This window comes from Narcine bancroftii, chromosome 3 (assembly GCF_036971445.1).
Source record: "Narcine bancroftii isolate sNarBan1 chromosome 3, sNarBan1.hap1, whole genome shotgun sequence".
Lineage (NCBI taxonomy): Eukaryota > Metazoa > Chordata > Chondrichthyes > Torpediniformes > Narcinidae > Narcine > Narcine bancroftii.
The window spans coordinates 100321282-100393370 of NC_091471.1; the positions used below are offsets into that span (position 1 = coordinate 100321282).

At 38.6% G+C, this 72089-nt stretch overlaps 1 protein-coding gene and 1 long non-coding RNA gene across 2 annotated transcripts; one reads left to right on the top strand and one right to left on the bottom strand.

Moving 5' to 3' along the window:
* Nucleotides 1-868: 868 nt before the first annotated feature.
* Nucleotides 869-14984, bottom strand: srd5a3 (steroid 5 alpha-reductase 3). Its single transcript, XM_069924648.1, has 5 exons — nt 14459-14984; nt 13334-13485; nt 12139-12330; nt 2862-2993; nt 869-1575 (listed from the first exon to the last, which is right to left on the bottom strand). Exons 1-5 carry the CDS (start codon nt 14749-14751, stop codon nt 1316-1318), a joined length of 1029 nt encoding a protein of 342 aa, XP_069780749.1. The 5' UTR covers nt 14752-14984; the 3' UTR covers nt 869-1315.
* Nucleotides 14256-37481, top strand: LOC138757403 (uncharacterized). The gene is made up of 4 exons (XR_011353573.1): nt 14256-14907; nt 30090-30233; nt 32869-32988; nt 36725-37481. It is a non-coding gene; the product is annotated as an uncharacterized lncRNA (long non-coding RNA).
* Nucleotides 37482-72089: the final 34608 nt, after the last annotated feature.

Genomic DNA, 72089 nt, shown 5'->3' on the forward strand with positions numbered 1-72089 from the left:
AGATTTAAGAGTGGACAGCCAATGAGATGGCATCTACCATTGACCTGTTGTGAAAGGTCCTTCCTGAAAGAGTTGACACGTTCCCTAGTCAACTTCTCAAAGCAGTTCATCACAGTAGGCATCAATGTCACCGGCATCATCTTGGGTAGCAGAATCATAGATGCCCTTCAGAAGCAAGCATGAACCTCTGGTCACTGTAATGAGGCATTGAAAATGTCTGCAAAAATTCCATCTAGTTGGTTTGTACACGTTTTAAGGATCTGAACAAGGTGCACTATTTGGGGCTGAACAATTTCCGAGGATTCACACTCTTAAAAGTTCAGTTCACAACCTCAGAGGTGGACACATGAAGATCCAATACAAATCAGCCATAATCTCATGAATGGGAGGACAGGCACAAATTGGTAAATAGTCTACTCTGTTCCATAAGAACAGAAGAAAATATGTTTATGTACAAGTTCTATAGCCATGCCCTGATTAGATAAGAATATATTTTTCCACATTTTAATTTTACAGGAATATGAAAAATAGCAATAATTAGTTGGAACAAGTGTGACATGTGATAAGAAGGAAAAAGACTAATTCAATATGGATTCCAGAACAGGAAAAACATAGATTAGGAATCTGATAGTGACAAAGGAAGGAATAAATTATCAGTCAGGGAAAGGAAATGATCAGACATTATCACAGTGGGTTAGTACCATTCTCAGCAATCACTATGGCTCAATGCACTTTTCAGACAGCTGCCAATTTCATTTGAAAATGAATATACTAAGCATAGATAAATTTAAATATGGAAGCCAAAATTAAAATATCAACTTATGCACAGGGAGTAAGTTTGTAGGAAGTATCCATTATATTTGAGACATTTTCTGACATCACAGCTTTTAATTAGAGCATACAGCGATTAATTCACAGCATCAATTTACAAATATTACACTGCTATACATTAGCTTTACGACATATTACATTGATAATTGCATTGTTTTATATCTGAGCATTGTACATTATATAAAAATACTGAGAACCAAGGTGTGATCTGGAAGATTAAATACGATTCTTTAATGGCCTATTGCTTTTCTTTTGTTCACATTTCAAGCCACAAGATAAAGACAGTTATAAAGATTCTAAAAGCTAGTGGTTGATTTAAAAACCTATTGCGATTAAAACAGTGAAGTCACCTTCTTTGAAAAGGTCTCTTCACGTAAGAAGTTAACTTGTCATTTATAACATTTTCTTTCAAGTTCACAATTTAAAAATTTATATATGAAGAAGATCTTTGGAATATGCAAGGTATAGTATGTTTTATGATCATTTAAAATATAAAAGGTATGAATGCTTTTCTTTTTTTGGGGTAGGTGTCAAATTTCTTTACATAGAATTCATGGGACTGAGCTGCCATCATTGCATGGCTGAATAAAACATACAATACAACAAACCACCACACATGATGTTGTCCTTTAAAGGTCAGACTTAAAGCAAAATAGATTAGCAATTCAGCCAAATAATGTGGACAAGAAACTAGCTCAAACCAATCACCATAAGGGATGCTATGCTTGAAGTTGATCATTTCGCCTAGATATGAATAGAAACAGTAATTAATTAAAATGAAAGCATATTATCGTTCAGATGATCACTTCTTGTATACATATTTCAATAGGATTTTTTAAAACTGGGAGAATGCTGGGAGAATTACTGTTCCACATCAGTGGTAATGGCATGGGGAAAAAGGTTAAGAGATACAGACAGTGATGCTGAGGAAGAACATACAACAAAACATGACCTTTTAGAGGAAAATATTCTCAAGCATATATCACCTGGCAACAATAATATAATCAACATGCAAGTACTTTTAATTATTCTCTTCCACCTGCATTTCTCCACCAAAATATAGGAAAAGGGGAAAAATGAACAAAATAATTGAATTACTACCTCAGGAGAATTATTTTATATAAAAAAAATCAGGTGTATCTGCCAAGGAAAATATGCAATGACATACTGTATTTAGATAATTAAATGAATAAAATGTGATTAAAAACATGTAGATACTGTCTAATCTGGTATAATATAAAACAGACCAGAAGGTCAGAATCATTTTATACCCTGTGTAGAGTTAACAGATCCTAGTGAAAAGGGAAAACTGACCAATCTTAATTGATATCTATATTGCAAGACCAGTTGGACTTCCCATGCTGATAATCATAGGTGCTCGAAAATTTCCATGCATAAATGTTGAATATTGCTCAGCTGTGGTGCTCTTTACAAAATGACAGACTACTGACATGGAGTGTTTAGGTTTATACCTGAAGTATGATGAATGGACAAAGTCCTGAAGAGACCAACTAAACCATCCTGCATTAAAAATCAGTGAGTTAAAGAAACAAAGACAAAGAGAATATGAAGAATTATATCGAATATCCTAATAGATGAAAGGAAATGCACCAAAATCAGTAATTGTTGCTTGACTATCATGAAGGAGAGGCAAACTATCCTATAGTAGCTTGTCAAACAGTGTTTGAAGCATTACCCGCATTCTGACTCACCTTCAGTTAAAGAACAACATCTCTTTATAGCCTTTGCTCAAGTCAGGTCAAATGAATAACTAATGTACCTCAAGAGCACCAACATCAGTGACACACTAAGTTTAACAAGATATTTTCCAACTGAAACAGCATTCTGAATAATATGCAACTGCACAAAAAAACAAAGCATTTTTTGGATTGTTAAATAGGAGGGTTTCATACACTAAATTTTAGCCCTTGTCAGACTATCATAATTTACTAACTTGTGATTATACATCATCTGGTAGATTCATTCAGCACATTCAAGTTTACAAAACAATGTGTAATGGAAAAATTTACCTGATTTGTTTTTCCTCAGATTAGCCAGGATCATGTGACTCTTGTGGTGATGAACTGTTGCCCACAAAAACAGCATTATTCCAGCAATATGGTACCACTGCACTTGTTCAATCAGGTCACCAATAGTGTATACTACACAACAAGGCAAAAGGTTAACAAAATGCTTACAAACATTTTATTTTTATCAAGTTCTGACCTATTTTATCTTGACTCAGTGAAACAGCAATATAAACCTGACCAAATGGACATTTCTGAAGTACAACACCTATGGTACAAACTCAGTGCTGCACATCAAGGCTTCCTGTTTGAATTTACATTTACATTCTAGATATGGTGATTTGATTACCACATACAGTAAAATCAAATGTGTTTGAATATCAAATAAAGACACGACTTTGAAGATATACTATTATGTTCAAACTGCTGTATATCCAAAATTAAAAGCTCAGCATAATCAAATTAATTCTGATGACAATAATCTAACAGAAATGTCCCATCGTATCCCATTTCCTTTAACAAAACACACAAACCACTAACGTGGAATAACAGAGAATGTTGAAGCAATGAAAGACTTGATTAGCCTGCACTAACTTCTAAAAGGGCAATAACCATATAACAATTACTGCACGGAAACAGGCCAATTTTGCCCTTTTAGTCTGCACTGATCCAAGTACCCTCCTCTAATCCCACTTCCCAACACTCTGCCCATATCCCTCCATCCCCCTCCCATCCATATACTTATCCAACTCTTTCTTAAATTACAATATTGACCCTGCTTCCACCAACTTTCCCAGCCCATTCCACACAGTAACCATTCTCTGAGTAAAGAAGTTCCCCCAATGTTACTCCTAAACCTTTGCCCGTCAACTCTCAACCCATGACCTCTTGTATCCATCTCTCCTACTTTCAATGGGAAAAGCCTTCCCACATCAACTCTATCTATCCCTCTCATTATCTTAAACACCTCTATCAAATCCCCTCTCAGCCTTCTACGTTCCAAGGAATAAAGACCTAATTTGCTCAATCTTTCCTTGTATTCCAGATGCTGAAACCCAGGCAACATTTTTGTAAATCTTCTCTGCACTCTCTCTATCTTGTTAATATCCTTCCTATAAATCGGTGACCAGAATTGTATACAGTACTCTAAATTAGGCCTCATCAATGCCTTGTACAGTTTCATCATTACTTCCCAACTCCTATATTCTATGCACTGATTTATATAGGCAAGCATACTAAAGGCCTTCTTCACCTATCCACATGCGCTCCTACCTTCAGGGAACAATTCACTGTTATTCCTAGATCTTTCTGCTCCACTGCATTCTTCAATGCCCTCCCATTTACCAAATATGTCTTGCTTTGATTATTCTTTCCAAAATGAAGCACCTCACTTATCAGTATTAAATTCCATCTGCCATCTTTCTGCCCACTCCTCTAAGCAGTTTAAATCCCTCTGCAATCTTTGAAAACCCTTTTCATCATCCACAATTACCCCTATTTTAGTATCATCTGCATATTTACTATTCCAATTTACTGCCCCATCCTCCAGATCATTAATATATATGATGAACAGCAATGGTCCCAATACCAAACCCTGAGGTACACCGCTTGTCACCGGCCTCCATCCTGACAAACAATTATCTACTACTACTCTCTGGGACCTTCCTTCCAGCCACTGTTGAATCCATTTGACTATCTCCAAATTAATACCCAAGGATTTAGCCTTCCTAACTAACCTCCCATGCAGAACCTTATCGAAGGCCTTACTGAAGTCCATATAGACAACATCCACTACTCTACCCTCATCAACATTCCTAGTCACCTCTTCAAAAAATTCAACAAGATTGGTCAAACACGCACAAATCCGTGTTGAGTGTCCCTGATCAGACCCTGTCCTTCCATATACTTATATATATATATCTCTAAGAATGCTTTCTATCAATTTACCTACCACAGACATCAAACTTGCAGGCCAATAATTGCTAGGCTTGCTCCTCGAACCCTTTTTAAACAAAGGCACTATACCCATCTCTAATGAGATTTGAAAAATCACTGCCAGAGCCTCTGCTATTTCCTCACTAACTTCTCTCAAGGTCCTGGGAAAAATCCTGTCAGGACCCGGAGACTTATCCACCTTTATATGTTTCAAAAGCTCCAGTGTTATCTCTTTCTTAATCACTATAGTCTTCATATATATCCCCTTTGCTTCCTTTACCCTGCACAGTTCAATATCCTTCTCCTCAGTAAATATTGAGGAAAAGAAATTGTTCAAGACCTCCCCCATCTCTTTTGGCTCCACACACATTGTCCTTTCTGATTCTCTATTAGACCAATTTTATCTCTCACTTACCTTTTGCTATTTATATATGTGTAGAAACCCTTTGGATTTATGTTTACCTGCTTGTTATAGCCACCTCATACCTTCTTTTAGCTTTTCTAATTTATTTCTTAAGATTCTTTTTACATTCAATATAGTAACCAAACATCTCTTTTTTTCCATTTCTTATATTTATTGCAGTACTCCCTCTTTTTTCGAACCAAATTTCCAATATCCCTTGAGAACCATGGCTCTCTCAAACTTTTGACCTGACCTTTCAATCTAACAGGTTTATAACATTTTGTATTCTTCAAACCTCTCCTTTAAAAGACCCTCCATTTCTCTATTACATCCTTCCCAGAAAACAAATTGTCCCAATCCACCCCTTGTAAATCCTTTCGCATCTCCTCAAAGCTAGCTTTTCCCCACTCAAAAACCTCAACTCTAGGCCCAGACCTATCCTTTTCCATAATTACCTTTTATTTTTAAAAACTTTATTTAAGATTTTATAACATGAATAAAATAGAGGATTACATTTAAAAAGAATAAAAGTAAGATAATAAAATTACAGTACCACATTGGTAAACTAAATAAACTAACCCCCCCAATAATTATTACACATTAATAACCTAACTTAGAATTAGTCTAACCCCCCCAAAATAAAGAGTGAAGAGTTAATAAAGTGAACAATATTATATATAAGAAAAAAAAGCCCACTTACAAAAAAAAGATAAAACATAACAAGTAAAGATACTGACAAAAAAAAGTTATCAATACTAAAATATCACACTTAAAAACATATTTAAAGCAAACTTAAATGCATATATTTAACAAACGGAGTCCACTTTAACCTATAAAAAGACATCCTATCCTGAATTGAAGATATCCTTTCCATGGTCAAACAGGATTTCATCTCCAAATGCCACCTATCTAAAGTTAATATATTTCTGTCTTTCCAAGTAAGTGCTATACATTTCTTGGCCACAGCTAAAGCTAAATAGATAAAGGAAATCTGATAATCCTTTAAACCTAAATCAATTAGTGATTGCATATTCCCTAATAAAAATATATCAGGGTCTAATACAAGACAGATATTATATAAACTATTAAGTATAGATTGAATACCTTTCCAAAACTGTTGCAATCGATCACAAAACCAGACAGTGTGCAAAAAAGTATTAGCCGTCTAGTCACAACGAAAACAGCAATCCGACTTACTAAGGCCAAACTTTTTTAGTTTCTCCGGTGTTAAATATAACTGATGTATAAAATTATAATTAATCATCGCTAATCTAGCATTAATCAATTTCTGAATACTATTCTGGCAAATTTCCATCCAGGCTTCTTCAGTTATTGTAAAACCTAAATCTTTTCCCCATTTCAACTTATCTTTATCCCAATCTTTTTTACTTTCAGTTTCTTGTAAAATACAATACAAATCAGATATATATCCCTTTTTTGGTATTGAAAGTATATATTCCTCAAAATTAGAATCAGGCAGTAAGATCATATGACGACCACATATCTGTTTTACAAAAGATCTTAATTGATAATACACAAATACAGAATTTCCACTAATACAAAATTTCCTTTGTAATTCATCAAAGGAACAAAAACATCCCTCAGAAAAACAATCAGATAAGTTTTTTATTCCCTTCCTTTCCCATTGTTTCAAGGTGATATTGGAAACTGTAAAAGGAACAAGTTGATTATTATATAATGGCAATCGTCCAGACCATTTATTTTTGAGCCCCAATTTGTTAAGTTTACTTTACCAGCAATTCAAGAATGTTTAGAAAATTATGGTCAATTATCTGGTTATAAAGTAAATTGGGCCAAAAGTGAAATTCTATCAATTTGTAAAGATGATTATTCAATATATAAAAGTATTACCAATTTGAAGTGGACTACACAAATTAAATATTTAGGAATTAATGTTAATACGGAATTTCAAGATTTATATTCAATTAATTATCTTCCTTTAATAAAAAGGATTAAATTAGATCTGATTAGGTGGAAGGATTTACCTTTGGGTTTATTAGGGAGGATTAATACTATAAAAATGAATATTTTTCCTCGAATACAATATTTGTTTCAATCAATTCCTTATTTTTTTTAAACAAAAGTTTTTTTAAGGACTTATATAAAGCAATTAGAGACTTCTTATGGAAGGGAAAATTTCCGAGGGTAGCGATGAGAAAGTTGATGTGGGATTTCCAATTTGGAGGTTTAAGATTACCGAATTTTCAGCATTATTATGAAGCAGCTCAATTTAAATTTCTTAGTGCATTAATGAATATGGATGATCCGCCCAGTTGGGCAAAGGTAGAAATGGCGGTTATTTTAGAAAAATTTCCTTTTCCATAATTACCTTGAAGCTAATGGCACCATGATTACTGGACCCAAAGTGCTCCCCCACACATACCTCTGTCATCTGACCCATCTCATTCCCCAAAAGTAAATCCAACACAGCTCCCTCTCTAGTTGGTATCTCCACGTATTGATGTAAATAGCTATCCTGCATACATTTTACAAACTCCAACTCATCCAGCCCTTTCATGGAATGGGTTTCCCAATCAATATTCAGAAAAGTAAAATCCCCCACAATCACTACCCTGTGCTTATTACAAATATCTGCTCTCTCTCTACTAATTTGTTCCTCTAATTTGCGTTCCCCATTCGGTGGTCTATAATACACCCCTATAATTGTAACTTCCTCTTTCCCATTCATCAATTGCACCCAAATAGCCTCCCTGGACGAGCCTTCTATTCTATCGCACCTAAGCACCGCTGTAATATTTTCTCTAACAAGTAGTGCAACCCCACCTCCTCTTGCCCCCCCCCCACCCCCTCACCCGGTTCTATCACACCAATCCAATTAGTCCATCTCTGCTGCTCTTCCATGGCTTTGCGAATTTCCCCTTGAAGTATCAATCTAATAGATGTCAGAGTCAGGGAAGGACTAAGTTCTCAGCAATGTTACAGGCACAGCAGTGGAGAGGCAGAGGTTTGCAAAGCAGCCCAGCTCTTTATATACAATGTTTATAATGATCCCTTTTCATGCATATTCCATATACCACATATTTTTGGCATACAAGTCGAGTCATAAAACCCTCAAAAATTACTTAAAGATGAGGGTCGACTTGTACACCAGATATACTATTGAGATTTTAAATTCACTGATAAAACCAGATTGACATCAATTTGACATATAAGTTGATATTGGAAGCACCTTCCCTCTGCCGGTGCCACACTCCCCAACACCTCCCCACCGCTGGGCACTGCAATAACCAGCCCTACCTGGGACCCTGTCGTTGCCATCACTGCTCCTGCCTTGTAGGCCTATGTCGCTGCTCCTGCCCAGTAGGCAGAGGTTATTTTTTTTTTTTACTTAATTAATTTACAGCTTTGTTACTTGCAATTGGGGTGTTTTAAAACTTTTTGAGTTGTTCCTGGGAGGCCTGGACAGCTCAAAAAATTGGGATTGACTTGTATGCTGGGTACACCATAAAACCATTAAAATGTGGCTAAAAAAAAAGGGGGGGGGGCAGTTAACCTATCTGCCAGTTGACTTATATTTTGAAATACATGGTGCATTCTCATTGCAAGCAATAATGGAGATGTTGATGTACCTGCACAGCAGAGAGCCAACATACAAGTGTTTGCAGTCAGGACCATGAGTGCTAATGGGGCACCAGAGAATAGATTACTTTTTATCTTCTGCAATTTTTTTTATCCTTGTTCTTTATTTCTCGGGCAACTGTTCTGCAAACAACTATAAAGTACATATAATAAAAGGTAGCTTATGGAACTCCTACTGTTCTTATCTTTTAAGTTTATGTATTGGGATCTAACATGGAGATTTGTTGGTGGAATGCATTTGTGTTAATGTACAAAGAAGGGGAATCTAAAACTAGGGGTCAGAGATTTAAGATAAACAGGGAGGTATGCAGATGCTGTGACTGAGGTGACAAACACAAATGTACAAAACTCTGGCAAAATGGATTTTTGCCACAATAATCTCCTTAGGAACAGGTCTGATTCCCAAGAACCACGGGAATGCATTCTTATATTGTTAATTTAAAAAATGCAGGAAAAATATAAATCCAGTAATTATCGGATGGCTCCAAGCTAGCCACATTTACCTGCATTAGGCCCATATCCTTCTAAATGCCTTTTTAGAGTTACAATTATCCCCACTTTGTACACTTCTCTGGTAGCTTGTTCAATATTACCACCACCCTCCATGTTAAGGTGTTCCTTTAAAATCTTTCCCCTCTCACCTTAAATTCCATCTGGGCACTCTAAGCCGATGGTATTAACATTGATTCTCTAATTTTGGTCTCTCCAGTTTCTCTCACTTTTCCCATCTCTCTGTCTCCTTTCCTCCAGCTGCCCATCTGCTTCCCCCTCTATTCAGAGAGCTACCTCTCCTCCCCATCACCTAAATTTTTCCTCTTCTGCCCTCCCACCCATATCCACCTGTAACCTTCTGCCAGATGGCTCATGCACCTCCCCATTCTCCTTTTTCCCATCTCTCCTTTCCTCCCTCCATTTCATTATTCAGAAACCTGTCTGTACTTTGCTCATACCTTGACAAAGGGCTCAGGCCCAGAATGTTGGTTATATCCCTTTTCTTCCTAGAGACATTAGGTGGCCTGCTGAGTTTCTCCAGCACTTTTGTGTATGACACCTCAATCACAGAATCTGCAGACATTCCTGTTTAACCTAAATCTATTACTCCTAGTTTTAGATTCCACTGCCCTGGTATATTTATCAATATACTTCATGAGTTTTGTATGCCCGATGGAGATGTGGGGGGGCTGGTAGTTATGGTGGGGAGCTGGCTGATGGAGGACCTCAGTTTTCTTCAGGCTGACTTCCAGGCCAAACATTTTGGCAGTTTCTGCAAAACAGGACGTCAAGTGCTGAAGAGCTGGGTCTGAATGGGCAACTAAAGCGGCATCGTCTGCAAAGAGTAGTTCACGGACAAGTTGCTCTTGTGTCTTGGTGTGAGCTTGCAGGCGCCTCAGATTGAAGAGACTGCCATCCGTGCGGTACCAGATGTAAACAGCGTCTTCATTGTTGAGGTCTTTCATGGCTTGTTTCAGCATCATGCTGAAGAAGATTGAAAAGAGAACGCAGCCTTGCTTCACGCCATTGTTAATGGAGAAGGGTTCAGAGAGCTCATTGCTGTATCTGACCCGACCTTGTTGGTTTTCGTGCAGTTGGATAACCATGTTGAGGAACTTTGGGGGGCATCCGAGGCGCTCTAGTATTTGCCAAAGCCCTTTCCTACTCATGGTGTCGAAGGCTTTGGTGAGGTCAACAAAGGTAATGTAGAGTCCTTTGTTTTGTTCTCTGCACTTTTCTTGGAGCTGTCTGAGGGCAAAGACCATGTCAGTAGTTCCTCTGTTTGCGCGAAAGCCGCACTGTGATTCTGGGAGAACATTTTCGGCGACACTAGGTATTATTCTATTTAGGAGAATCCCAGCGAAGGTTTTGCCCCCACATCTCCATCGAGCACACAAAACTCAAAACGGTCAACCAGTTTACCTATCTCGGCTGCACCATTTCATTGGATGCAAGGATCGACAACGAGATAGACTAAACAGACTTGCCAAGGCAAATAGCGCCTTTGGAAGACTACACAAAAGAGTCTGGAAAAACAACCAACTGAAAAACCTCACAAAGATTAGCATATACAGAGCCGTGGTCATACCCACACTCCTGTTCAGCTCCGAATCATGGGTCCTCTACCGGCATCACCTACGGCTCCTAGAATGCTTCCACCAGCGTTGTCTCCGCTCCATCCTCAACATTCATTGGAGCGACTTCATCTCCAACATCGAAATACTCGAGATGGCAGAGGCCGACAGCATCGAATCCACGCTGCTGAAGATCCAACTGCGCTGGGTAGGTCACATCTCCAGAATGGAGGACCATCGCCTTCCCAAGATCGTGTTATATGGCGAGCTCTCTACTGGCCACCGAGACAGAGGTGCACCAAAGAAGAGGTACAAGGACTGCCTAAAGAAATCTCTTGGTGCCTGCCACATTGACCACCGCCAGTGGGCTGATATCGCCTCAAACCGTGCATCTTGGCGCCTCACAGTTCGGCGGGCAGCAACCTCCTTTTAAGAAGACCGCAGAGCCCACCTCACTGACAAAAGTCAAAGGAGGAAAAACCCAACACCCAACCCCAACCAACCAATTTTCCCCTGCAACCGCTGCAACCGTGTCTGCCTGTCCCGCATCGGACTTGTCAGCCACAAACGAGCCTGCAGCTGATGTGAACATTACCCCTCCATAAATCTTCGTCCGCGAAGCCAAGCCAAAGAAGAAATACTTCATGATTTTATAAACCTCAATAAGGTCCCTTCTTAGTCTTCTTAGCTCAAAGGAGAAAAGTCTCAGCCTCTCCTTATAATTAAAACCAACCAGTCCCAGAAATGTTCTTGTGAACCTTTTCTGCACCCTTTCCAGTTTAATGATATAATTCTTATAGCTAGGTGACCAAAATTGTGTACAATACTCCAAGTGTGATCTCATCAACATTGTTTACAGTTGTAACATGATATCCCTGCTGGGGTACTCAAAGTATTGACTGAAGAGAAGCATATTAATTGTCTGCTACCTGCACCATCCTTTCTTCCTGTGTTGCCACGTTTATGGAAGAATGCACCTATATCCCCAAGGTTCTTTGTTCTACAACAATGCACAGGGCTCTACCACTCACCTTGAAAGTCCTGCCCTGGTTAAACCTACCAAAATGCAACACCTTGCACTTGTCTAAGTTAAATTCCATCTGCTATTCCTTGGCTCATTTTCCCATATCATCGAAATCCTGTTGTAGTGTTAGATAATCTGTCCATTGTTTCATAAATCTTATGTTTGTTGATATAAACTGGTCAATTACCTGCAAGCATCCTATATATTTTACTTAGGCAAAAAAAAACCTACCTTTTGATCCAAGAAGGGGTCCTTCGCAATGCACGGTTAAACCCACGAGCACATAATAAACCAAACCCCAACAATACTGTATTGGATGAATGACGCCATTTGAAAACACAGAGATAAATAAGCACTCTATGAGCCGTCGAATACCCTGCACACACAACATCATTTGAACTAGGAGGATAGACAATTCATCTCCTGAAAAATAAATAGTAAAACTTTAAAATAATGCATGTTTTAAATATACTATTCACAAATAACTAATCTTGCCCTCACCCATATTTCTCCAATAGTAATAAAAGCAGAAAAGGGCGGATACACCCAGCAGGTCCACTAGCACAGATGGGTAATAGATAGCATTTTGCATTAATAATCAGTCATTAGTATTTTAAAATTTCCTAATTCTGAAGAAAGATCATCAACCTGAAAAGTTCACTCAAAAGTAATTCAATCGAGTTAGTTATCTGATTAATATTTATAGAGCTTCACTTCCTGAGTGTACAAAACTCTGTACTTGAAAAGTTTTTGAGTCCCAGGTTCATAAAACATACTTTTTATAGGCCCAGATTACAAATGGGTTCTGTTTCTGCAAACATTCTTGTCAATACCGTCCACGTCAGACATACACTGAAATATCATGTGATATAACTGTACCTCCACAGCATTGTAATAATTGGCATGAATGCACACAAGACTGATACAAAAGATTGAGGCTCTGCTTTTTTTAGGGACAAAGAGGTACACGTGTCTGAGTTTTTAATGTAATAATATTTATGGGAGCTCATTCATATTCACAGATGACCATGAGTTGTGTATGCGTAACTCAGGATGGTCTTTAAATAGAAGTGTGTTCTTTTTGATTTAAAAAAAAAATCGACATTATCAAACTTCTGGATTTATTAATTACTGTATGAAACAGCCTGAATGTTTATTATGAAGCATTCTATTGAAATTAGACAATAAAGATAAAATTACTTAGTTAAGTTGATGGATTACATCAAATAGATCAATTTTATGTTGAACTATCCCCAAATTCCATTTGAATGCATGTGATCTTGTTTATAAAGGATACATTTTGATGGGAATAACAATTTCTTGTCACCCGGGGTTGCCCTTTAAATATTAAATAATCATCCCCATTCATATGCATCTCAGTAATTTGAACTTGCCTTCCATAAAAAGCAAAAGCATAATTACCTACCAGGCTTTAAGTGTAATACAATACCAGAAAGAGAACCAAGCAGTTTTTGAAGCCATCTTGGAAAAGGCTGACCAAAAAATAGACTTTGGCAAGTAATTCCAAGTAGAAAACTATTCCAGATCACTGAAACCACATAGAAATGAGAAAACCATCTGCAAAAACAAAATTATGCATAATTAAAGTCACCATAAACATCTCCAAGAAGAACCTTTCTTTAAACACATTTCTGGACTCACTGAAGAACAGACGTTAAGTGGAATAAAACACTTTCAGAGATTTGCACCTGGTTTCAGGGAGCAAACATCATGGAACAGTGTGTTTTGGTCTGATGTTGGGTCAAAAAGAATCTGTAGAGGCACAGGGATGGTCAATGTTTCAGACACTATTGGAGTTAGTCTGTCCTTTCCCTTCCTTGCTGATCGCCAGAGGGTTCTGCCCTTACTCACCCTGCAATGACATCACCTGGAGATCCAATTTTCCTCCATTTGGGATACAGACCAGGATTCTTTTTCCAAGGCTTGGACTATATTTCTTCCCTGGTCTCATCCAAAACTTCCCATGGAGGAGTGGATGCATTGAGACCACAGTGTGACCCTGCAGCCTGCTCCAAATTCACCAGGAAAAGCAAAGCAAAGCAAAGCCTTCTCCCAGGCCAGCATCCCAAACACTGAGCCTCTATTATCCTCAGTTAGCTGGCACCTGCTTCTCCACGAAGAGAAGGCATCCAGGGTTCCATCACGGGAGCTGAAGATTAGGTGGACAGAGGAAAAGATTCAAGAATGTACTTTATCGATGATGTGCAAGATCCCCATTGATTCCTGAGACCCCTGACCATTGACTAGTCAAAATGGAGAGATGAACAATAAACCAATTTCAGCCCACACATGATTGATAGGAGCCCACCCACTCCCATCCATGGAAGGAAGACTTCGTGGTTCCCACCTTGTTTTCACCAGTCAACGCAGAACCCACCGAGAAGAGGTGCTGCCTCATCTCATCCCACCCCACACCCCCGTATTGCAAGGAAACAGCAGCCGAGTCTTTGCTGCGTTGCGAGTGGGTTTGGTGTCCACACACGACAAGGAGCGGGCTGATCGGGGCAGATCCGTCGGCGGCCGCTCCTACCTCTTCGGGAGATCTTGGCGTCGGAGCCAGGGCGGCCGCTGGAGGAGATACTGTTTGCTTTTACCGTAGTACATGAGGTCCTGAAATACAATGGCGCAGATACCCGGACCTGACCCGACATTCCGAAAAATCACGGAGAACAGGAAAATCGCAGCGAAAACCAGCCAGATGATGGCCAGAACCCCCAGGTCATTCCCAACAGCCATGTTGCCCCAGCGGAGCGCGCCCGAGGGAAAGGAACCCGCCGGCGCGGGGCAGATACTTCCGCTCCGGCTCCGAGGACCCGCTTTCATCGGCCGCGTCCCGTCCGCGCAGCACAGCGAGGCCTCGGCCTCGGTCACCGCCGGGGCCTGGCCCTTCTCTCCTGGCTCCAGGCCTTTGGGCGCTCGAACAAGACGAGGCCCGTATCTGTGTACAAGGGGCAGGGAGCGGTGATCAGCACCTGGAAGGTAAGGGTAGGCCGGACGGGGGTGGGAGCGAGGGACAACGTCTGAAGTTGGGAGGGCAGTGTGGGCAATGTCATAGCTCTGGGCGGATGAACCCCTCCCTCTGGGTGCTCGGTTTGCAGCTGGTATCTTTACACCAAAAGGCTGGAAAAACTTAACAGCTTCCACATCATCCAATGTTTCGGGCCTGGTATTGCTGAGTTTCTCAGGCACTTTATGTGCATTCAGTGCAAAGATGCCCAAAATGACTGGAAATCACAACGTCGGCAGACCTTCCTGTTTCACTTAAATCTACGACGCCGAGATTTAGTTCATATTATTTACAACAGTTACAGAGACTTTCTTGTTTCATGTCTTTGCTCTGTGTAGGGCACTACCAGTAACCCCAAAGACAAACTGAGGGAGCGATAGGCTTTAATACACAGAAGAACCTTGCTGGCATAGGAATGGCAGGAAGGGAGAGGTGTGTCACATTTGTGGCCCGAAATGTGAAGTTAATAAAATATTAAACACAAGTTTATCAGGTAAACTTCTCTGGGTTTTTTTATTCTCCGGTTTCCTTTGTTCTCCTGCTTGTGTTCTTATCTCGCTCCCATACCACGTGACTTGCGGTACATCTCATACATATTCATTATCAGGACATCCCTCCTTTAATCAGAAATAAACTTTACCTTCACTTACCAATATCCCTCGGAAACCTACAAACATCGTAACTAATGGTAATACTATAACTCAACTACATAAAATTTACTTCCGACAGCACTCATACATGCACTTTATGATATAAGATTAAAATACTGTCCCAAAGTTCTTATTAAAACTATGGCACAAAGTCTTCGTATCGTTTGGGCACTTTCCGGTTTCGTTTCGGCCTGCCTGCGATATTGTCGTCGCTTCTCGGTTGTTCACTCTCGGCGTCAGAAATACTGCTCGCCACGGCTTCGGGTGTTTCTGGCGCTCTAGTCACTTCATCAGGAGTGCTGGTAACTGCCTCTGGAACATCATCAGGTCTCTCCATTTCAGCATCTTGTATTGGCCTTTCAACCTCTTCACTCGATGTATCTCTGGACTGGTACCTTTTTACACTTGATACATTTCTCTTATACAGGACTCCAGTCGGAGACTTGACTGTCACCATACTGCCACTTCTGGATACGACAGTATAGGGTTGATGGTAATAAGGTGTGTCTAGCTTACCGCCAGTTTCATGCCTCACTAGAACATTATCTCCTGGCATGATGTCTGAGTACTTGGCTCCACATTTCGAATCTGTGTACAGCTTTGCTGCACCTTTCTTTTCAGCATCGTGGTCCCTCATCTCCTGGTCGTCTCGGATTTCCTTTATTTCTGGCATTTTTGTGCGGATTTTTCTCCCAAAAAATGCTTCTGCAGGACTTTTCCAGTGGTTGCATGAGGCGTTGCTCGATAGACAGCCACATAAGATAGCAATGCTTCTCGCCAATTTTGTCCTTCAGCGTGTGCAATCCTCAATCATTTTTCAATGGACTGATTTTGTCTCTCTACTTCTCCGTTGGCTTGCGGCCATTTCGGAGTTACTTTATGATGGTGGATACCTGTGGTCCTCATGTATTCTGCAAATGTCTCTGAAATGAATTGTGGACCATTGTCAGAGTATAATGTAACAGGTAATCCATATCTTGCGAATATCTCTGCTAATGCTTGTATTGTTTTTTCAGTGGTTGTGGACTTCAACACCACGTACTCATAGTATCTGCTATAGTAATCTATCACTACCATAATTGATTCACCCGTCGGTAAAGGTCCAAGAAAATCAACAGCTACGTCGATCCATGGTCCTGTCGGAAGTTGCGTACTCCGGATCGGTTCTGGCGGATTACTCCTACTTGTGATTTGACATCCGTGACAAGTTTTAACAAATCTCTCTGCGTCCTTATCACAACTTGGCCACCATACCTTGGTCCTGAGGTTTTGCTTGGTACCAACAATACCTAGGTGTCCTTCATGCGCTAAGGATACGATCTTCGGTCTCAATCTTTGCGGTATCACCAATCTGCAACCTCTCAATACACACTGTCTGATGCAACAAAGTTCGTCTCTAATGGGAATGTAAGCCTTGTGAGTACACTTGTCCCATTGTCCACTCTGTATGCATTCTCTTACTTCCATGAGTTCTGGATCACGTTCGGATTCTCTCTCGACTTCCTTCGTAGTCACAGCTTTCGGTGTCGCCTGAATAGCTACGAAGCGTACAAAGCTCTCTATTTCAGTTCCCAATTCTGACTTGGAATGTGGACCTCCATCCTTCACCAATCTGGACAGCGGATCTGCAATGTTTGCTTTCCCTGCAATGTGGATTACTTTATATTTGTAGGGTTGTAGTCTGAGTACCCATCTCTCTATTCTGGCACATGGTTTGGATCTAGGTGCATAGATCACCTCTAATGGCTTATGATCTGTGATGAGTTCAAATTCAATGCCGTATAAATATGCATGGAACCTCTCACAGGCCCATACAAGTCCGAGTGCTTCTTTCTCTGTCTGAGAGTATCTTCTTTCCACATCAGATAACTATCTGCTGGCATAGGCAATGATTCTTGGTCCTCCATCATGCATCTGGACCAACACGGCTCCTAAACCAACCAGGCTGGCATCCGCTATGACTTTGGTTGATGCCGCCGGATCGTAATATCCAAGAGTTTTTGCATCTGTCAGGCTTTGCTTCAGCGCTGTGAACGCTTTCTTCTGCTCAGATCCAAAATGAAATGGTACACCTTTCCTGGTTAGTTTCCTTAGTGGTTCTGCCACTGTAGCGAAATTAGGAATGAACTTTGCACAAAAATTGACCAATCCTAGGAAACTCCTCACCTCTGTTGCGTTCTGAGGTGCACGTGCCTCTGCAATAGCTTTCACCTTGGCCTCTGCAGGGTTTAGTCCTTCCCGTGTAAGTCTGAGTCCCATGAAGTCCATTTCTGACACACCAAATTGGCACTTGTTTCCATTCACGGTAAGGCCTGCTTCCTGTAGTCTAGATAGTACACGCCTCAACCGTTTGTCATGCTCTTCCTTTGTTGGTGCATGGACTATGATGTCGTCAGAAATGTTGGCAACTCCAGGAATGTCTTGAATCACTCGATGGATTTCATACTGGTAGATCTCCGAAGCTGCATTAATTCCAAATGATAGTCTCTTGTAACGATACAATCCACAGTGAGTCACAAATGTTGTCACATCTCGGGAACCTGGATCCAGCTCTAATTGATAATAGCCCCATTTCAGATCAATTTTTGAGAATACCTTGCTGGTAGTTATTTCTTGAAGTATTTCCTCCACTGTTGGTATAGGGTGTCGTTCTCTAATTATAGCTTCATTGGCCATTCTCATGTCAACACATAGTCTTATGTCACCCTTTGGTTTGGGCACAATCACTACGGGACTGACCCATTGTGTCGAATGTTCCACCGGTTCAATAATGTCTTGCTCAATCAATTCTTTAATTTTGGCTTCAATTTTCCCACGAAGTCCAAACGGAGTTCGGCGCATTGGTTGTGCCTTGGGTTTGACCGTTTCATCTACTGCTAGCTTCAATTGTCTACCTTTCAGCTTTCCTACTCCTTGGAAGACTGCGGGGAATTCTTGCTTCATATCCTCGTATGACTGAATTGAATTGACACAAGCTCCAATATGAAGTATTGCCAGGTCTTGCGCTGTGCTTCTACTCAGCAATGGTTCTCCCTTCTCTTCTATGACCATAAACTCTGCTTCGGTGTACTTATCTCCAGCTTCAACAGTTGCAGTAAAACATCCAATGGTCTGCAATGGCTTGGTTGCTGTGTATGGATAGTTTCTTGGAACACTTCTTTGAGGTACAGATGATCTTTTTCCTTTTCAACTTCTCCCATAAATGTCGATCAATCACATTACTGTCACTGCCTGAGTCTACAATGACCTGAACTGTCACTCCACCAATGATCACTGGGACCTTCTCATGACGTACTTCATTCAACGTAAATTGGTAACAACTCTGTACCTCCTGGGTATCATCATCGTCACCGTCTATCTGGCGAATGGTATCTTTCTTTCCAGGATACTTTCCTTTCCCCCAGGCTTTGCCTTTGGAAGTTGTACTCTTCCTCTTCTGGTCTGCATTGGACTTGCTTTTGCACTTCTTTGCAAAGTGGTCCTTACCTCCACACTTTCTGCAAACTTTGCCTTTGGCCGGGCAGTATGGGTCTTTTCCAAAGTGACCTCAGTTTCCACATCGATAACACTCCACGTCCTGTGTCGGTGTTTATCATGGCTGATTTTGTCGATGTGAGAGCCTCTTAATTTGCTAGCTTGAGTTGTCTTTCGGGGTCATGGTATGAAATTGCCCTTCAACAGCCTCTAATGCAGCAGCAATGGTTAAAGCATCGGTGAGTTCCAACTCACTCCCTCTTTCCAGTAGACGTCTTCTGAGCTTATCTGATCTGCAGTGCTGTACGACTTGATCCAATAATTGGTTGTCCAAATCAGCTGGCATGTAATTGCATCCAACAGCTAGCTGGCTTAGTCTCATCACGTACTGAGCAATTGTCTGGCCATCTTCTTGTCTCGTTCTCCGAAACAAATGGCGTTGAAATGTAGCATTCGGTGTCACTACATAGTGTGCATTTAATGCATCTACTGCTTTCCGGTACTCATCCTTTCTTCCAGTATTCAAAAGTGACTTAAATGTTTCCCGAACTGCAGGTCCAGCAGTGAAAAGAAGTAACGCCCTTCTCTGCGCTTTTAGTTCAACTGTACCGGTATCTAGAAATAGGCCACGACTGTCGGCGTAGGATTCAAATTCTTCCAGCCATGCCTTCCACTTCACACTTACAGTGACCCGTTGGGTCAAAATGAGCAATTCCACTATGTGTTAGAAAGTCACTGTCTGCACCAGCCATGAGGAAATATTCCAGCCCCAAAAGTACTGAGCAAAGAGAAAATCCTTATCACCTTGAAGTTGTCTGCAAACGTCTGTAATCTTGTTTAGTCTTTAATTTTCTTCAAGCTTCTTTCATCCTCGTCGCCAATGTCACATTTGTGGCCCGAAATGTGAAGTTAATAAAACATTAAACACAAGTTTATCAGGTAAACTTTTCTGGGTTTTTTTATTCTCCGGTTTCCTTTGTTCTCCTGCTTGTGTTCTTATCTCTCTCCCATACCACGTGACTTCTGGTATATCTCATACATATTCATTATCACGACAAGGTGGCTCAACCTTTATGGCCCAGGACCACGGAGGAGGAGTCATAGGGTATGAATCATCCGTGGGCGGGCCAGCTCTATATCTACAACCAACAATGATTACAATGGAGGAAACATATCACCACATTCACCCCTCCTTTTAGAACCACCTTAGATCTGGAACAGAAAAAAAACTGTCAAGACTAAAGATTCAGTCTCACCGGTGACCTCCTCTGTCTACGGGACCTACGGGGAGCAGGGATGGGAGTAGTCTGCTGTTCCTCCAGCCGAGTGTCTACAGGCGGGGGTCACCATTGGGTTAGATGGAGTGGGAACTGTTTGTGTCGGGGCGATGTCGATCACAGAACTGAAGGGAGGCAGGGTCAGTGTCCTGATGGGAGCCGGTCCCATTGGAGTGATGTCCGCAGTGGGTGGTATCTTGCGTGAGTCTGCCCCTAACAGTGAGGTCCATTGCGGGCTAGCATGAAATGCAGGGTTAACAGGGGTGTAATGAGTGGTTCCGGGCTCTCTGGCATGCGCCAGATCCCATATAGGTACAGTGTCGTTGTGGCCATCAGGTTACCTCACAAAGGCGTACTGAGGGTTCACATGAATGAGGTGCACCTCTTCGACCAACGGGTCAGTCTTATGGCCTCTTATGTGCATCCTGAGCAGGACCGGCCCTGGTGTTGCCAACCATGGAGAAATCGAAGAACCATTCACCTACTTCCTAGGGAAGGCAAACATGTGTTCGTGGCGGTACAAAGGAGTGAGTAAATGGCATGCAATGCCTCCGGCAGGACATCCTGCCAGCGTGACACTAGCAGGTCTCTGGACTTCAGGGCCAGGAGCACAGCCTTCCAAACAGTGGTGTTCTCCCATTCCACCAGTCCATTACCCTTGGGATTATAACTGGTGGTCCTACTGGTGGCTATGCCTCTGATGAGAAAGTACTGCCACAGCTCCTCTCTCATGAATGAGGATCCCTGATCACTGTGGATGTAATGGAGTACCCAAACAGAGTGAAGATACTGCATGGTGACTTAATCACTGTGGCCGAGGTCATATCCAGACAGGGGATGGCAAAAGACCACAGTGATTAAGGCACTACACAGTATCTCACTCTGTTCGGGTACCCCAATCACCACACTCTGGTCTGAATTTCAGTTTTGACATGACTTCGACCTGAAATATATTAACTCTGTTTCTCTTTCCACTGATGATGCCTTTAACTGGCAGAATGTTTTCAGCGTTTTTTAAATATTTTCATTTTAGATTTTCAGCATCTGCAGTTTTAAAAAAAAATTATTTGTGTATCATTTAGATGGCTGAATTTCCTCAGCAACACTGGCCTTGTACCCTACTCCTTAAAAGTGAAAGTGACTTGTTTGTTTATTTTCTCAGTTCTGGAGAAGGATTCTCAACTTGAAATGATAATTCCATACATTCTTGTACTTTTAATTTTTCTGTTCTGGAAATACATCTGTTTTTGTGTGTTTTGAAGCAGTCTTCAGAACACTGGCACAGTGTACATTTATCAGTCCCACATGTCAGATGAGACAATTCACTAATTTGTACAGGTGTGGCATTTTTCTGATTTGGATTTTTGGGGGGTGGGGTGGTGTGTTCATCACACTGAATCAGAAAGCTACATTGCAGGCAACAATGTAATTTTTTTTAAAATGCACTATTTTTGAGATTAATGTTATGGATCAAGGGGAAATAAAATTTGCTCCTGAGTCAAGCTAAAATGTTACTAGTTGTGCTTTGTACAAATGCATCTAGCAGATATTTCTTTCAATAAATTGCCTTCATCGTGCTATTTCAATTCATTGACTCTGCTGGTTCACAAAGCAATCCCATTCCCATTAATTTTCCATTTAACCTATTCTCACATGTACGTGATGAGATTGTCAACTTTATCCGCTTTGCTGCCGGCTTTCACCTTGACAAATTTAGTTGGACCATCACTGGTACTTTCTCCCCTCTCCTAATCTCACCGTCTCTATTTTGGGAGAAAAAAACTATCTTCAGATGTCTTTTATAAACCCACCAACTCCCATGGTTACCTTGATTGCACTTCTTCACTCCCCATCTCTTCAAAATTCCATTCTCTTTTTTATTTTGTTTTTTTAATTTTTTTTTAAACTTTATTTATTCGTTCAAAAAACAAATAATATATGACATATACAACAATTAACCATAAACATGAATGTTATTTTTTATATATATTAAAAAAAGAAAGAAAAGACCCCCCCCCCACCTTCAGCCAACTCTCCTAAGGAGAGCCATAAAGAAAGAAAAAATATTAAAGAAAAATTAAATGTACATATTAAGATCTAATCAATGTAAATTGAAATGCAAATATTCTGAATATAATAACCACTTATTAATTAATCAATATATAATTAACATGCGAAACATATGTAATTTTTTCCATTATTAAACAATATTTCATCTCATTATGCCATCTATTAATATCAAGCATATTTGTATCTTTCCACATACTAGCAATAGATTTTTTCACTATGGATAAAGCTAAATATACAAAAGCAAGCTGAAACTTATCTAATTCCAAGCCTTTCAAAGGTTGCAAACTGTCACATTTGTGGCCCGAAATGTGAAGTTAATAAAACATCAAACACAAGTTTTATCAGGCAAACTTCTCCGAGTCTTTATTGTCCAGTTTCCTTTGTTCTCCTGCTTGTGCTCTTATCTCTCTCTCATACCACGCGACTTCCGGTACATCTCATACATATTCATTATCATGACAGCAAACTACCCAGTAAAAATACTGTTGGATCTAAAACTATTTTAATCTTATACAGATATTCTAAAAACGATTGAATTTTCTTCCAAAAAGATTGCATATGTATACATGACCAAATGGCATGAAAAAAAGTTCCAACCGTATCACCACATCTAAAACACAAGTCTGATTCATGAAAACCATATTTTTTAAATTTTTCAGGTGTTAAATATAATTGATGTAAAAAATTATAGTTAATCATTGCATAACGGGCATTTATCAATCTAGTTACACTATCATAACAAATATCTAACGAATCATCTTCGGAAAAAATAAAACCAGTATCCACTTCCCATTTACTTTTAGATCTATCCCAACCCTTTTTATCCATACCATCCTGTAATATTTGATACATAGATGAAATATAACCCTTCTTTGGTACCTTCATAAGAAAAGTCTCAAATTTAGTCATTTTAGATAAAATCATATCTCTACCAAACATACATCTTACCAAAGATCAAATTTGATAATATAGAAACAAAGAATTCTTATCAATACCAAAACCTTCCCTCATCTGATTAAAAGATAAAAATTTACCCTCTTTAAAACAATCTCCCAAATTTTTCACACCTTTAAATCTCCAATGCAATAAACTTTGATTATGTATTGAAAAAGAAATAAGTTGATTATTATACAATGGAGTCAAAGCCGATAATATTCCCCTAGAGCCTGTCATTTTATTTTTCTTTATCCATAACTTCATTAAATGTTTTAGTACGGGCACATTATATTGTTGTAACAAATTTATATTCCATCTAAACAAAAATAGATGTATTTCAAATTCAGAAATATTTGCCATCTCAATTTTGGCCCAACTAGGAGGCCGTACCAAATCCATCAATGAAATAATAAATTTAAGTTGGGCTGCTTCATAATAATTTTGAAAATGTGGTAAACGTAATCCCCCTAACTCATATTTCCAAGTTAATTTATTCAAAGCTACCCTCGAAAATTTACCTCTCCATAAAAACTCCCTAACCATTTTATTCAAATCTCGAAAAAAAATATTATAAAGTAAATACGGAATAGATTGAAACAAATATTGTATACGCGGAAAGATATTGATCTTAATTGTATTTATCCTAGCCATTAAATTGATAGGTAAATCTTTCCATTTGATCAAATCAGTTTTAATTTTTTTCATTAACGGAACATAATTTAATTTATATAAAGATTTATAATTAACATTCAAAATTATACCCAAATATTTAATTCGATCAGTCCATTTCAAATTAATAATATTCTTATAAACTGAATAATCTTCACTTTTTTTCCCAATTATCTTTATATCCACAAAGACATCCATATTGTGTTAAACATTCCTTCAAGTGCAAAAATGACTGGGCTGGGTTTATTAAATACACCAATACATCATCAGCAAATAAATTAATTTTATACTCCTCATCTAAAACTTTCATACCTTGTATTTGTGTATTTTGTCTTATCAATTGTGCTAAAGGTTCAATCACTAACGCACACAAAACCGTTGATAAAGAACAACCTTGACGAGTTGATCGAGATAGTTTAAAGGGTTCCAAAATTAAACCATTCGTCAATACTCTAGCTACCAGTTTACTATATAGAGCCCTAATCCAACCAATAAAAAAAGGACCAAACTTGAATTTCTCCAAAACTTTAAACAAAAAGTTCCATTCAACTATATCAAATGCCTTTTCTGCATCTAGAGATATCACCATCGGATGATCTGAAGATTGTCGAAATCTATTAATCAAACTAATCACGTGCAAAATGTTATCTGAAGCATATCTATTCTTTATAAAACCTGTTTGATCCATATGAATCAACTTAGGTAAAAATTTAGCCAATCTAATATTTTAGCTATTATTTTATAATCTATATTTAACAACAAAATTGGTCTATATGAAGATACCTTCAAAGGATCTCTATCTTTTTTTGGAATTACTGTAATTAAAGCACTAGAACAAGACTCAGGTAATTCATAACGTTCTCCAACTTGACATAATACATCCCAAACACTGTGAATAAATCATCGTAAAAATTTTATAAAATTCAACTGAAAATCCATCATCACCAGGCGATTTACCATTCGGCATTTCCAGCATAGCCATTTTAATTTCCAAATCAGTAAATGTTTTTTCTAACTCCTGTATATCTGCATCCTCTAATATCAGTAAATTCAACTGTGATTAAAAAAAAAGATCAATCGATCCAGTTTCTTGTTTTCCTTCAGATGTATATAACTTTTTATAAAATGAGTAAAATTCATCATTAATCTCACGAGGTTATAAGGGCATTAGTAGTCCTCGAGATCTGTTCTTTCTTTAATTGCCACGCCAGTACCTTATGTGCTTTCTTTCTCTCCCCATTCATAATACCTTTGCATAGTCCTATTAATCACACATTCAAATTGATAAGATTGCAAAGTATTATATTCCAATTTCAACCTAGATAATTCTATTTTCTGATCTTCTGTAGCATCTTTCTGAAATTCCTTTTCTAACTCATCAGTTTCTCTAATTCAAAACTCTGATTTAATCGATTCTTCTTTATTTTAGAAGTATAACTAATTATTTGTCCTCTCAAATCATCCCATAATACAAACTTACTTTGAACAGAATTAGAATTTTCTTTTAAAAAAAATAATTTGTTTTTTCAAAAAAATCAATAAATTCCATATTTTTTAACAACATTGTATTAAACCTCCAACGATAGGCCACTTGGATTTTCTCAGAAGTTGCATATGTAAAATATAACAAAGAATGATCTGAAATCACGCTACTTTTATATTCCGCTTGTTGTATTTTCCCTTGTAAATGTGCCGATACTAAAAAGAAGTCAATCCTTGAAAACGATTCATGTCTAGATGAATAAAAGGAGAAATCTTTCTCTGTCGGATTAAGATGTCTGGAAATATCTCCAAATATTAAGATCTTTCATCAACGCTTGAACCTGAACTGCCATCTTGGATTTCTTAACTTTCTTCGGAGATTTATCTAATAAAGGTTCCAAAACACAATTAAAATCACCACCAAATAAAATATTATCATTAGCCTGACCCAAACATAAAAATGCATCTGAAATAAATATTTCATCATCTGCATTTGGGGCATAAATATTAAGTAAAGTCCAAAATTCACTAAAAATCTTACAATTCAATTTAAGAATACATCCTGCCTTTTCCTCCATTGATTGTAATTCAAAAGATAAATTTTTATGTATCAAAATTACTACACCTTTAGCCCGAGAATTAAATGAGGAAGAATATACATGCCCAACCCAGTCCCTCTTTAATTTCATACTTTCCTTAACATTCAAATGTGTTTCTTGTAAAAAAGCAACATCAATTTTCATTTTCTTAATATATGCCAAAACTCGCTTATGCTAAATCGGACTGTTTAATCCTTGAACATTAAAAGTAGGAAACCTCAACTTTGACATATCTACTATTGTTACTAAATACCAATAATATCTTTACATGAAAACTCAAATCAACGTATATAGGCCCTCCAATAGGAAAAAAAATCACAAATTAAAAATTAACTAAAATGAAAATTAAAAAAAATAAAGAAAAAAGGAAAATCCCCCCCCCCAAAAAAAACTACCAAAAGGTAGTAATCCCCGAAGCAAAAATTGGGTGTGGGTCACCCACCAGTGGCTGATGACTAGTAAAGAACTTAGTGCAAATCTCTCCCTCCCCAGCCAAACAATCAATAACATCAAAATATCATAATAACAAAAAAAATAAAGTAAGAAAAAAAATACTTCTTTTCATCCAAGTGATTCCAATCTTGAAAATCCCATTTCAGAAGAAGTTGGACTCTTTCCATTCCCATTTTTCCCATTTCTGCCATTTCTTCCATTTCCAGAACAACCAGATTTTTCTTTAGGAGATAATGGTAGACTATGTCTTTGTCCTCTTATATCTGGCAATGAATCAGCAAAAATCATTGCTTCACGATCATTTTCAAAAAACTGAAATTGATAGTCTCCATAAAACACCTTCAACACTGCAGGGTAGCAAAAAGTAGACTTCTAACCTTTACGTCACAAAACTTCTTTAACTGGATTAAATCGACGTCGACATTGAATGACCTCTTGACTCAAATCAGGGTAAAAGAAAACTGCTATTCTGAATCAATAACGGAGTTTGTCGTTGTCTCACATTCTGCACTGCTAATCGAAGTATTGCTTCTCTGTCCAAATAATTCAAACATCAAATTATTACCGGTCTCGGTGGTTGACCAGCTGAGGGTGTTCTTCTTAGAGCTCTATGGGTTTTTTCCAGTACCAATCCCCCAGAAAAAATCTTGCCCTAATACTTGCGGGATCCAGTCTTTAAAGAAACGAAGAGGATCTTGTCCTTCTATACCTTCTGGAAAACCAACAATTTTCACATTATTCCTTCTGCTTTGATTCTCCAAGTAGTCTATTTTCCTCTCTAGCTCTTTCTCCCGTTCTCCCAATTCTATGACTGAATTTTCAGCACTTGTTCTGTGTTAGAAGCCACTTGTTTACAGTCCAAAAAAGCAGTCTGAAATTTTTAAAATTTTTCATATGCACCCACATGTGTCTTAACCATATTTAATTCTGAACTTATACCAGCATTCATTTGAGACATTTCATTCATTTGAGATGTCAAAGGTTTAATAACAGCTTGAACAATAGCATTTAATTGCATACACTGTAGGTCAGAAAAGCTCAGCCCTGCTCTCTCTGATGTAGTGACAGAACAAGGTAACTGCAGCTCCTGCTGCAACTCAACAGAAGGCATTTTAAAAGTTTTATTGCGGGTCTGGACACCCAGTGACGGCACTCCGACTTCCTCAGGGAGTCGCCGCTGGTCTCCCCCCACATCTCGTTATTTTTTCATGAAATCACGAAGAAAAGCAATTTCTTCAAATTGAAATGCTTCCTGATGCATTTCCAACAATGGAGTTGTCTTCCTGCGTGCTCCCTCTGTTAAAACCGAAAGGCTTTCCAAATCAGGGTCCACTTCTTGAGAACACGCACCTTTTTCCAGAGAATGAGTAATTCCAGCGCCATCCTTCACTTGGTGAGTAATAGACATTTTTTTTTCAACTCCCACAGGCAGTCTTTGAGGTTTAGACACTGAAGAGATTAAGCCTGAGGCTTTATCAAGTCATCTAGGCCCCAAATCTTCAGCACTTCGAAAATGTAACTCCTTCTGCACTTGAGGTTTAATCTTTTTACCATTAGTGGCCATAATAATTCCTTGATACTTTAAACTAAAATTTAAAAAGTTTAAACTTGAAAACAAAGAGTTAAAAAACAGGTACTTAAAAGTCTGGCCAGAGAAGTCGAGATTACACATCTAGACTCTACGCCATCTTGCCACACCCCCCAAAATTCCATTCTCTTAATTTCTCCGTCTTTACCTCGTCTCTTCCCAGCTCAGCCCTCATACTGCATCTCCTCTATTTACCATACATATACCCCCTCACCCCCACCCTGATACAACAAGGACAGGGTTCCCCTCATCCTTACCTAACAGGTGGAGCAACACTTGTGAATATGTAGTGGTCATCTACTACAGCTGGTGCTTCCGATGCAGTCTTTTCTATGTCCAGTAGTCTGAACATAGACTGGGAGATTGCTTCGTTGAGCACCTTTTGCTCTGTCCACTGCAACAGCAAGGACCTCCCAGTGGGCAACCACTTCAGTTCCACACACTATTGCCACACTATTTTTCCATGGCCTCATGCTTCCAAGTTGCCATCCGCCTATTGAAAGAGCAAGAACCTTATATTGCATCTCAGCAGTATCCAACCATACAGCATCATTAACAACTTGTCCAGTTTCCATTAAGCCCCTCTGCCAGTCTCTCTTTTTCCTTCATCTGTGTGACTTCCTTCTTCCAGCTTTCTGCCCCCTTCCCTTCCATCAGGAAGCTATTTTTCATTGCCATCTACCCCATCATTTCTCAGCTTATTTTTCTTTTTAAATTTCTAAAAACTTATAATGATACAGCACAATACAAGGCCCGACTGGCCCATGAAACTTGTGCAGCTCAATTATACCCAATTAACCTACCAACCCTATATGTTTTGGAAGGTGGGAGGAAACTGGAGCACACAGAAAGGACAAACTGCTTACAGTCAGCATTGGATTTGAATGGGAGTGTAATGGTGTTGCACTATCTGTGCAGCCCACCTGTAAACACCTTAACTGTTAGCCTGTACTCCTCCCCTTCCCCCTATATTTTCATTCAGGCATCTGCCTGATTTTCAGCACTGTTGAGGAAGGCCTCGGCCAAAACACCGACTGCCTTTTACTCCCTATGGATGCTGGGTGGCTGTTGAGTTTCTCCAGCACTTTTGTGCACTCAGATATCCATCAACTCGTTCAATCTCTATCTTGAATAAACACAGTGACTGAATTTTGTCAGGATGGAATATTCCCAATACTGCCTATTTTATGGGTGGGGAAATTTCTTCTCAGTTCTGGATTTTATCCCTGACAAAGGAATCCAGAACTATGGATCAGAGTCTCAAATAAGCAGTAGGCATTTTATGATTGAAGGGGGTAAAATTTCCCCCTTTCCTTGGCAGAAGGAGGTGGATCTTCAAGTTTCTACACCATGTATACAAAGCTACATTTCTTGCAATGCCTTTTACAAAAATACTGTCCCTGAAATCCTTGCAGTAACATTCTGAAAGCAATTTGTCACTGGTTAGATACTGAAAAGTGGTACTGAGTGCAATAATAAACAAACTGTTTCAACAATGTTGAGTAAGGGCTAGCTGTCAACTTCGATTCATCTTCTTTGAAATATTGGCTTGGTAATTTTAGTCATAAGAAAGAGCAGACTAAACTTGTTAAGGTTTCGCCTGAAATAAAGGTCCTAATATTAGAGAACTCCTTCAGAACAACATTGGAGTGTCAACCTTGATTATTTTGACTTCAAGTCTTTAGAGTGATAATTAAATCCATGATCCAAATCAGAAGTAAGTACATGACACCATAAATTCTGGACATTGCTTCAGGCTCATTCACATTTTACATGAATATAATATCTCACCATAATCAATGCATGCACTGCTCTGGATTAATCTTCACTTCTCTATGTCTGTAAATATATGTGAGAGGAGACCAGAGCACCCAAGGGAAACCTGGTGGAAGAAAGGATTCAAAAGCAAAAAAAGTAAATCAAGTTTTGTTAGAATGCTAACTTCTACAATTTAAGTTTTACAGCTATTCAAGCAAACATGTACGAACCCAGTTGGATCGTTTTGTGACCTTTCTGAATGGCAATTAAGGTCACTGTGACTCCAGTGTGCAAGCTCCAAAGTCAGATTCAACATTTAGTTGAAAGTGCAGCTGAAATACGGTAAATAATAACCTGCCTTTTTATTTGTTTGTTCACAAACCTGCTGCAAAATATAATTTCACCACAATAATCATATCCCCAAAGATATTTTACATTACAGGACAATATTTGAATCCAGGTATAGCCAGTTACATGACTGGTTCTATTCTATTTTATAGACAAAATCTATTGATTTGAAATACAATCTCTTAAAATTGCTGAGGCTGAGGGGACTTTAAAGTGAACTGCAGTTCATCTCTGCATCTGGATTCTGGGTTGGCAGCAAAATCCCAAGTCACCCCAGGGCTGGTGCTCAGACCATGCTGCTGATTCATATTCATTTCAAATATAATCATCAAGTTTGCAAATGATACAACAGTAATTGGTCTCATCAGTAATAGTGATGGCTCGGCTTACGGAAAGGAAGTTGGGCAATTATAAAATGGTGCAAGAACAACAACCTGAGTCTCAACGTGGACGAGTCAAGGAGATGATTGTGACCCTCAGGAGTATGAAGGTCAACCATTTTCCATTACACATCAATAGTTCTGTCGTCTTGAGCAGAATGTTCCTTGGTGTGCGTATAAAGGGCGACTTACCCTGGACCCACAAGACTCACTCATTACTCTGGAAGGTGCAGCAGTGCCTACACTTCCTAAGGAAGGCAAGGCTATCAGCTTCCATCTTGACAACTTTTTACAGAATCACAATCAAGAGTGTCCTATTGGGTTGCATGGTTTTGTCTGCTGCATAGCATTGGACTAGAAGCCAATGCAGAGGATAATCAAACCAGCCAGAGGATCACTGGGTTCTCCCTTTCCTCTATTATATAATTTTCTTTTTTATTTCTATCTCAGTCATAGGGTCATATAGCTTGGAAACGGGTCCTTTGGCCCAACTTGCCCATGGCGGCTAAACTAGCCCACCCACACTAATCTCACCTGCCTGCATTTGGCCCCTAGACCTATACTATCCATGTATTCATCCAATTTTTTCCTGAAACATTGCAATAGAACATGTCTCAACCAGCTCCTCACGCAGCCCATTCCATATTCTTTCCAGTTATGCAGGAATTGGGATATTACACTGAGTTAAATGGACCTAACCAATGGGATTAGTTCATCAATCATTAATCGATTTGACAGTAATGTTTCCAGAGTTCATCTTATCTTTCAAGATTATCTTTCATTCAAACCGTTCTGATAGATGTCCAGGATAATTGTGGTCACCCAGTACAATTATTCTTGAGCTGAGCTAGGAGCTAACTTTTTCTGGGCTAATCGTTTGCACCTAATTCTTGAACATTCCTTTTTCTGGAGAGGTGCAGAGGAGCTCCCTAAACTGCTTGTTTCTTCTCCTGGAGTCTAAGTAAACATTCTAGCTCCAGATATTCTTTGCTGACCCAGGTATACCTAGTCAAAATAGACTAAGATAGGAGTTATTATGATTCCAGATTATGGCATATTTGGGATTTCTGAATGCTTATTTTGGAAGCAGTTGGATGGACCTGAGCTTCTGAGGCCCTCAGAGAATTGAAACAGAGGGATCTTATAATACCGGTTCATAGTTCTCTGAAAGTGGCAACTTAGTGTTGATTAAGTCGAGAAGGTGGCATTTGGCATGCATGGTGGGGGGTGAGGTCAAAATTTGGAACAAAATGATACAGCTGTGATGAGACCACACAAAGTGTTGTGTGCAGCTGATGGAAGTGGTGCAAAAGAGATGTACCAGGATGTTGTTGGAACTGGAGGGCTTGAGTTATAAGGACATGTTGAATAGGCTGGGGCTTTTTTCCCTGGAGTGAAGGAGGCTGAAGGATGAATTTATAGAGATTTATAAAATTATGAAGACCAAGGATAAAGATCTCAGGGTAGCTGATTCTAGAACTATAGGTTTAAGGTGTGGGATGGGGAAGATTTAAGAGGGACCTGAGGGGCAATTTTTCATTCAGAGGGTGGCCCGCCTCTGGAATGAGCTGTGAGAGAAAACTATAGAAACAGACACAATTATGATGTTCAAAAGACATTTGAACAGGTATAAGAATAGGAATGATTTGGAAGGATATGGACCAAATACATACAAATATGGACCAAATAGGACTAGCCCAGAATGCTAACTTGCTCAGCATGCACATATTGGAAATAAGGCTCTATGACTTGATAACTACAGGTAGGCCCCACATCAAATATCAGGTCTGTTTTTAAGAATCAGCAATGGCAGGCAGGTTATTCTTTCCTTGAATTTTGGTGTGTTTATCAATTACAGTAGAAGAACTGTGTCTGTCCTCTTTATGGTTCTATGTATTTCATTATGGACTGGGAGTAAAATTATAAGAAAGATTTAAATAAGTTTGTGATCTTTTGAACAGGAGGTTGAAATGTGATCTTAGTGAGCTGCTAAAAATCTTAAATCTTTGATGGAATCGATATGGTAAACCGGCTTCCTCTGATAGGCATTTTGAAGATCAAGGTTACGTAAAATTAGAGATGGACTGTTCAGAAGGAAAATCAGAAAGCAGTTATTCAAAACAAATGGAAATAGAAATCTAGAATTATTTCCCTCAAGGCACCGTGGATGCTGGATCAATTAAAATGGTCGAATCTGAGGTAGATGTTTCATTAGAAAATGAAATATCTATTTTAACTTTTCTTTTAAGATATTCATTCAGATTATGTGGATATTAATGAGAAGGCCACTGTTCATTGTCCATCCCTGCAACCAGGTCATTTCAGAAGACAGGAGAGTTATCAGATGAATGAGATTATAAAGTCAACAGGTATGAATTTCAGATTTTCTTTCCTGAAGAAGTTAAGTAAACCAGATGGGTTTTAATACAGTCTATTGGTTGTATACTTACCAAGAAGGCTACTCCCTTTTTAATACAGATTTATTTAATGATATGAATTTAAATTTTTTAGTTACTATTACATGATTTAAATTCTCAGTTCAGTTGCTTATTCACTCTGCTAAAATACCATGAACCTTGCTCATGTTTGATTTTCTTTACACTACTGCCTCCTTTTAGACAGTGCATTATGGTTCAGTTCATTGTTCTGATTGAATTGATGGATATCTGAAATCATAAAGTTACATTTAGAGAAATGATGCGAATGAGAGTTACCTATATTTGTTGGAAATAAATTAAACATGCAACTTGATCAAAGTTTTCAAGTTATTAAAGGGAATAGATACAGAAGATATAGAGAAACTATTTTGATTTGTTCATAACTTTACAACAAGGGGGATAGCCTAAGGATTAGACTAAGTCCTCTCCATAGCAGTTATGAAGTATTTCTCTATGCAAAGTGTAGAATATTGAAGGTCTCTTCTGCAAGTAGCATTAATGCAATGTGAATTGTTAAACTAAACACAGTAATTTTTTTGTTCACCACAAACATTGAGTATTTTGGGAAAAGGCAGTCAGTGATCCCAACAAATGTTAGGACATGCTTGAAGGGCTAGAAAATTCATGTTCCTAAGTGGTCCAACTCATTGTTATGTTAAAGTTTAGATTAAGATAGGCCTGGTGATTTCTTTTCAATAATGGCATTAATAAATCAGATTTTTTTTGTTGCAAAAATCTGTTAGTTTCATTGACCACATTATTGATAGTAGTTTTTATTCTAGCCTTTTTTATAACTAAATGTAACTTTCCCATCTGCTATTGTGGCATTTGAAATATTCTTCATATTGTTATTCTAGCCCTCTGGATTCCTAGTACAGTGCATTCATTCCCTTTTTAATTGAACAAACTAAAAATAACACAAATGAATTATAGAAGACTTCTAAAATGTGGTCCAATAAATTAATCTACAGATAACTGAAAGGATCTATCATTCTCTAACTTTTAATATGAAAAAAGCTTTTTGGGCAAGATGAAGATTTCACCTGTTAAGATGACATCAATTACCATTCTATGGTGTGAAAGAAAGGAGAATTGACAATAGAGTTAGTAGCCTAACGTAATTGGCATAAATCAAATTTTTAATCATGCAAATGTACTTGAGTAGATTTCATTCACAATGCAGATGATCATATTAGCCACTGAATTAAAGTTTTAGGCATACAACTCGGGAACAGGCCCTTCTGGCTTATGAACCCATGCCCCTCAAATTCCAAAATTAAACTACAATTCTCATACGTTTTTGAAGGGTGTGAGGAAACTGGAACTCCCAGTGGAAACCCACATGGTTATGGGGAGAACGTATAAACTTACAGACAGCACCAGTTTCAAACCCAGGTTGTTGGAGCTGTAATCTTTGGCTTGGCTTCGCGGACGAAGATTTATGGAGGGGTAATGTCCACGTCAGCTGCAGGCTCGTTTGTGGCTGACAAGTCCGATGCGGGACAGGCAGACACGGTTGCAGCGGTTGCAGGGGAAAATTGGTGGGTTGGGGTTGGGTGTTGGGTTTTTCCTCCTTTGTCTTTTGTCAGTGAGGTGGGCTCTGCGGTCTTCTTCAAAGGAGGTTGCTGCCCGCCGAACTGTGAGGCGCCAAGATGCACGGTTGGAGGCGATATCAGCCCACTGGCGATGGTCAATGTGGCAGGCACCAAGAGATTTCTTTAGGCAGCTGTAATAGTGTTGTGCTAACTGCTATGCTAATTTTTTTTTTTAAACTTTATTTAAGATTTTATAACATCAATAACATATAGGATTACATTAAAAAAAAATTAAGAATAAAATAATAAAATTACAATACAGTATCAGTAATCTAAATAAACTATACCCTCCCCAATAATTATTACACATTAATAACCCAACTCAAATTAGTCCAACCCCCCCTTTCCCCCCAAAATAAAGAGTGAAGAATTAATAAAGTTAATAATATATGTAAGAAAAAAAACCCACTTACAAAAAAAAACAAAAACATAACCGATTAAAATACTAACAAAAAGAAAAGTAATTAATACTAAAATATCAGACTTAAAAAACATATTTAAATCAAACTTAAATGCATATATTTAACAAACGGGGTTAAGATGAAACATATATTTAACTCAAACTTAATATAAAAAATTAGTAAAGTTAGTAACATTATCTATCAAAAATTCTTAAACAATAATCAATTTTTATAGACAAATCATCTTCTTAGACAGTCTCTTATGGTTGAAAAGGACTTGCCTCCAGTTCTGATGCATAGAAAATTATTTTAACATGAAACAGTTGCTGCTTACCAGCTACTACAGGCTTGACAGCGAAAAGGCAAGGAAGTCTGAGAGAAAGGGAGATTAAGTTGTGCTGCACAAACTGTGCATATATGAATACACGTGTACTTGCGCAAAAAAGCAGACACACATGCGTGCGTGCACACCATAATATTTATTTAAAATTACACTTTTAAAAAAAAAAGTTATTTGCCCCAATGTTCCACAATTTTAAAATTGTAATCAAACAATTCACATTTGATTAAAATGCACATTCCAGATTTTATTCAAGGTTATTTATATACATTTTGGTTTGACCATGTTGAAATGACAGCACTTTTTATACATAGTCCCCTCATTTAAGGACACCATAATGTTTGGGACATAGCAATATATGTATATAAAAGTAGTCACATTCAGTACTTCATTGCATACAATGACTGCTTGAAGTCTGTGATTCATAGACATTACCAAGTGCTGAGTATTTTCTCTGATGATGCTCTGCCAGGCCTCTGCTGTGGCCAATTTGAGTTCCTGCTTGCTTCCCCTTACATTTTCTCTTCTTCACATGGAAGAAATACTCAATTGGATTTAGCTTGGGTGACTGAGTTGGCCATTCAAAACTGTTCCAGTTTTTTTTCAGCTTTGAAAAACTCCTTTGTTGCTTTAGCAGTATGTTTGGGATTATTGTCTTGCTGCAGGATGAAGCACTGTCCAATAAGTTTGGAGGCATTGGCTCGAACCTAAACAGATATTTCTATACGCCTCAAAATTCATTTTGCTACTGCAATCAGCAGTTATTATCATAATTGAAGTGTGCCAGTACCTGTGGCAGCCATATATGCCCAGGCCATAACACCCCTACCATCATGTTTCATAGATGACGTGGTATACTTTTAATCTTGTGCAGTTCTTTATGCCTTCACACTTTGTTCTTGTCATCACTCTGATACAGGTTAATCTTGGTCTCATCTGTCCACAATATCTTTTCCCAGAATTCTGCAGGTTCTTAAATAGTTCTTGGCAAACTACTCTGGCCATCCTGTTTCTGTATCAAACTAATGGTTTATATCTTGCAATGTAGCCTCTATATTTCTGGTCCTGAAGTCTTCTGCAGACTGCAGTCATTGACACATTCACACCTGCCTCCTGAAGAGTTTTTCTAATCTGTCAGACAGGTTTTAGGGATTTTTCTTCACTACGACGAGAATTCCATCAGCAGTGGAGATCTTCCTTGGCCTACCAGTCCCTTTGCGATTACTGAGCTCACCAGTACACTTTTTCTTCTTAATGATGTTTTAAATAGATAATTTTGGTAATCCTAAGGTTTGGGCGATTTTCTTTACTGTTTTATTCTTGTTTTTCAGCCTCCTAATGACTTCTTTGACTTTCATTGGCTCAACTCTGGTCCTTGTGTTGTAAAATGCCAACTAAAGACTCCAATGATCAATAGCTTAGAAAAAAGCCTAGCTCTCTTATACCTGTACCAGTGAAGAAATTAAACATACCTGAGTAATCACAAACACCTGTGAAGCCAAATGTCCCAAACATTATGGTGCCCTGAAATGGGGGAAATATGTATAAAATGTGCTGTAATTTATACATGGTCAAACCAAAATGTATACAAATAACCTTGAATAAAATCTACAATGTGCATTTTAATCACGTGAATTTTGATTGTCTGATTACAAATTTAAAACGAGCACAGGGACAAATAAAGGAAAAGGTGTCTACGTCAAACATTATGGAGGGCACTGAATGTTCGCAGAAAGTCTTACCCATATCTCTCCTATCCATCAATCACTCATTTCACCCACCTCCTTTCACCTTCCTTTACATTTTAGTTTCCCTGCTTTTGCCCCCAAGTCCCTTACTTCCATCTATCAACTCCTGCTTTCTCCAGCTGACCAGTTGCCATCCATTCACTTTAAACCAGAGTGAGCCTATACAACTGCAGTGACGCTGCTTCCCAAATGCCACTCACCTTTCCACAATCTCAGTAGCTGTCCTCTCCAAACTTCTCGGGGTAGGTTGGATATATAATGAGAAAGGTAATGTTTTCATTGCTATAAGAGCAATGGGGTAAGATTTAATAGATAGATCTTTTGGTGCCCATTTAATGACTGAACTGGCATTTTTGTACACTGATTCCGAGAGCTTGAATAAATTCATGTAAACAATGATTTGTTTTTATTTGATTTTTATTTTATTGGGATGGCACGTAGCATTGCGTAGCAGTTAACGCAATGCCTTTACAACACAGCGATTAAATCCCATGCTGTCTGTAAGTACTTGGTACATTCTCCCCATGCCTGCGTGGGTTTTTCCCCACGGGCTCCAGTTTCCTCCCACCATTGGAAACGTACCATGGGTGTAGGTTAATTGGGTGTAAAGTGGACAGCATGGACTCGTGGGCTAAAATGACCTATTACCATGCTGTGTCTAAATTTAAAAAAAATATAAACATTTAATTTAAAAATAATTCTTAAGTTGTCTGAAATAATATCAGTGGTTTGAGTGAAGATGTTTTGGAATTTTGATTCTCCCTAGCCTTCTATAATGAAAACTTTCAAAAATGATTGGGCATGGTGAGCTTTCAAAGCAAAGCATTGAGAATTGCCATAAATACATTATAGTTCTGGAGAAACTCAGGAAGTCCTGTAGAATCCATTGAAGGCAAAGATATATAACAAACATTTTGGGCCTGAACCCTTTGTCCAAGTATGAGCAAAAAGCAGTCAGACACTGAATAAATCATAGCAGGTGAAGAGAAGAAGGGTCAGGGGGAAGAGCATAGGCCAATAGCCATGAGCCTATCAGTGGACATAGATAGGAGGGCAGAAGAAAAAAAGCTGAGAATCCGGGGAGGGGGTAGCTCTTAAGGCAGAGCTGGAGGAGAAAGGAGACAGGTTAAGGAGAGAGAGAGTCAAGAGGAGGGGAGCAGTAGGAAAGGATACATAAGAATAGGGAATGAGAGAGACAGGGTGTGGGGGGGCCCTAATGGAAACCATAGTTGATGATAATACCATGTGGTTAGAAGGTCCCCAGAGGTGGTGTTCCTTCAATTTGTGAGAGGTCGTGAGACCATGGACAAATATTTCAGCGTGGTAAATTAAAATTGGTTGCCACGTGAGATCCCCACTATTACAGCAGACAGAGTGAAGGTACTCAACAAAGGAATCTCTCAGTTTGCTTCAGATCTCTCCGATGTAGCGGAGGCCACAGCAGGAGCACTGGATGCAGTAGATGACCCCGGCAGATTCAAAAGTTTTTTTAAAAACTTTTTTGATTAACCTAATACATTCCAATGTAACTTTTTTGATCTTTGAGATCTTTACTTCTGTTGCTCATGCCGTAGCATTGTTTCTTCTTCTTAGCAGGGTGCAAGATAATTCGCTTTAGAATTTTATCTGATGCTATCTCCATGGCTCGGAGTTTTGTTTGACATCACAGAGGCCTAATAGTATAAACTGACACTATCCTTATTGTAGAAAAGAAACAATATAATAAAAGTCATCGTTTATTTTCACTGTTCCCCATGGGGAGGATTGACCTGTTAGGTTGAAGGAATGAGAAAGGCTTCATGGATTAAATGCTTGGAGTGCTTACTTAAAGATGACAGAAACAAATGGGGCTGGAGTGAAGTACAATGAAACATAAATCCAGAAAGGAACTTTGTGGTCTCCTAATCCTTGGCTGTTGTGGTTACATGGGTCATGCCCTGTAATATCAACAGTACAGCAATCTGTTAAAATAACCATATAACCATATACAGCACAAAACAGGCCAGTTTGGCCCTACTAGTCCATGCCGGAACAAATCCCCACCCTCCTAGTCCCACTGACCAGCACCTGGTCCATACCCCTCCAATCCTCTCCCTTCCATGTAATTATCCAGTCTTTCCTTAAATGTAAATAGCGTCCTTGCTTCAACCACCTCTGCCGGAAGCTTATTCCACATCCCAACCACCCTTTGCGTGAAGAAAATTCCCCTCATGTTCCCCTTATAATTTTTTCCCTGCAATCTCAAACCATGGCTTCTGGTTTGAATATCCCCCACTCTATATCCACGTCAATATCTCTTTGTCCCTTTTAAAATCTTGAACACCTCCATCAAATCCCCCCTCAATCTTCTACGCTCCAGGGAAAAAAGCCCCAGGCTGCTCAACCTTTCTCTGTAACTCAAACCCTGACATCCTGTCAACATTCTCGTGAACCTTCTTTGCACTCTCTCTATTTTGTTTATATCCTTCCTATAATTTGGTGACCAAAACTGCACACAGTATTCCAAACTTGGCCTCACCAATGCTTTGTACAATTTCATCATAACATCCCAACTCTTGAATTCAATACTCGGATTTATGAAGGCCAACGTTCCAAATGGCTTCTTCACCACTCTATCTACCTGAGTATCAACTTTGAGGGTACTATTTACCATAACTCCTAAATCCCTTTGTTGCTCTGCACTCCTCAATTGTCTACCATTCAATGTATATAACCTATTTAGATTTGCCTTTCCAAAATGCAACACTTCACACTTATCCGTATTAAATTCCATCAGCCATTTCTCAGCCCACTCCTCTAGCTTTCCTATATCTCTTTTTAAGCTACGGTAATCTTCCTCACTGACCACAATACCACCAATCTTTGATTCATCTGCAAACATACTTATCCAATTCATCACCCCTTCTTCCAGATCATTAATATATATATAACAAACAATAGTGGACCCAGGGGCGATCCCTGAGGAACTCCACTAGTCACTGGCCTCCAATTTGACAAACAATTTTCTACCAGTACTCTCTGACACCTCCCATCCAACCATTGCTGAATCCATTTCACTACTTCCTTATTTATACCTAATGCTTCCATCTTTTTTCCTAACCTCCTGTGGGGAATTTTGTCAAAAGCTTTACTAAAGTCTAAATAGACAACATCCACAGCCTTCCCTTCATCAATCTTTTTTGTTACCTCCTCGAAAAACTCTATAAGGTTTGTTAAGTATGATCTACCCCTGACAAAACCATGCTGACTACTACCTATCAATCCCTGTTCTTCCAAATATTTGTAAATGCCATCTCTCAGAATACTTTCCATCAACTTAACCACCATAGAGGTCAGACTCACAGGTCTATAATTTCCAGGCTTACAATTGGACCCTTTCTTAAACAGCGGAACAATATGAGCCACCCTCCAATCCTCTGGCACTACCCCGTGACTAGTGACATCCTAAATATCTCTGTTAATGGCCCCACTATCTTTACACTAGTCTCCCTGAGTGTCCTGGGAATACATTGTCCAGACCCAGAGATTTGTCCACCTTTAACTTTTTTAACACTACCCTTGGATATTCTTATATGATTCATGACCTCCCCACTATTTTTCTTTACTTCAACTGGTACAATATTTTTTTTCCCTAGTGAATACCGAGGAAAAGAAATCATTTAAAATTTCCCCCATCTCCTCTGACTTTTCACATAGCCTACCCTTCCTATCTACAAGGAGTCCCTCACTAATCTTTTACTTTTAATGTACCTATAGAAACCCTTTGTATTTATTCTTACTCTGCCTACCAATGCCTCTTCGTGCCTCTTTTTGGCCTTTCTAATTTCTTTCTTAAGGTTTTTTTTTTTATACACTCCTTGTAGTCCTCTTTCAATTTCTCATCACCCTGCTGTTTATACCTCTTGTACACCTCCCTCTTTCTCCTAACCAAATTTCTAATATTCCTCGAAAACCAAGGCTCCCTATGACTTCCAGCCTTTCCTTTGATCCTCACTGGGACATATCTACTCTGTACTCTCAAAATTTCTTCTTTGAATATTCTCCATTTTTCATTTACATCCTTTCCTGAAAAAATCATGTCTCACTGAATACTCACCAAAGCCATTCTCATTCCTTCGAAATTTGCTTTTCTCCAATCCAGAATCTCAACTTTATGCCCTTCTTTGCTCTTCCCTAAAACTACCCTAAAACTAATAGAGTTGTGATCACTAGACCCAATTTGTTCTCCAACATTAACCTCAGACACCTGACCTATCTCATTCCCTATCAGGAGATCCAGTATTGCATCGTCCCGAGTCGGTTCCTCTACGTATTGATTAAAAAAACTATCTTGCACACATTTGACAAACTCTAGCCCATCCAGCCCTCTTACTGTATGGGTATCCCAATCAATGTGAGTGAAGTTAAAATCTCCCATGATCACTACCTTATGTTTATTACACATATATGCTATCTCCTTACAAATTTGTTCTTCCAATTTTCTTGGCCCACTCCTATACACTCCTATTAGTACCCTCATGCCTCCTCCACCCCTCAATTCCACCCAAACAGCCTCACTGGACAATCCCTCCAAACCATCCTGCCACCTCACAGCAGTAATGTCCTCCTTAACAAGCAAAGTAACTCCTCCCCCTTTTTTAACCCCCTGTTCTATCACATCTAAAAGATTTGTATTCTGGAATATTTAGTTGCCGGTCCTGACCCTCCTGTAACCAGGTTTCACTAATTGCCACAACCTCATGATTCCAAATGCCAATCCATGCTCTAAGATCATCTATCTTGTTCACTATACTTCTTGCATTAAAGTACATGCATTTCAGAGAATGACCCTCACATATATTCTCTATTTTACCTTTTATCTTAACCTCCATCCTTCCTTTGTTATCTTTATCATTCTTAACTAGGTAGCCATGCACCCTAGACACTGCTCGCAAACTCTGCTCCCCACCTTCCTGCCAAACTAGTTTAAATCCTCCCCCACAGCTCTAGTAAATCTGCTTGCCAGGATATTGGTCCCCCTCCAGTTCAAGTGGAGTCCATCCCTTTTGTACAGGTCTGACTTACCCCAGAAGAGATCCCAATGATCCAAACATCATATCCCCTGCCCCCTGCACCAGCTTTTTAGCCACACATTCATCCTCCACATCCTCCAATTACTACCCTCTCTAGCGCGTGGCACCAGCAGCAATCCAGAGATTACTACCTTAGAGGTCCTGTTTTTTTAACTTTCTGCCTAATTCTATGTATTCCTGTTTCAGGAGCTCATCCCCACTTCTAACTAAGTCATTGGCCCCCACATGGACCATGACTTCTGGCTGCTCATCTTCCCCTTGCAGAATTATGTGAACTCGATCAGAGACATCCCTGACCCTAGCACCAGGGAGGCAAAAGACCAACCTGGATCCCCGATCTTGTCCAACAAACCTCCTATTTGTCCCTCTGACAAGTAAGTCCCCAACCACAATTACCCTGTTCTTATCCCTCCTTCCCATCTGAGCCTCAGGGGCAGCCCCTGTGCCAGAGACCTGACCCCCATGACTCATCCCTGATAGGCTGTTCCCCCCAGCAGTATGCAATGCTGAATACATGTTGCTGAGGGGGACTTCCACAGGGGTACTCTGCACTGGCACTCTCCCTCCTTTCCTTACAGTCACCCAATTCCCTGACTCCTGCTTTCTAGGGGTGACTGTCTCCCTGTAACTCCTCTCTATCACTGCCTCTGCTTCCCTTATGATCAGTTCATCCAATTGCAACTCAAGCTCCCTAACACGGACGCTCATGAGTTGCAATTGGATGCACCTTTTGCAGGTGTAGTCGTCAGGAACAGCTGTGCTGTCTCTGACTTCCCACATCTCACAATTGGAGCACTTGACTACCCCAGCTGACTCCATTACCTCCTTTCTTAATGTATATAGGTTATTTAAAAGAAAAACTAAACAAATAATACTAAAAGACTAACCAAAAAAGTACATCTTACCACACTGGGTGCTCCTTCTTACCGAAGTCCCTCGAGCCAAAGTCCCAAGTCTCCACTCCTTCACTGCCGCACTCCTCACTGGCCACTCCCTCCCCTTTCACTCCTTTTATTGGCCCCTTGACCAATTAACCCCGTCACTTTCACCAAGCTCCTCCTCCTCCGACTCACAGCCCGACTCTCTCCAAGCTCCTCCTCCGACTCCCAGCCGAACCAAGTAGGCCCAAGCCCCGGTAAGCCCCCGACTTTAATAGCTTACCTTCTCATCATTTTCACCAAGCTCCTCCTCCTCCTCCTCCGACTCACAGCCCGACTCTCTCCAAGCTCCTCCTCCGACTCCCAGCCGAACCAAGTAGGCCCAAGCCCCGGTAAGCCCCCGACTTTAATAGCTTACCTTCTCATCATTTTCACCAAGCTCCTCCTCCTCCGACTCACAGCCCGACTCTCTCCAAGCTCCTCCTCCGACTCCCAGCCGAACCAAGTAGGCCCAAGCCCCGGTAAGCCCCCGACTTTAATAGCTTACCTTCTCATCATTTTCACCAAGCTCCTCCTCCTCCTCCTCCGACTCACAGCCCGACTCTCTCCAAGCTCCTCCTCCGACTCCCAGCCGAACCAAGTAGGCCCAAGCCCCGGTAAGCCCCCGACTTTAATAGCTTACCTTCTCATCATTTTCACCAAGCTCCTCCTCCTCCGACTCACAGCCCGACTCTCTCCAAGCTCCTCCTCCGACTCCCAGCCGAACCAAGTAGGCCCAAGCCCCGGTAAGCCCCCGACTTTAATAGCTTACCTTCTCATCATTTTCACCAAGCTCCTCCTCCGACTCACAGCCCGACTCTCTCCAAGCTCCTCCTCCGACTCCCAGCCGAACCAGAGCTTTGAGGGATTGCTATTGAAGTGCGCGTCGAAAGAATCAAAGGCTTGTTGATCCAAACCAAGACTTTTATTAACTAGAAGACTGGAGTGTATCACATGTAGGCCGACCAGTCCAGAATGACCTGGTCTGGCTAGGAGCAACCTTTTAAGACCCGCCAGTAGGTGTAGCTACACTCTTAACCAATCAGAGTCATCCTACACTACAATCTATACATATAGACATTGGTGATAGAATCTGTACCATCACAGCAATATGTAATGTTAATATCTAAGTTGGTTCTACTTGACTGAAAGAAGTCAAACTATATTGATCTTGTGAAACCAGAAATATGCGATTCATAGAACTTCTTTTTTTCCCGGATACAAAATATTTAGTTATTTCCAGTGCTTTATTGTGAAGGGCCATGGCTGTTACATGACAGCACTGCCCACTACCTGGTCGGTAGACACACAACCTGCCAATCAAGATTTGCTCTGCCTCACCCATTAGTGCACACCTTGCTGTTGGCTAATTAAAATTCCTTTGTACTTGGCCTTCGTAATTGACTTAACCTTGCTGGCAATGAGCTATTGGACCCTGTAAATAACCTGGGCTAGACCCTACAGCCCCACCTGTACTTGGCCGTGGGCTATTGGCTGTTGTAATTGATTCTTCTGTGATGGCACTGAGCCATCGAATCCTGTAAATGACCTCGGCTGGACCCCCAGCCCTCTAGCACTATAAAGGGCACCACGTGTGTGTGGGTCGCCATCTTTGCCATCTTCAAGGGACTACCCTGCTTCACTCCAAGCCAAGTACCGTGGAACGGTGCTGGAGAAATTGTTGGTAAGATGTGCACTAATAAAGAGTTGGAAGTGTTTAATTAGTGTTCCTAGTAGCATATGACCAGTGCTGTAAATATGACATCAACAAATCTTATTTGCGACAAGTTCTAAACAAGTCTGTAAATTTGGATCAACCTTCGTTATTCTGGCACTCTATATTCCTAGTAATAAAAGGTTACATACCATTTATCCTAATTACATGCTAGATTGATATGCTCTTTTTTTAGTTTTGAAGACACACAGATCTTGCTGACCACCGACATTTCATGGGTTCACATATTTTAGATAATGTTCTTCTATCCTATTCTTCCTTCAAGAGTGCATAATGTTAATTTGAAGATCAAAAAGTGTGAAGTAATATACAGTGAACTCAATAATGCTTGGCATAAGAGTGTAGTAACCTGCCTTAATGACTATCAACCAATAGCACAGTGATGAAGTGTTTTGTAAGGCAAGTGATGAAGCATATCAGCTCTATCTGAGCGGTGATGAGGATTCATTTCAGTTCACCTATCGTAGCCATCTCACTATGGCAGCCATACACAAAGCCCTGGAACACATGGACAGCAAAGATTCATACATCAGGCTGCTCTTTATTGACTACAGTTCAGCATTTAATATCATAATTCCCTCAAAACTGTTCTGCAAACTCCAAGACCAGGGTGTAATCGGATCATGGATTTCCTCACCTCCAACCCTCAATTAGTGAAGGTTAGTATGAACTTTTTATTTTCCTCAACAATTTCCATCAGTACCAGAGCACCACACGGCTGTGTCCTTAGCTCCCTGCTCTACTCACTTCACACCTACAACTGTGTGGTTCAGTACGACAATAACACTATCAACAAATTTGCTGATGATACCATGGCAGTGGGTTGTATAAAGAAAGGGGTTGAGTCAGCAAAGGATGGAGATTCAAAACTTGGCTGAATGGGGTACCAACAACAACCTTGCACTCAATGTCACCAAAAAAAAGAGCTGATTTTTGACTTCAGGAAAGGAAAGCCAGAAGTATGATCATTGGGGGATCAGAGGAGGAGAAGGTGAACAAATTTAAGTTCATGTGAATCACTATCTCAGAGGACCTTTCCTGGACCTAGCACATTAACGGTATCATGAAGAAATCAATTTGGTGCCTCTACTTCCTCAGGAGTTTGCGGAGATTTGGTATGACATCAAAAACCCTGGCAAATTTTGGCAAACATGTGGTGGAAATTATGCTGACTGGCTGCATCACAGTCTGGTATGGGAACACCAATATCCCTGAGCGTAAAGCCTTTCAAAAGGTAGTGGACACAACCCAGGACATCACAAGCAAAACCCTCTACCATTGAATACATCTACATAGAATGCTGCCGTTGGAGAGCAGCAGCAATCATCAAAGACCCTCACCACCCCCCATATGCTCTGTTCTTGCTGCTGCCATCAGCTAAGAAGTATAGGTGTCACAAGACTCACACTATCAGATTAGGAACAGCTGCCACCCCTCCACCATCAGACTCCTCAATGACAAACTCAATCAGAGACTCATTTAAGGACTCTGTACACTTTATTGATTTTCTTTTTGTTCTCTGTATTGCACAATCAGTTTGTTTACATTCATTATCTGTTTACAGTTCTTTATTTGTGTGTGCTTTACATTGTGTAGTTATTTTTTCTTTTGCACTACCAATTAGTGGTAATTCTGCCGTGCCCACAGAAAAATGGAATCTCAGGGTTGTACGTGATGTCATGCATGTACTCTGACAATAAATCTGAAATCTGAATTATTTGCCCCTATGCACCACAATTTTAAATCTGTATTCAAGCAATTCATATGTGATTAAAGGCCATATTCCAGATTATTTGTATACATTTCGGTTTAACTGTGTAGAAATTACTGCACTCTTTATTCATACTTCCCTCATTTCAGGGCACCATATTGTTTGGGACATAGCAATGGTATGTATATTAAAGTAGCCAAGTTTCATACTGTGGTGAATGTCCACCAAGCTGCCTGACTTCCCTCTGGTGAGCCTTGCTGTTCTAACATTGGCTGTGCATTATCTCTACTGTTAAGGACACTCCCCTTGGATATAACTGTATATGCACCTATTATCTTTCATTATTGTACCATGAGTTTCTGCTAATAAAAAACATGATTATTGTTTGACCACATCGTCTTCGTCTACTTCATCAACTGGCACTTCAACTTTATTAGCAGAAATGGATGCAGCATTCAAGCCAGAGCGGCTGATAATTGACCAATCTGCCCCAAGGGCCAGAGAAATTTTCAACCACTGGATTGCTTGTTTCGATTACTACATGGCTCGAAAAAACGTGGTCGATGAGGTGATACAGTGGAGCCACCTGAACTCTTTGCTGGGTGAGGTCCCTTTTGCCATAACGCAAGGAGCTACCACTCTGGCTATAGCCTGGGAATGTCTGACTGCGTACTATGCAGCGCCACGGAATGTGGTGCTTGCTTGACACCAGTTGCTGACTAGATGCCAGAAACCCGGGGAAAGTGATGCTGCCTATGCACTGGCCCTTGACTCACTGTCAAATGAATGTGATGTCAGGGCAGTCAATGTGCAACAACACTGCAATACCTTGAAGCTGGATGCTTTTGTCAACGGGATTGACTCCAGTTACGTCCGACAGCGGCTGTTGGAAATGGAGCCCTTAACCTATGACCGGGCAGTCACTCTAGCTAAAACACTGAGAAGTGCCATGTGGTCCAGTGAAATGCTAGAAACTGAAAAGGAAACATCCAGGAGTGCTGGAACCCTGAAGGAAAGAAAAGGGCGAACTCTTGAAAAATGCTACTTCTGTGATAAGAGCTGGCACCCCACCCCAAAATTGTGGCGCATAGGGACAAATAATTCATATTTCAGATTTATTGTCAAGAGTACATGCATGACATCACGTACAACCCTCGGCCACTTCACTAAAGCATGTAAGGCAAAAAGTACTCCCACTGATAAGAAGAAAAAGAGAACCACCAAGAAAATGAGTCCTGTATCTGCAGGAATGGAAGACAACTGTGAAAAGGGGGAATCTTCAGACGAGCAGGCTGAATCGACTTCAAGTGACGGCAAGGTGAGATCCCCTGTGATAGCTCAATTTATTCCAAAACTTGGGGAATGTTATGGACTGGAACGGTCGACTATGAAGGGGGAGGTGAATGATTGACTCTTGATTGTCTAATAGGCTTGGGGAGTACTGACAGCTACATCCACTAGAGAGTTGCCAGAGCCTTAAATTTGCGGAGATATCCAGCAAACCGAAAGATATCGATGGCTTGTAGTGAACTTACAAAAACTGTACGGGACAAGTGTAAAGTTACTTTAAATTTGCAGGGACATTGCCTGGCTGATGTGTGGCTCTTTATTATGCCAGAGCTCTGCACCCCTGTGATACTGGGGCTAGATATTCAATCTCAAATGAACAGTGTAATGTTAAATTTCGGTGGGCCAACACTACCCCTGTGCTAGTTACTACGGTCTGTCCGCATTAAAGATCAAAGCTCCTTCCCTTATCAGTGATTTATCCCCTGAGTGTCAGCCGATTGCCACTAAGAGCCATTCTGACAGCAAAGAGGATCGTGAGTTTATCAAAGCTGAGACCCAGAGACTGCTTAAAGAGGGAGTAATTGAACCTTATAAGAGTTCGTGGTGGGCCCAAGAGGTAGTCATGAAAAATCAAACTAAGAGAAGACTGGCTATTGACTACAGCCAGTCAATCAACCATTACACGATCCTGGATGCCTACCCACTGCCACGTATCAATGAAATGATTAATCAGATAGCACAATACAAAGTGTACTCCACTATAATATCAAAGCAGCTTATCACAAAATCCCCATTAAGAAAAGGGAACGACCCTATATGGCTTTTGAGCCTGATGGGGGATTATATCAGTTTAAAAGGGTACCTTTTGGGGTCACTAATGGTGTGTCCGTGTTTCAGAGGGAAATGGATAAGATTGTTAGGACATATGAGTTATCCCTATCTGGATAATGTCACTATTTGTGGGAAAACACAGGCTGAGCACGACAACAACGTAAAGAAATTTTTAGCAACAGCTAAAGAACTCAACCTTACATTTAACGAGGGCAAATGTGTGCTTAATGCGACAGATCTACCCATTCTGAGCTACATTGTCCGCAAGGGCAAAATCTGCCCCGACCCGGAAAGAATGGCCCCCCTTAAGAAGTTACCACCCCCAAACTCAGCAAAAGCCCTTAAAAGGTGTATGGGGTTCTTTTCCTACTACTGCAAATGGGTTCGGGACTACACCACGAAGGCACGCCCTCTGTTTGACACTAAATCTTTTCCTCTCCAATGGCCTTGAAGGCTTTCGAGAGAATTAAAGCTGATATTGCCAAACCTTCCCTCTCACCCATTGACCAGGATGTCCCATTCTTCGAAAGAATTAAAGCTGATATTCCCAAAGTTTCACTCTCATCCATTAACCAGGATGTCCCATTCCAAGTGGAAACTGATGCCTCAGATTGTGCCTTGGCAGGAACCCTTAATCAAAAGGGCAGACCTGTGGCGTTTTTCTCCCGCATGATACACAGACCTGAACATAAACAGCCTGCGATTGAAGAAGAAGCCCAGGCTATTGTTGAAGCTATTTGCTACTGGAGACACTTCCTAGCCAGCAGAAAATTTACTCTTGTCACTAATCAGAAATCTGTAGCCTACATGTTCAGTACTAAACACAAAAGTAAAATCAAGAATGATAAGATGGCATGATGGTGAATAGAACTCAGATCCAGTATAGACCGGGCAGGTTAAATAATCCCTCTGACGCATTGTCACGATCTGCTGCTGGTGCTCAGCTGGAGGGGCTAAAAGAGATCCATAACAGACTGTGCCACCCGGGAGTCATGAGATTCTTCCACTACATAAGGGCTAACAACCTTCCTTACTCTCTGGAAGAAGTCAGGAAACTGACTAAAAGCTGTCCTATTTGCGCAGAATGCAAACTGCAATACTTCAAAGCTCCAGAGCCACTCTCATCAAGGCAATCTGACCTTTTGAGAAGATTAGCTTAGATTTTAAAGGGTCGTTAACTTCCAACAACAAAAATGTATATTTCCTTACTGTAATTGATGAATATTCCAGGTTTCCCTTTGCGATACCCTGCCCTGATGTCTCGTCAGCATCTGTCATTAAGTCACTCGACAGAATTTTCAGCATTTTTGCTTTTCCCAATTATATTCATACCAATAGAGGCTCAGCATTCATGAGCGCTGTACTGCGGCGAGCCATGCTATGAAAGGGGATTACCACCAGCCATACCTTGATCGACAACCCACAGGGCAATGGGCAGGTTGAAAGGGCTAATGCTGCAGTCCGGAAGACTGTTAATCTTGCTTTATAAACACATGGTCATTCTGTTACCCGGTGGCAGGAGGTGCTGTCTGAGACACTACATTCTATTCGGTTTTTATTGTGTACTGCAACAAATCAAACACCTCATGGAGGTACGTTTGCCTTTCCTAGGAAATCAGGAAATGTGATGGTCTGGCCAGCCTGTTTATCTGAGCCTGGAACTGTACTGCTGAAGAACCACGCTCGAGCGCGTAAAACAGACCCCCTAGTCCAACCAGTTCAGCTATTGCATACTAACCCCAACTACGCTCATGTTAAATTTTCAGACATGAATACTGACACTGTACCCCTAAGAGATCTGGCCTCACCTTGTTTGCCTCTTCCTCGCACCCCTACTCAGAGGGGCCTGAGAGGTTGGACTCACCCCCCCCCCCCAGCCTGTGACCCCGAGTAAGCTTTCAGATGACCATGTTGATGCTCCACTGCCTCACGCTGGTGATTCTGAAGAGGGTCCAGAAGCCAGTCCTTCCCACACTACCGACCCAGGACCTGTACCAGTTCCCAAGGTTGCAAAGGAGCCACCTGTTTTGAGATGAAGCACCAAAATTCGTAAACAACCTGATAGGCTGACATATTCATAAAACATCTCATTATATTTTGATTCTTTGCTCGATACTGGTGTATTTTGGCTGTTAGAGTATCTCAAGGCTAAACATGGTATCCATGTATCGCTTGCTTCAGTCTTTCCTAGCAGCTGTCCTTTTGATTTTCTGCTGGGGGAGACTGTGGTGAATGTCTGCCAAGCTGCCTGTCACCCCTCTGGTGAGCCTTGCAGTACTAACATTGGCTATGCATTATCTCTACTGTTGAGGACACTCCCCTTGGATATAACTGTATATGCACCTATTGTCCTTCATTATTGTACCATGAGTTTCTCCTAATAAAAGCTATGATTATTGTTTGACCACATCATCTTTGTGTACTTCATGAACTGGCACTTCACATACTTTGTTGGATATACTTTGCGTGCAATGACCGCTTGAAGTGTGTTATTCATTAGGAATTCATTTTCCTATTGCCATCAGCAGTTACATCATCAATGAGGATAATTACGCCAGTTCTTGTGGTAGCCATACATGCCCACCATGTTTCACAGATGAGGTGGAATGCTTTAGATCTTGAGCAGTTCCTTTATGCCCCCACACATTGCTCTTGCCATCTCTCTAATACAAGTTAATCTTGGTCTCATCTGTCCACAAGACGTTTATCCAAAATTCTGCAGGCTCTTTTAAACAGTTCTTGACAAACTGTAATCTGGCCATCCTGTTCCTGTATCTAAGTAGTAGTTTACACCTTGAGGTGTAGCTGCTGTACTTATGTTCATGAAGTTTTCTGTGGACAGTGGTCATTGAGACATCCACACCTGCCACCATTGGACAGGTGTTTGGGGATTTATCTTCTCATAATGATGAGAATTCTTCTGTCATCAGTCATGGAGGACTTCCTTGGCATACCAGTCCCTTTGGTATATCTGAGCTCACCAGTATGTTCTTTTTTTTTTAAATTTAAGCATACAGCCCAATTTGGCCCTATGAGTCTGTGCTGCCCAATTTACACCCATTAACCATTAATTTTTTGCAGGGTGGGAGGAAACTGGAGTCCCCAGAGAAATCCCATGCTGACATGGGGAGAACATACAAATGATGTACTAAACAGTTAATTTTGGTAATCCTAAGGTTTGGGTGATGTCTCTTACTATTTGTTTGCTTGTTTTTCAACCTCATAATTTTTTTTTTACTTTCCTTGGTACAACTCTGGTCCTCATGTTGAAAACAATGGCAACTACAAACCTCAAATGTGATCAAAGGCTTTGAAGCAAGCCAAACTCTCTTTTACCTGAACCAATGAATCAATAAAATATACTTGAGTCATCCCCTGAACTGGGGGAAACTATGTATAAAGAGTGCTGTCATTTCTACATGGTCAAATCAAAATGTATACAAATAACCCTTAATAAAATCTGGAATGTGTACTTTAATTAAATGTTAATTGTTTGATTATTAATTTAAAAATGTGGAGCCACAGGGGCAAATAAAAGAAAAAATGTCTTTGTCCCAAACATTATGCAGTATCGACTAAATAACAAAGGGAGGTTGGTGAGGGATCTTGGCATTAACAAGCAAATGCATAAAAACAAGGAAGTTATGTTGAATCTGTGCATATTGCATCCAATTTTGATAACCACACTTCAGGAAAGATCTAAAATGTCTAAAGAAAATGTTGAAAATGTTTACTAGAATGGATCCAGAAAAGAAGTGTTGATTTTCTTGAATCAAAGGTTGAAGGAAGATTTATCCAAAACGTACAAGATGATGATAAGGCATCTTTCCTTTTGGACTCAAATCTAAGTGCTTTGAAATTACATGCTCTGTTATATATCCAATATTTTCCAAATTATTAATGTCAGTCTAACAGATCAATGCTTCCATTCATTCTTTTATCAATAGGTCACATTTGCTACCCTCATATTTGCAGGAATCTTCCCAAAAATCTCTTTCTGTGCCATAACAGTCCTATGGTTTCCTCACATTAAACCCCAACTTTTTTTCCCATTCAGCTTCTAATTCAAAATCTTTTCAAGTCTCTTCAGCTTAGTTTTTTTATTTATGTCACCAAGCAAATATTACTTAATTGGGAGTTTGGGAGAGCACTATCACTTGAACCCCAAATTCTCCCAAAATGTCTCCCTATCCCTGCCTGGGAAAAAAAAAATTATCTTTTCAATAGTATATTATTAAATATACTAGTAAGGCTTTATCTGTAAACTTGGGGGAGGGGAGGTTAATTATGGTGGTGGTGCAGCTAGCGTAGCAGTTTGTGCAGTGCTGTTATAGCGCCAGCGACCAGGTTTCGAATTTAAGAAAGATGGTTGTTTTGTTACTATGAAGTCATATGTGGTACTCTTAATCATCTTAATAATCATCTTAATCATTTCTTATCATCTTAATTCATCTTATATTCATACTTTATTATTATTATTATACAGAATGCTTTATTTACTCAAGTTATGAAAATCTCAATGCAAAGTTATTTAATTGTTTTTGTTTTATCAACTAATTAAAGGCTACATAAGGCTGCAATTATTAAGTTTGATTTATTTTTATTGATAAGATGCAATTCAGAATATCGATGCTTATGGTTCCTTAGAAGATGACATATTTTGAAATTGGGACATATTAGAATCTGGGAAATGTTGTCCATATACTTTTATTCAAAGAAAAGTAACAAAATTGTGAACTTTGGAAGAAAGGCTGAAAGAACTCAATTTGTTAAAAACAAAAAGAAATTGTTAGAAAATTCTAGAAGCCTTTGTTAGAACATGTTTGTCTGCAACTGCGGTGTTTAAAATTAAGCTGAAACCTCAGTGAGAACAGAAGTCTTGCAGGACACCTGTTGACCTTGGAGATATAAAATAGAACTCTGCGAAAGAACCTAGAGATAAAAGCAGAAGCTACCAGGCAAGTTGGCAGGAAGCCCAGATTCTATGTTCTATAAACAATAGATATTGAAGCCAGTTACTGCAGAACACAGAACTAAAATAGCCAGGAATACTCTTAAAGGGGCCACTCAAGATGCAAATTTGTTTACAGTTCCCAGAGCCATAGAAGAGGCCAAGAAGACAGGCTGCAGTGTGAAGAATCCAATATGGAGAAGAAGACGTCTCATTGGGCTAAAGACCTCAAGCAAATAGCTCCTTTCCAAGAACTGTTTGAGCAGCAAGGCATACCGAAAACACTTGGGAGATTGGAGCCAGCCACCAGTGAAAGCGGCTTCAACTACAAAGCAAGAAGAGCCACATGATAAGGCACTGCAGACCTCAATTGCTGGTTTAAAGGTGAGTGGAACTGGAACAGATGAATGTATGTTGCAAAGCCCCACTGGTGCTGTGCCGAGCGAAATGCTGAAGGCAGCGACTCAATCAGTGGTATCTGAATGTTTAGATGTGAATCCTGATGATAGTGTTTCTAAGGTTATGAACACTGGAACATCTTCAAAGGCCTCTAGAGCAAGTACCGCTTCATGTGCTTCAAGCATATCAGCTATGCAAGCTCAGGCGCAAGCAGATTTGGCTATTATCAAGACCAAACGCGAGTGGTTCGAGAATAAACATGCTTTAGAAGGTACAGGAGTGGAAATGAAGAAACAAAAATTCCAGGAAGAAGAACAAAAAAGATTATTGAATAGTCAAAAGAAAAGACTAGATCTTGAGGAGCAACATACTATGAAGATGGTTAGAGTAAAAGCATTAGCTCAGACTTCTGCAAGATCTACCACTCAAAGTGAGATACCCAAGGAGCCACCAGCAGGTCAATGGGTACCGCAGCCTCAAGAAATGAGTATACTTGAGCAAGAAGCAGGGGTGGCACTGCTAGTGCTTGAATGTCAATGACTAACCCTGTGGAAAGAGCTTATGACATTCAATCTTTACCGAGCACACAATTTATGAATCTTCCTGAAAGAAGAGCATTTCAAGCAGGTTCAACCATGTGAGTTGATTATACTCAACAATTGATGTCCTTTCATGTTGCTGAAGATTCAGCAACAAGGATCTCCACTAATGTCATCACAGCCATACCAAGGAACCCCCATCAGTACCATCACTAACATATCAAGGTCTAACACCTATGGCACCAGTGCAAGTTCAGCCAGCTCCATTCACCACAAGACAACCATTTGTAAGCCATGGTGGACAAGACAATTTATTATAATTCATGGCAAAATAAAGTAAAATTTCTGCTATATTGTAGCAACAAGGTTCATATAGTTTACCTAAGAAGGAAAGTTTAGATTTTGCTGGAGATCCATTACAATAGCTGACATTCATAAATTCCTTTGAACATCACATTGAAAGTAATACTAAAAATGCAAAAGATCATCTATAATACCTGGAACAGTATACTGGAGGACAGGTGAAAGATTTAGTCAAAAGTTGTCAATATATGGATCCAGACCAATGTTTTAAAAGAGAAAAATAATTATTGCATTATCATTACCGAGATGAACACAACATTGCAAGGGCCAACATCGATAAGATTTTTGGCCAGCAATGAAAATCAGAGGATGCAAAGGCTTTACAAGCATATACACTCTTTTTGAGAGGATGTTGTAACGCAATGGGAAGTAGTGTACATTTGCAAGAGCAGAATTTGATTGCTAATTTGTTGATTATTGTCAATAAATTACCTTACAAGCTGAGGGACTTATGGAGAACTAAAGATGCAGAACTTAAAATTATTTCCAGAAGGGACGCCACTTTTGAGGATGTTGTACAATTTTTGGAATGGCACGAGTATGTTAACACCATACCAGTATTTGGAAATATAAAGGATACTTCAATAGTTCCTAAAGATGTAAAGAAGTCTAAATCATTGACTCAAAGGGAAGTACCTTTTTTTTTACTGCTTTGTCAGATACAAGCACAACAAAGAACAAGGAAACAGAAAAAAGAAGATCAGACTGTTCAGGAAAGCTGTTTGTATTGCAAAGAACAACATGCTTTAGAAAAATGTCCTCAATTGGAGAAAAAGTCATATGATGAGAAAATAAACTTTTAAAAGGAGAATGGAATAGGTTTCAGTTGCTTGTGTAAAGGACATATCAGAAAAATTTGTAACAAACTACTTAATTGTGAGATATGCAATTTAAAGCATCCCAAGTTACTGCATATTCAATGAGGTAAAGTTGAGAAGGATGACAACAACCTGAATCCAAGACTAAAGACACAGTCAAAGAGAATGCTTCTGCTTTGATTCAGACAAACAGCCCCTACATACAGACTTACTGGGGCCAGTGACAAATCTCTCTCAATAGTTCCTGTACAGGTTAAAGCTAAAAAGGGAAACTTCATATTGAAGACTTATGCATTTCTTGATCCAAGAAGTACCACATCATTTTTTACTGTTGAATTAATGAATAAACTTAATCTTCAGGGTAAAAGATCACAAATCTTGTTGAAGACAATGAGTGATGAAAGGAACATTGAAACTAATATAGTTTCAGGTTTGCAGATTACTGGATTGAATAGCAATGAATTTTGTGATCTTCCAAGTGTATATACTCAGAAGACTATGCCTGTGAATAGGGATAATATCCAACAGTAGGATCATCAAAAAGATGTTTGCTTACCCAGGATTGATGCTAAAATCTAGATGTTAATTGGATTAGACGTACCAAAAGCTCTCAAACCTCTAGAAGTAATAGGAGTCAAAATGCTGTGAGAACATTGCTCAGATGGACACTTAACAGACCATTGAGAGGACATATGAATAATGATCAGGAGTCATCAAATGTAAATGTCAACAGAATTTCAGTTGTCAAACTTATTGATCTGTGGGAACAACAGTTTAAAATTGATTTCTTTGAATGTCGCAAAGATATTCAAGAACCTGCGAAGGAGGATAGACCCCTTCTGGATTTAGTTTCAAATTTCTTAAATATCTTGATGGTCATTACCTCTGAAGAAGACAAATTTGTATGCCAGGTAATAATATAATTGCAGTACAGCGTATGCTGAATTTGAAAAGAAAGTTCAAGAGAAATTCTTCCTTTCATTTATGTTATGTTGGACATGATAACCAAGGGTTATGTAGAAAAGGTATCAGAAGATATCTTGGAATGTAAATGTGGTAGAAAATGGTATTTACTTCATCATGGAGTTATTCATCCACAAAAGGAGAAACTACATGTAGTATTTGATTGTGGAGCATCATTTCAAGGAGTTTCATTAAATTCTCAACTTTTACAAGGTCCAGACTTAACCAATACTTTAATAGGTGTTCTGATAAGCTTTTGTAAAGAGCCTATTGTAATTGCTGCAGATATTGAAGCGATTTTTCATCAAGTGAAAGTACCATCAGAAGATCATGATTTTCTACATTATTATGGTGGCCTAATGGTGATTACAATAAAGATATGATTAAATACAGAATAACAATTCATCCATTTGGAGCAACTTCATCACCGAGTTGTGCAAATTTTGCTCTCAGGAAATCATGCTGAAAATAATGATGACTAATTTAGTTCTCAAGCTATAAGCATCATCAGAAATAATTTCTATGTTGATGATCATCTTACTTCAGTGGTTTCAGAAAAATAAGCAATAGATCTTTATCAAGAGTTAAAAGAGATTTGTAATAAAGGAGGTTTCTTCCTTACGAAATGCATTAGCAACAGTCAGGATGTGTTGGCTGTTATTCCTGAGGCAGAAAGAACAAAGGAGATAAAACATCTTGACTTGGATTGTGACATTCTACCTGTTGAAGGAATTCTAGGAGTGCGATGGTGTGTTCAATCAGATGTTTCCAAATTCAAAATTATCTTGAAAGAACGACCTTTGACAAGATGAGGTATTCTTTCAATCATAAGCTCAAGAAACAGTCCTTTGGAAATATTGGCACCAATAGTATTAATAGCCAAGAAAATTCTGCAAGAATTGTGCAGAAGAAAATTTGGATGGGATGAAGCTATATCAGATTCCATCGCACAAGATTGGATGAATTGGATTAAGACTCTTAAAATGTGAGAAAATTTGGAAGTGACATGTTTTAAACCAACAGACTTTGGAAATGCCACATTTTCTCAGTTACTCCATTTTGCAGATGCAAGCGAAGGTGGTTTTGATACTGTCAATTATTTACTACTGTGAAATAACCAAGACTTGTAATGGGAAAAGCCAGAGTGACTCCATTAAAGCCAGTCATCATACCTCGAATGAAATTGTTGCTACTATGACAAGCAAAATGGACACTATGTTAAGAAAAGAATTACAGATGGAGTTAACAGATTCTGTGGTTTGTTCTGATAGTACATCAGTACTTAAATAGATTATTAACAAAACTATGAGGTTTCATGCCTTTATGACCCAGAATTAACAGAATTAATGAGATTGAGAAGGTTTTGTTTGTTAATCAATGGAGATATGTTAAAACAGTGGATAATCCAGCTGACATGCATTTCTGAAAATGTTCAGTCCTCAATTTCTTTTGCAATCTCAGGAAGATTGGCCTCAAAATCTAGAAGAGTTAAAAGAATTGTAAGAAGAGGATCCAGAAATCTACAACACTAAGATGAATACTATTCAAATATCTAATGAGGAGGATCTGATTAATTTGCTATTATTCCTTGTGGTTTCCTTTCAAAAAGAAAGTAGCATGGATTCTTAAATTAAAGGCTATGTTTTTACATCATATCAAGAAAGAGGATCTGAAGTCTCAAAAGAACTGTTACCTGACAGTTGATGAATTGGAGAATGCTCAATTAGAGATAATTTGTTTTTGTCAGAGCAAGGTGTTTGATAATGAGATATCAAAATTAAAGAAGAATTTGAATGTTATGAAAGCAAGTCATGTTTACAAGTTAAATCCTATTCTTGTAAATGATGTATTGAGAGTAGGAGGAAGATTGGAAAAAGCAATAATGCCTCTGGGTCAATTTAAGAAAGAAGATATTTATGCAAGACAGATGGAGACAAGTGCAGTTTATTGTGGATTTATTCTGGAAAAGATGGATTAAAGAATATCTTTCATTATTACAAGAAAGACAAAAATGGTCTAAAGCTAAATGTAATTTTGTATGCGGCAACATTGAAATTATCATGGACGATTCTGCACCAAGAATTCTTGGTTGCTGGGAAGAATCGTGGATACAGTTCCAGACAAAATGGGTTTTGTTTGGCAAGTGCGGATTAAAACCAAGATTGATTATTTAAATTGACCTATTACTAAAATCTGTCTTTTACAAAAAACAGAAAGTTTTGAGTTCTAATTTTATATTTACCATATTTACTTCTGTATTTGTAATAGTAATTATTATGTATTAGTCATTAATGACTATTATAATAATTAGAGGCCAGAATGTAGAGGTTAAAACCTTGTGTTTGTGATTTGCGGTTATTTTATGTCTTTCCTTTTAAGAAAGATGGTTGCTTTGTAGTGTTACCATGTTACTATGACGTCATAGGTGGTAATATCCGTGCGGACCAGGAGTTTTCTTCTCATTATTGGAAGAACCACAGAGGAGGCGTAAGGTCAAAATACTTTTCTTTCAATTCATCTTCATCGTCTTAATTATCTCTTATCATCTTAATTTGTCTTTACATCGTTAATATTAAACAGAATGCTCTATTTACTCAAGTGAAGTTATTCAAAATGCTTTTGTTTTATCAACTAATTAAAGGCTACATAAAACTGCAATTACGAAGTTTGAGTTATTTGGATTGATACGATGCAATTCAGAATATCGATGCTTACGGTTCCTTAGAAGATGGTATATTTTGAGATTAGGACATATTAGAAGCGGGGAAATGTCATCTATACAACGATCACAAGCTTTGAAGTGGGCAGTGGACCTGAGGTGCTCAGAGTGAGAGATCTAGTAACTTAGGCTCTATTTGAATAAACATTCCCATCCAGAAATAGCCAGATCCAGATCGATCAGTATAAGCCTGAGCTAGGTGTATTCTTGGAATCATAGTGACTGTTGTATAGTGGATCCATGTCATTTCTAAGTCAGAGATCTCTTAGAATGTTGATAAATTGTTCTGTGATCCACATAGTCTAAATTCCTAGCTCTTGGGTAGCCTTCCACAAAACTTTCTCAGGGCTTAGAGCCAATAGGACAAATGTGCCTGACCCAGCATTAACATAGGAACATAGGAAGTAGGAACAGGAGTAGGCCAAAAATGGCCCATCGAGCCTGTTCCACCATTCAATACGATCAAGGCTGATCTAATTTATGAGATTCTTTTAATTTATTATAATTTATTAACTTGGCTCTTATTTCCTGTTATCCTTATAATTGTACCAAAGTTTTGCAAACTGTTCCAGTCTTAATGTCCAGGGGCCATTGCTGAGAGGCTGTTTTGCAAGGCAGCAGTATCATAATGCCATTGTGTTTTTGTGAGTCATAATGTTGTACAGCATGGAAACAGCCCTTCAGCCTAGCTCCTCCATGCCGACTTTGTTGCTCATCTGAGGTACATCCATTTGTCTGTGCTTGGCTATTATTCCTCTAACCCTTCTCTGGCTATGTACCTGTCCAAATGCTTTTTAACTGCAATGATTTTACTTATCTCTATCTTCATTCCACATACACACCACCCTCTGTTTGAAAAAAGTTGCAATTTTGTTCTCTTTTAACTCTTTCACTTTAATCCTTTGCCCTCTAGTGTTAGATTCTCCTACTCAAGAAAAGACTTTCTACTTACCTTATCTATGCCCCTTGTGATTTTTGTTTAGTTCTATTCTGTCATCCCTTGGCTTTCTACGGTCCAAGAAAAAAATTACCGCAGTCAATACAACCCCTCCTTACAGCTCAAGCCCCCCTTTCCCAGCAACACCCTCTTAATCTTTTTTGCATGCTTTACAGTTTAATAATAATAATGTTTATTGTCATACAATTAAGTACTATAAATATTTGCACTGAAATTATTACTTTCTGTGGCTAAAAGGAACTTTGAAAAAAAACTCTCCTAATGGCCTTATCTGCACTTTATGCAGATGTAACATAATATTGCATTTCCTATATTCACTCAGTGCCCTGACAAATGAAGGCAAGTGTACAAATTGCCTTCTTCATTAGCAGACTAAGAGTTGCTGTAAGAACTCAACAGGTCAGTCTGCATCCATGGGTAGAAATAGTTGTAGTGGCCAAAATGTGAAATTCCTTTACTTACCTTGTTATGTCTGCATCCCGCTTGGTTCCCACAAGTTTACAGTCCAAAAAAGCAATCTGAAATTTTTAAAATTCTTCATAAGATGCATTCACATGTGTCTTAACCATATTTAATTCTGAACTTATACCAGCATTCATTTGAACCATTTCATTCATTAGAGATGTCAACAAAGGTTGAATAACTGCATTCAATTGCATACAATGTGAATCAATAAATCTCAGCTCTGCTCTCTCTGACATGGTGGTAGAACAAGGTAACTGTAGCTCCTGCTTCAATTCAACAGAAGGCATTTTAAAAGTTTTACTGCGGATCTGGACTCCCAGCGATGGCACCCCGACTTCCTCAGGGAGTCGCCGCTGGTCTCCCCCTCCCCCCGCACCTTGTTGTTTTCTCATCAATTTGCAAAGAAAAACGATTTCTTCAGATTGTAATGCTACATGATGCATTTCCAACAATGGAGTCGTCTCCCTCTGTGCTCCCCCCATTGAAATTGAAAGGTTTTCAAAATTGGGGTCCACTTCTTGGGAACACGCACCTTCTTCCGGAGAACGGGTAATTCCAGCACTATCCTTCATTTGGTGAGTAATAGGTTTTTTTTTCAGCCCCCACAGGCGATCTTTGGGATTTAGGCAATGAAGAAATTGAGCCTGGGGCTGTTTCAAGTCGTCTTGGCCCCAGATCTTCAGCACTTTGAAAATGTATCTTCTTTTGAACGAGATTTAGTCTTTTTACCATTAGTGGCCATAATAGTTCCTTAGTACTTTAAACTAAAATTTAAAAAGTTTAAACTTGAAAACAAAGGGTTAAAAAAGCTGGTATTTAAAAGTCTGGCCAGAGAGGTCGGTATTGCACCTCTCTATTGCATAGAGAGGTCTATGCCATCTTGCCACAGAAAAAGTGTTGAAGGTGGAAAAATCAGTCATAGAATTAGGAGATCGTGAGGAGCTAGAAAGAAAAATAGATTATTTGGAAAATCAAAGTAGAAGGAATAATGTGAAAATTGTTGGTTTGACAGAAGGTATAGAAGGACAAGACCATCTTCGTTTCTTTAAAGACTGGATTCTGCAAATATTAGGGCAAGAATTTTTCTCTGGGGGATTGGCACTGGAAGGAGCCCATAATGCTTTAAGAAGAATATCCTCAGCTGGTCAACCCCTGAGACCAGTAATAATTCGATATCTGAGTTATTTGGATAGAGAAGCAATACTTCGACTTGCAGTACAAAATGCGAGACAACGATAAACCCCATTATTGATTCAGAATAGTAGAGTCTTTTTTTTTTACCCTGATCTGAGTCAAGATGTCATTCAACATCGACATCGATTTAATCCAGTTAAAGAAGTTTTGTGGCATAAAGGTTATGTCTACTTTTTGTTACCCTGCAGTGTTGAAGGTCTTTTACGGAGACTATCAATTTCTGTTTTTTGAAATTGATCGTGAAGCAATGATTTTTGCTGACTCATTGCCAGATATAAGAGGACAAAGATGTAGTCCACCATTATCTCCTAAAGAAAAAATTGGTATCTCTGGAAACGGAAGAAATGGCAGAAATGGGAAAAATGGGAATGGAAAGAGTCCACCTCCTTCCGAAATGGGATCTTCGAGATTGGAGTCTTTTGGATGAAAAGAAGAATTTTTTTATTTTATTTTTTCTCTTGTTATTATGATACTTGGATGTTACTGATTGTTTGGGTGGGGAGGGAGAGATTTGCACTAAGATATTTACTAGTCATCAGCCACTGGTGGGTGTTCCACACCCAATTTTTGTTTAGGGGATTACTACCTTTTGATAATTGTTTTGGGGAGGGGATTTTTTAAAAATTTATTTATTTTTTAACTTTTTTTAGTTTTTAATTTGTGATTTTTTTTAATTGGAGGTCCTATATACGTTGATTTGAGTTTTTATATAAAGATATTATTGGTATTTAGTAATAATAGTAGATATGTCAAAGTTGAGGTTTCCTACTTTTAATGTTCGAGGATTAAATAGTCCGATTAAACATAAACGAGTCTTAGTGTATATTAAGAAAATGAAAATTGATATTGCCTTTTTACAAGAAACACATTTGAATGTGAAGGAAAATTGAAATTAAAAAGGGATTGGGTTAGGCATTTATATTCTTCTTCATTTAATTCTAGAGCTAAAGGTGTAGCAATTTTGATACATAAAAATTTATCTTTTGAATTACAATCAATGGAGGAAAAGGCAGGATGTATTCTTAAATTGAATTGTAAGATTTTTAGTGAATTTTGGACTTTACTTAATATTTATGCCCCAAATGCAGATGATGAAATATTTATTTCAGATGCATTTTTATGTTTGGGTCAGGCTAATGATAATATTTTATTTGGTGGTGATTTTAATTGTGTTTTGGAACCTTTATTAGATAAATCTCTGAAGAAAGTTAAAAAATCCAAGATGGCAATTCAGGTTCAAGCATTGATGAAAGATCTTAATTTAGTAGATATTTGGAGACATCTTAATCTGACAGAGAAAGGTTTTTCCTTTTATTCATCTAGACATGAATCGTTTTCAAGGATTGACTTCTTTTTAGTATCGGCACATTTACAAGGGAAAATACAAAAAGCGGAATATAAAAGTAGCGTGATTTCAGATCATTCTCTGTTATATTTTACATACGAAACTTCTGAGAAAATTCAAATAGCTTATCGTTGGAGATTTAAAACAATGTTGTTAAAAAAATACAGAATTTATTGATTTTATGAAAAAACAAATTAATTATTTTTGAAAGAAAATTCTAAATCAGTTCAAAGTAAATTTGTATTATGGGATGCTATGAAAGCCTATTTGAGAGGACAAATAATTAGTTATACTTCTAAAATAAAAAAGAATTCATTAAATTAGAGTCTTGAATTAGAGAAACAGATCAATGAGTTAGAAAAGGAATTTCAGAAAGATGCTACAGCAGATCACAAAATAGAATTATCTAGGCTGAAATTGAAATATAATACCTTGCAATCTTATCAATTTGAATGTGTGATTAATAGGACTAAACAACGGTATTACCAATGGGGAGAGAAAGCACACAAGGTATTGGCGTGGCAATTAAAGAAAGAACAGATATCGAGTACTATTAATGCTGTTAGATGGAATTTTCTTATTACTTATAAACCTCATGTTTAATGATGAATTTTATTCCTTTTATAAAAAGTTATATACATCTGAAGGAAAACAGGAAACTGGATCGATTGATCTATTTTATCACAGTTGAATTTACCGATATTAGAGGATGGAGATATACAGGAGTTAGAAGAACCATTTACTGATTTGGAAATTAAAATGTCTATGCTGGAAATGCCAAATGGTAAATCACCTGGTGATGATGGATTTTCGGTTGAATTTTATAAAATTTTTAATGATGATTTATTTACAATGTTTGGGGATGTATTACATCAAGTTGGAGAACATTATGATTTACCTGAGTCTTGCTCTAGTGCTTTAATTACAGTAATTCCTAAAAAAGATAGAGATCCTTTGAAGATATCTTAATATAGACCAATTTCATTGTTAAATGTAGATTATAAAATAATAGCTAAAGTATAAGCGAATAGATTGGCTAAATTTTTACCAAAGTTGATTCATATTGATCAAACAGGTTTTATAAAGAATAGATATGCTTCAGATAATATTTTGTGAGTGATTAGTTTGATTAATAGATTTCGACAATCTTTAGATCATCCGATGGTGATATCCTTAGATGCAGAAAAAGCATTTGATAGAGTTCCCACAAGTGTCAGAGGGATCCTGATTTAATTTTACTTCCAGCAGCCATCTTGGTCATTGTGCACATGTGCGGTTCCAGGAGCATGCACAGTGTATTTGGGTGCTGTAGGTGCATGGGCAGTGGGGCAGAGCACAAAACAAAAATTCAGTTAGAATATTATAACTATGAAGTGATAGAAAAGGGTGAGTGAAACATCCATAAATTTAGTTGACCATCAGTGCAGATGTTATTTATGAATATTTCATGTCATTGTTAAAGAACATTAGTTCAAGTTTACATGTTAAATAAAAGATTAAAATACATCTGGACTTGTACTGAAACTAATTGAAAACACTTTACTAATAAATATCTCACTTAGCCTTCAAGCAACTATTTATTGGATTGAAGTTGCTATATTTAGTCAATTGAATGATAGAAGGTAGAAAAGCAACTCTCATTGCTTTGAATTGACATTGAAAGTTATATGTCAGCCATCTTGGAAATGCCTCGAGTTGGGAGCAGTTTGTAATCCTCTATGACAGTGGTTCTCAGCCTTTTTCTTTCCACTCACATACCACTTTAAGTATTCCTATGCCATAGGTGCTTGATGATTAGTAAGGGATTGCTTAATGTGATATGTGGGTGGAAAGAAAAGGTTTGAAAATCACTGTTTTAATCATACCTAATTGACTCGTTATGTGCACGGTTTCATAACTCCAAAGGAAATGGGCCAATGGCAATTTTTCTCAAGCAAAATATTTCAGTAACAATTCGAGTTAAGCATCAGAAATATGGGTGAACTTATTCCAAAGAGGTTTCTTGAATGGTCATCAATAAAACCAAATGATGCAAAGGTTTTATAAAAATATACTTTCTTTTTAAGAGAATGTTGTAATGCTATGGAAGATATTGACAATATCCATGATCTTGAAGTGCCTGGTAATATGCAAAGCATATTAGATAAATTACCCTACCGGATATGGGATAGATGGAGAAGAATGGCTTGTGATTTCCAGGAAAATTATGATTAAAGAGCTACCTTAGAGCATTTAGTGGATTTCCTAGAACAGCAGGTGTACCTTGAAACAGATCCAATATATAGAAATACCAGAGATATTTCAATGGGGAACAAAGACATAAGGATGTCTAACTCAAAGTCTAGTCCAAAATTGATAAGGAGTACTTTTGCTAATACTGTGTCAGTTATAAATAAGGTAAAAGATAAAGTAACTAAGGAAAAGTAGAGTTTACCTACTGAGAAGAGTTGTTTGCTCTGTAAAGATGGATGTGCTTTTAAAATGAGTTTGCTATTGGGAAAGGAGAAATACAAAGAAAATTTCGCTTTTTTAAAGAAAAATGGTATTTATTTTGGCTGTGTAAAGGGCACCTCAGTAAAAACTCCAAGAAGTGACTTAGTTGTAAAATATGCAATTTGAAGTATCCTAAAATACTGCATATCCATCAAAGGAACAAAGAATTGGAAAAGGAGTAAACAGAAACAAAGGAAACCTCAGAAAACAGTGTTAGAGCCTCAGTTCAAGCAAGTGGTCTTACTGGATAACTAAAACTCTCAATAGTGCCTGTACAAGTCAAGAGCAAGAATTGGAATGCAACCATACATACTTGTGCATTTCTTGACCCAGGCAGCACTGTATCTTTTTGCATGGTGTGACTGATGAACAAACTTAATCTTCAAGGAAGAAAGTCAAAGATTATATGGAAAACCATGGGACAAGAAAAGGTCGTTGAAACCAACATTGTTTCAGACTTAGAGGTTGCTGGATTGCATGATGAAAAATTTAGTGATCTTCCAAATTTATATACACAGAAGAATATGCTTATCCATGAAGGAAATATTCCATGTCAAAATAATATCCATCAGTTGTCTTATCTGTGGAAGGTTTATCTACTTGAAGTTAATTCTGAGATAGAGATTCTGATTGGTTCAGATGTACCAAAGACTTTGGAACCATTAGATGTAGTACAAAGTAGGGGAGCTGGACCTTATGCTGTTAAAACTAGGCTTGGATGGACAGTTAATGGACCTTTAGAAGGAAATAATTATATTGCTCAGGAACAGTTAAAGACAAGTGTCAACAGGATTTCAGATGTGAAACTTGATGAGTTATGAAAACAGCAAAAGACTGTAAATAAGAAATTTACTTCTGAAGAGAAAACAGATCAATGTGAAAATAAATCAAAGGCATCTAAAACAATATGGAAGGAATTATTTTCATCAGGAATGGATGAAAATGAGGTATTAGAAGATGTTGCTGGTGATTACTCCTGTGTAATTGAATCAGAGGCAGGACTAAAACAAAAGACTGAGAACAAATTTAAAAGTATTTTTTGTAGCTCAGAGATTGCAGCAGAAAAAGTGATGAAGAAATCTCACAACATGCTGCAAAATTGGCAAACGCAGAAAATTGTACTGATGGAAGAAGGGAACATATGCCTGAAAATTTGGTGCAATTGCATTCAGAAATCAAAATATTGAAAAAGGGATTGAAAATATTAAATAATCATGAAAACAGTGAACGGAAAGATTTTAACATTGTAATTGAAACCAAAATTGGATCTTAAAGGGATGAGAATGAATCCAATGATTCTTCAGTTTCGAAAGTGACTGAGGAAAAGGTCCAGAAAGAAGTGGCCAAGAATAAAGATGTGATTGTAAATAAAATTCACAAGGTCAGAAAGCGAAAGAAAAGAATAACTGCTCAAGAAATGATTCCGTTATTGAGGAGAGATTCAGCCTTATCAAAATGTAAAAGGTTGGAGGAAGTAATTCATCTTTTGAAAGAGAACAAGTCAATGGTTAACAATGCAAAACAATTGACTACAGAAAACAAACAAGAATGTAACTTGAAGGATCAATTATTAACAATGAAGAAAGAAAGAGAAATTGAATTTCAACAATATGACAAACAAAATTAAGAAATAATATCATTTGAAACTTGTCTTATTTAGAACCAACTGCAGAAAAGAAATAAAAAGATGAGCAAATCTGTTGCAGGGAAGGTTAAAGAGACTCATTCATTAAAATCAAGAGGATCAAAAAAAATTTCAAAATTTGGTGTTAAGAGTTCAAATTCTTCCTATGGGAAGTAGAATGATGAAGAAAGGAAGAAAGCCAAAAGGTATGGTGAAGAGGTACCCCATGTTAAACTCAAAGGGAAAGTTGTATCTATTTTGTGAAGAAGATTTGAGGTTGACTGTCGTTCTGGAGGCAAAGGAACTTTGGACAAACTGACTTTTGTTTGTATACCATACAGGTTACAGACTTTATGGATCCAGAGTGCTGGTAACATCTGGCCTTATGAAGAAAGAAGATGTCTATATTGTTTGAATGTATATGTTTGATTTTTATGTGCTATTTGTATTATTGTGTAATTATTATTTGTCATTACATCTTATTACAATAATTATGGGCCAGTATTGTAGTGGCCAAAATGTGTAATTCTTTTACTTACCTTGTTAGGTGGGCGTCCTGCTTGTTTCCCCTGAGCATTGGAGGAGACCCAAATTAGTTTTACTTTTGGTGGCCATCTTGGTTGTTGTGTTCAGGTGCGGTTCCAGAAGCATATGCAGTGCATTTGGGTGTTGAAGTGCCGGTAGGGGCAGAGCACAAATTGGGAGTTCAGATAGAATATTATAAATATTGAGCCATAGAGAAGGGTGAGCAAAATGCCCATAACTTTAATTGACCATTCACATCAATGTTACTCTGTATTCATGGAGCATCAGTGCATATGTTATTTATGAATACTTCATGTCATTGTTAAAGAAGATAATTTCAAGTTTACATGTTAAATAAAAGATTAAAATACATCTGGGCTTGTATTGAAGCTAATTGAAAATGCTTCACTAATAAGTGTCTCACTTAGCCTTAAGTGACTATTTATTGGATCAAAGTCATTATAATGGTAATTCAGCATTTTGGGTCTGAACACTTGACTGTTGATTTCTACCCATAGATGCTGTCTGACCTGTTAAGTTCATCCAGCAATTCTTTGTCTGCTCCAGATTTCAGCATCTGCAGCTTTTGTGTTTTGGCTTTTTCACTGTCCTTTATTCCTGTGTATCATGTTCAGGGAACTAAATAGCTGTATTCCAAGTCTCTCTAATGAACCTCTAGTCACCCAGCTCCAGTTGTTTCTCAATGACTTCAATGATCAAAGATATTTTGAATAAGTTAATTAATTAGAAACAATAATTATTGTTAAGATATTTTATAATAAATATTTTAAGTACTTTAACTTCATGCAATTTAATTAGATCTGGAGTTTGCGAAGGTTTGGTATAACATCAAAAACCTTGGCAAACTTCTACAGATATGTATTGGAAGTGTTCTGACTGGCTGCACCATGGACTGTTATGGGGACACTGAGATGAAGGCCCTGCAAAAGGTGGTGGTCACCGTCCCTTAAATCAAAGGCAAAACTCATTTCATGAATGTTCATGACATTTCGTGACATGTTCATGACAATAAATTCTGATTGCATTTCTTCCTACCATCAAGAAAATCTGCATGGAACACTGCCATGGAGCAGCAGCGGTCATCAAGGATCCACACTATTCAGGACATGGTCTGGAAAGAGGTATGTATAGGTACTGCAAGACTCATACCACCATGTTCAGGAACAGTTGCTACCCCTCCAACATCTGACTCCTAAACATCAAACTCAATCAAAGAGTCATTTAAGGACTCTTACTTGCATACAATATTATTTAAGATAGAATATTTTTTTCTGCATTACACAGTCAATTTGTTTCACCCCTTTCTTTGTTTACAGTTCTCTTTTGTATACGTATCTTTTCTCGAGTACAGTTCTTGGAACTTCCATTAAGTAAAAATTCTGCCTGGCGGGGTGAAAAAGGACCTCAGGGTTGTATGTAATGTCATGTATGTACTTTGGCAATAAATTTGAACTTTGAACTTAAATATAAGAAAATTACCTAAAAATAAACAAGTGAAGAAACCACCTCGCTTCACTTTATGGTTTTTTTGTGTGTAAGTTGGCAATCCTGTTCAAATGATTGAGGCCATATAATTAATGACTAACTCATGATTTTTTGGTGCATTTCAAGATTTGAAGATGCCTTCCTGACCTGAAATGCATCGTCATAGTTTTTTGGAAGGAATATGGTTCATCTCGTTGCTTGAACTTTTCCTGCAGATTGTTTTTTGATATATTATCAGTTATGTTCATACATTGTACATTACGTATTTCAAGCAGAGATAATCATAAACTTAAATTAGATAAAGTCTATGTTTCAGTATTTATTTATTTTATGGTAGCATCAATGCGGCCCGCTGTTCAACCACTGACACAACTGTAACAGAATGAGTTAATAAAATATATGGTTAAAAAGGGGGAATAAGATTAGGTAGTTTAGGTCACCTTTCACAAGCAAACATCACATTTCAAAAGCAGGAAAAAGAGAAAAAGATGGAGATAAAAAGTTGCAGCAGGTCAGTGAAAGGCTGGCAAAGTGAAAAGCCTCCGAAAAACCTCATTTCAAGATGGGTTTGAGTTCTGAGTTCAGCCTATTCAAGATCTCTGCAGTAGCTGGTTGTTGTATTTATCAGTAAAAAGGGGAAAAGAGGAACTCTTTGCGTTAACCTGAAAGAAAGCATGTTTCTTTGGAAAGACAATTTGGTTGCTGATTGAAGGAAATCAGTTTGAGTGTCCAACGAACAACAAACATTTCTCCGCACCTACCAAAGACTTTTCTGATTGGTAACAACTTAAGTTAAGGCACCAGAGCCTGTTTAAAGTAATGACTGTTTAATTCTGTGCACAGTACTGAAAACTGCCTGATACCAGTGAACTTGGAGAGGTGAACAGTAAATTAATGGACAGTGAAAAAGGACCATCTTGAACACACACACACACACACACACACATGCATTTAGAATTAGGAGGGGGTTAAGTTAAGTAACTTAACAGTGACAAGTTAAATATTGATCTTATCCTGTATTAATAAAACCAATTTTGTTTAAGTAGCCATTATCTTGTGAATTTCTGTCGCTGATGGTTTTTGAATCCTTAGGGCTTATAACAAGTGGAGTCTTGTCTATTGCGATTTGAACTATTTGGAGCTTGGGATGTTTAAGCTTTGGAGTTTTTGTGATTTATTAGTAAATTGTTTTTTTTCCAAGCTAATTTAAAGCTTGTGTGGGGGAAAACAGCAGCAATGGATATTAGTGAATCTTTGGTACAACCATCACTTGCAGAGGTGCAGAGAAAAATAAAACAAGAATTGATGGTCATTGATAGCTTGCGGAAGTCAAGAGCTTTATGAGGAAAATAGAAATACAGAAGATTATAGTGAAATATTATATGTGAGGGAAAATTTGAAGAGGATTAAAACATTTTTCCTGAGGCTAAATCTGTTGAAATTCAATTTCAATTTAAAAAAATTGGAGCTGGAGGGAGAGAGAGAGAGAGAGAGAGAGAGAGAAATGGAGGGTGGATGAAGAAAGAGTGAAACGGGAGTTTGAATTCCAGAAACAAAAATTTGAAGTGAGGAAGCTGAAAGAAATAGACTTTTTGAATTAGAAAATTAAGACTTGAAATGGAAGGAGAACTGAAGCTCAAACTCCTGCAGAGAAGTTTATGGCTAATAGAGGGTTAATCTGTTTCCTCCTTTTGATGAGAGGGATATTGATACATATTTTCAGTTTTTTGAAAAGGTAGCTCAGAGCTCAAGCTGGCCAAAAAAAGTGGCCTCATGCTCCGAAGTGTAATAAAGGGAAAAGCACAACTGTCATACTTTAGTTTGAATACAGAGCAAGTTACAAATTATGAGACTGTTAAACAAGCAGAGTTAAGAGCTTGAGTTGGTTCCAGAAGCATATAGACAAAAAAATTCAGCATTTGGGGACAGCAGGGAGCCAATCTCATATGGATTTTGCACTTGAAAAATGTGCATGCTTTTACCATTGGTGCACCTCAAAAGGAATATTTCTGCATTTGTGACACCATCAGGCTTGTATGAATATAATGTGCTACCTTTTGGCTTGAACAACTCCCCTGCAACATTTCAAATGATGATAAATTTGGTAATCCAAGGTTTAAAACGTATTGATGTCTTGGTCACAAAAAGTGACACATGAGAAGAGCATCTGATGGAATTGGAAAAAAATGTTTACAAGATTATCCGAAGCAACTCAACTGTCAATTTAGCTAAAAGTGAATTTGGACATGCTGTTGTGACATACTTAGCACATGTAGTTGGTCAGGGCAAAGTTGCACCTGTTGGAGCAAAAGTACAGATGATTTCTGAATTTCCTATTCCCAAAGGCAAGAAAGCAGTGAGAAGATTTTTCAGAATGGCAGGATATTATAGAAAATTTTGCAGAAATTGTTCTTTCTTTAACCAATTTTTTGAAGAAAGGAGAGAAATTTGCATGGACAAATTCTTGTCAGAGAGCTTCAGAGAATTTAAGGGAAATGCTGTGCCGCAACCCTGTGTTAAAATCCTCTGA

What these genes read in the sequence shown, in the direction of transcription:
- srd5a3 (XM_069924648.1), bottom strand. Translation starts at nt 14,751, where the DNA reads ATGAAAGCGGGTCCTCGGAGCCGGAGCGGAAGTATCTGCCCCGCGCCG. An exon ending in TGTATTACACTTAAAGCCTG is followed by an intron (nt 12,331 to 13,333) that starts GTAGGTAATTAT and finishes TTTATTTTTCAG; the next exon opens with GAGATGAATTGTCTATCCTC. An exon ending in ACCCCTTCTTGGATCAAAAG is followed by an intron (nt 2,994 to 12,138) that starts GTAGGTTTTTTT and finishes CTTGTTGTGTAG; the next exon opens with TATACACTATTGGTGACCTG.